A 72,089-nucleotide genomic window follows, 5' to 3' on the forward strand; every position below is an offset into this window, starting at 1 on the left:
TTCACTGCACTCAGGAAACTCGACCCATAATGTTTTGCGGGGCATTACTTTTACAAGACAGTTTTGCTCATTGCTCAGCCTCTGGTGGACCAAAGACAATGGGACCACCACCAAATCGTTCACGACAACAAGCTCTTTGTGTCTACGCCATCTTTGGGTCCCCACACTAGGTTATTGGGGACCCCAAAATAATAACCCCTCCCAATATTTAAGCTGTCTCATGGCTGGAACTTTTGTTTTACAGCTAGGGATAATTTGTGTTTTGAGGTCATTTTTTGTAATATTGATATAGGTCTTCTATCTTTAAATATATATATAACACACTAGGTTCCCTAAAGACTGAATATACGGTTATGCTGCATATTTATTGCTGTTTTCTTTCATTGCAGGTATGCTCTCCAGGTGCTAACTATATAATTAATTGACCATGTTTCTTGCAAATGCTATTTACATTGTGGTGTCCTTTAGGGGCTGTTCTAAGCATCACAGTTATATCAACCTATTAAAATATTCGTGATATGGAAACTTTTCTCATAATGCTTTGCATGGCATTACTTTTGCAAAACAATTTTGCTCATAACTTAGCCTGTGGTTGTCCTAGGACAATGGGGCCACCTTCAAACCATTAACCACAATGTGTTCTTTCTGTCTACGTCATCTCTGGGTCACCACACTATGTTAATGGGGACTCCAAAGTAATAACCCTTCCCATTATTTAGTGTCTGGATAAGCTCTCTCATAGCTGGAACTTTTATTTTACAGCCAGGAGAATTTATGCTGTATGGACCTTGCTTTGCTAGATTTAAAAATGCATAATATGCTATGTTCTCTAGGGGCGAAATATATGGTTGCGCTGAGTTACTTTTTTCTGTTTTTTTCAAGTAGCTATACTCCCTAAGGGTTGATTGCATGGTTACATAACCATGTTTTTTCCAAATGCTGTGTTTATTGTGGTGTTCTCTAGGGGCTGTTCTCAGCATTGATATCAACATAATATAATATTCCTAGTATGATAACCCACACCAAAATGCTTTGCAGGGTATTACTGTTACAAAACACTTTTGCTCATAACTCAGGCAGTAGTGGTCCTAGGACAATGGGACCATCTTCAAAATGCTTTTTCTGTCTACATCATCTCTGCTTCCTTACACTAGGTTAGTAGGACCCCAAAATAATAACACTCCCACCATTCAGTGTCTTTTAAGCTTTCTTTTGGCTACAACTTTTGTATTACAGCTGGTTTTGTTTTAAAGGCCTTGTTTGTAATATCGTTGCAGTAGGCCTCCTAGACCTAACAATGCCCTCTGGGGCTAAGTATATATTTAGACTGCATTGCGTTCTCCTGTTTTTAGGTCAAGCGCGCAAGCGCTTTCACCTGTTGTAAGTATTGTGGACTTTCAACCATGCCCATCTAACTCCCATCACTTTTAATCATTTGTGAGCTTGCCTTTCAAAAATCTCTTGATGTCATTGATAAATGCCTTACGTTAGTCCCGTCTTGGGGCAGTTTTTTTAACACCTTGCAGACCTACCATGTTACATGAATTATTGCATGATTGCCAATATACTTCAGCATGGGTAACTATTTGTTTCCTTTGTCTCCCCCCCTTCATGCTCCATGGGGCTCACAGCGCTGAACAGCACCATAATGACAATGCTGTCTCTGCTGAGGACTTCTAACTTAAAAGTTATCTAATTCAATCAATCAATTCAATCAATCAGTGGGGGTCTCAAGTTACTGTCGTAAGGGTGCTGATCAGTCGAAGAGCCACGTTTTGAGAACCTTCTTGAACTGATTCAGCAAGGGGGCCTATCTGAGGTGGGTAGGTAGTGTGATCCAGGTCTGCGCTGTGAGGTAGGAGACGAATCTGCCTCCCAATGTGCTCTTCTTGATTCTAGTGGCTGTGAGGGCAAGTTAAAAAATCGGAGTTGTCTGGCAGGGGTGTAGAAAGATAGACAGGTTTGAGGTAGGCCGGTCTGATATTGTGCAGGGCCATGCAGGTGTGTGTCAAGAGCTTGAAGGTGATGCATTTGTTGATGGGGAGCCAGTACAGGTCTCTAAGGTGGGCAGAGATGTGGCAGGGGATATCTAGGATGATTCTGGCTGTTGCGTTCTACATTTTCTGGAGTCTTGCTCAGAGCTTCTTTGTGATTCCGGTGTACAGGGCATTGCCTTAGGGTGACCATCCTTTTTGCCTCAGTGGGGATCCACTTGAAGATCTTCCAGAGGAGGAGGAGAGTGTGGAAGCATGACGATGAGATGACGTTGACTTGCGGGCCATGGACACTGTGGACTCCAGGATGATCCCAGGTTGCGTGCATGGTTGAGGGTGGGGGGATGCTTCCAAGGGCTGTTGGCCACCAGGAGTCATCCTAGATGGAGGGAGTGGGACCCAGGATGAGGATCTCTGTCTTGTCCAATCTGAGCTTGAGGCAGCTGTTTTTCATCCAGTCAGCCACTGCTCTAATTCCATTATGGAAGTTGCTCTTGGCTGTTGATGGTTTGTTGGTGAGGGAGATAATTAGCTGTGTGATGGTGTAGGAGACTATGTTGAGGTCGTGCTGTCTGACGATTTTGGCTTACTCAGCCTCTGATGCATACTGATAATGTGAACCTTAAGACCACGTTGCCTTATTTTATACGTAAGAAACTGCGTTATAGAAGCTTCTTGAAACTGTTCCTTACGAACCTCTACGTAGACATTCTTTGTTCTAATTAACCTTCCTACAAATGTGCTTGGCTCTTGTTTAATGTTATCGAACGCTCTTTAAAGAACAATTCCATTCATAGAAGAGGCAGAGCTCCTAAATCATACATATTCCATGGCTGCCACCGTATTCTGTGTTTGGACCAATTTTCGGGAAAAGTTTGCTGTAAGCACATTCATTTGGAAAGCTACTGACTTGCTTTGCAGTTTGGTGCAATGCACTGTAACAACAAATATGCCATTTTTTAAATTGCTCTAACATGCCCGAATTCATGTAAAGTGACTGTCATCACAGTCTTAGATAACGCATAACTGCCATCTTTCAGATGTGTGTCTGTTAAAATGATTGTACAGACCTGGTTGTAAACAGCTCCACTGTCATTTCTTTCAGGGACAATCGTCATTTTGTAATCAAGTACATTAACAATTGTGAACAAACTTGTTCTGTATAGGTCAGTGCGAGTTGCTTTCATGAAGTGTATGAGTGGCAACTGAATGCCCACAAGACAACAGTAGAAAATTGTATTTCATGCTCCATCCATTTTCATGGGATGTGTGGCTTGACAGTTCACAAGTTTTGTCTGATTTTTAGATTTAAGTATTGGTTTAATTCTCATGCCACTTTTTCATTCTGGGGCAAATTTTCTTTTGTGGCTTGTCTCTTACTTCCATGACAGTTTTCAAAATTATGTCTTAATGGTTTGTGTAGCGCTGACAATACATTGTTTGTGATCTTTATATTTAAGGTGTGTAAAGTGTAGTATTACCTTGATCCTCTCAGGTCCAAATATTATACTAGTGCTGCCGCTGAGGCCCTCATTACGAGGTTGGCAGTCTTTCAGAAAGACCACTGCGGTTGCGGGTGCCAAAAGATCACCAGTGTTGGCGGTATCACCCCCCCCAAATTAAGAGTCTATAAAGTATTCTGCCCTAAAACAACTACAAATCCGACACCGCCAGGACAACTGAGGATGGGATAGAGGAGGTCCTGCCACGCTGAACAAATAACACCCTCCATATTATGACCCACAAATCAACACAGTGGTCATTGCATGTCAAAAAACGCACTTCCACCAGAACACAGCAACACATTGGACAAATTGAATACCCCACACCTGACACACATACACACATTAGACACACCAACACACACCACTATTAAACACACCCCCACACAACCCACAACCCTTTGTGACCAAAACAAAAGACACCGATAGCGGGGACCACACAAACCAAAGACACTGCAAACGTACACCATACGCACTATCACACACAACACTCAGCAGACAACACACAACCACCATTGACACTGTACACACATCGTACCAGCACACAAACACCACAAACAACTAGCACACACAACCAAGCACCCTACACTGCACTCTTGCACACTACACACACACCCACTCACAACACAACCACCATGTCCTGTCAGAAACACCCACACTTGTGGTTCTAAAAATTCTGGACCCATGTAATTTACTTTGCCACAGCAGTACGATTTTAGTATCAAAAGACCGATAATGACTAGTACACTAAGCATGAGCATTTTCGCTCAATTCCAGCAGCGTTTTCACCTCGAAATCGCCATTTTCGTCCTGCACTCGTGGCTCCCATTTTATACACGGCAGCCATTTTTAAAAGTTGCCCTCACATAGGCTTATAATACAGTCAGATTTGATTCCAAGGACACGTACACCTTGATTGACTTTTCTCTGACCTGGGCAAGCTGGAACCATTGCCTCAGGCCAAACCTGTTTGGTCAGTCCCTCTCCCAGTGGCCGAATCAGATAGCATCAAGGCACACCATGCCATAAAACCCTTATTATCGCTCACACACCCTGCCTAATCTTGCTCACACCTGCACCTGCTCTTTTCTTCTTCTTACTTTACGAGGGGGAGGTGCCCGCTTTTATTGGGGGTCCACACTTATCTGATGTAAAATACTAGGCCTTGCCGGGTCATTTATTATGGGTTGGATGACATGAAATATAAGGTTTCATCATGACACTGTTTTTTCCTTTGTAGTAAAAACATGTGAATGACCAACCAAAATGTCAAGAATGTTTGCCTGAAGCTTAAAAAACTGTATATAAGGAAACCTGACTTTGCATTGAAACACAGTCTCCTGAGAACATACAAATCGTGCTGTTGTACTTCTAGGACACTTGTCAATTGGTTGCAGCCAATAAATTCGATCTTTGACTTCACCTAGAAGACTCTGAGTTTCTGTAGTCTGAATCAGGAAAGTACCCGAGGTCTTTGGGTGTACCCTGGCACCGCTGGGTTACCGGATCAGTACCGGTTCTGAAAAACCCAGTACCTCACACTTCACAGATGATGAGTTGAGGGTCATGGTAGATGAAATCGTCAGGGTAGAGCCACAACTGCTTGGAGCACAGGTCCAGCAAAAATCTATAGGCAGGAAAATGGAGTTATGGCAGAGAATCGTCGACAGGTTAAACTCAGTGGGCAACCATCCACGCATATGGGAGGACATACGGAAGGGTTGGAATGACCTATGGGGGAAGGTGCATTCCATGGTGTCCAGGCACCAAATTGCTGTGATGAAGACTGGCGGTGGGTCCCCACCTCCTCCCCCAGACTTCGCATCATGGGAGGAGAAGGTCTTGCACATCCTGCATCCTGAGGGCCTGACTGGAATACCTGGAGGACTGGACACTGGTAATGTACCCATATGGCCCTAGCAGCATGCAGCCCACCACCCTATCACTCCCCAAATCACCCTATCTTCCACTACACCTCCCACACCATCACCCAAAGCCACATCCCTGCAAGCCACCCCACCACCCAGCCACAATGGCCAGACAGTACTGGCCACTGCACAGACAGCACTGCCAAATACTATCGCTACAACTCCCACAATGCACCTGCACATCCACATGAAAAGCTGATCTATCCATGTCACAGTGCAACACCTGCATGTACAACTATCGCACCTGCAACACCAACAGGATTCTATGACTGAGGACCAATACATGGCAATGACAGAAATGCAATCCTCATATAGCAACCCACAATGGAACATGCTACCCATTTCACTGTACATTACCCACAAACATTTGCCATAACTGGGAATCAAGTTAAGCCACTGTATGCACCAGACACAGAGACCAACATTCACATCTCCACCATGGGATACTCTCCCACTTCATTCACAAGTACCCCTGCCACTGCCACCATGGAGAGGATGCCAGAGACAGACAGCCCTCCCCAGGATGAAGGCCCCAATGAGGACAATGCCACAGGATGTCTGGACATAAATGACTTACCTGGGACATCTGGGACACCTGGTCAGTCCACCACTCCCAGTCTCACCCTGCCCACATCCAACCCCCAACCTCTGGCATCTACATCCCAGCCAAGCCCTGCTCTCCAAACCTGTGTCCCAAGGCCTGGTCAATCAGCAGTGAGGCCCACAGTACAAGAATCTGAGTCAACCCCTCAAACTCAAGACAATGACGGGCATGGGGTAACTGGGAGTGGACACACAGTGCCAGGGGCACAGGGGATCAGGGGCCATGGGAAGACACCAGTGGGTCTGGGGGTGGGCCCCCAAGGGACTCAACTGGCCAGGAAACCATCTCCCAAGTCCTTGAAGCAACCCAGCATTCCCAGGGCAAGATGGGCCAAATGCTCACCATTCTGGAGAAAACACAAAGGCTGCAGAGGCAATACCATCAGGAGGCCATGCAGCAGTGGCAGGCCCATAATGCCACCATGGCCTCCATTGCAGGGGTGCTCAAGGAGCTCACAACCATCCTGCATGCTACCTTCACCCACCAGTAGGTCCCTTCCATTACCCAAATACCAACTGAGCCATCAACATCAGCCTCAGCTAGTGGAATAGATGCCCTGCCAGAGAAAGTGCAGGCCACTGGTACCCCACCCTTTGCAGCTGAGGACCACCCCCGGAAATGTGGTCATCCATCCAGACATCCTGCAGGAGCAGATTCCAAGACCAAGCCCAATGCCAGAAAGTGACTCTCTTCTGAAGATACTCCCAGGTGTGCCACTGAGACACCCTGTTGGCTGTTCAATGTCATTTCTCCATTTTCACATGGCCCTTTAATACTGGACCTGTCCTGGCTAGGCCACCTTCTCTGATGACTAGTCCAACCATGACCCCACTCATCCAGTCTTCCACACTTTGTGCACAATAAACACCATAGAACACAGGGACTGTCTTTGTGTCTTTATTGTCACATTTACAAATGTCAATCCACCCAAAATGTAATGTGCACCAAAAAATGTCACATGGGCAGCAGAGGGGTCCATTCCCTGCAGGTGACACCCTACACCAGACAGGGTCCAAATTCCAGTTGCAAGGGAGTCACTAGCCCAGCCACACACAGGAGTAGATCCACAAATCCAACCTGCAAATAGACATGGACTCACATCAGGATAGTAGGCATGGTGGGAGCCACAGCACATATGTAGTACATTGCTTTTGTGCACAGTGTGGATTTGCAACTACACAGGGGACAACAGAAGACAATGTCACACCCACAAGATCAGGAATCAATTAACTATTAAGCTGTGGATCACAGCGGAAATAGGTAAATAACTACACTTACTACTGTTAGGAATGGACAATGTCCATGAATGCTACAGTCAACAGTTTTGATAGGGAGTGAGACACACTACACAATCTTTAGTTGGGAAAACATCTGCACAGAACCTTGCAGGACAAATGACACACCACGTGTACATAGGAATTGTCAACCCACCAATCTGCATTTACCACACATGTAAACCAGCTCCTGATAGGCAATCTGTCTCCCACCACAAGTCACACTTAGGAATAGGTACACTGAACATCTCCAATGTTGTACCTGATGAGGAGCACTGTCATAAGGCAATTTGGAAATAAAACACCTGACAATACACACACAACATACCTATATGTTACTGGATGTAATGATTGATCAGCTCACTTCTTGAGTCAGCTGCACCTTCTTCATCAGCCTCCTCATCACCTTCCATGTCCCCAACATCAGCCACTGGTCCATCAGCCTCCTCCTCATTAGGCAGTAATGGAATCTGACATCTCAGTGCCGGATTGTGTAGCATGCAGCAGGAAACTGCGATCTGGCATATCTTTAGGGGAGTGTAGGGGAGGGTACCTCCAGAGATGTGGAGGGACCTGAATCTGGCCTTCAGGAGCCCAAATGTTCTTTCTATAACATGCGTTGTTGCGCCATAGGCCTCATTGAGACGGTGTTCCCCATCTGTGATAGGGTACCTCACTGGTGCCAGCAGCCAGGAAAGGTTCTGAGAGCCAGAGTCACCTGTGTGCACAAAGGTAGGACCTGTCACAATACCGGTAGGTGTACAGGGCTGAACGGGATGACAGTTGGCATTACAGTGACACACACCCTATTGCAAACGTACCAATGAACCTAGCTCTCTCTCTCTGTAGTTGTGCCATCATGTGTGGTACATTGCTGTTCCTCAGAATGAAGGCGTCATGCACAGATCCTGGATAATTGTCTGTCGCTTGGGAGATGCACTGGTCTGCGAAACACAACACCTGTACATTTATGGAGTAGTAGTTTTTCCTGTTCCTATAGACTTTTTTATTGGCTCCGGGAGGGACCAAAGCAATGCGGGTGCCATGTATGGCCCCCATCACATGAGGGATGCGTCCAATATGATAGATGTCAGCCTTAACAGTGGGCAAATCCACACATTATGGAAACCTGGTGTAGTTGTCCATATGTTTCAGTAAAGCAACAATACATTTGTCAACACAAGACTGGACATGGGCTGTGACATCCCAGCTGTCAAACCCACTGTAATCTGGAAAGAGCCAGAGGCAAGGAAGTGTTGCACAGACAAGACCTGTACTGTGGGAGGGATGGCATAGAGATTACGTATATCAGGCAATAGATCTGGCTCCAACTGGGTACATAGTTCCATAATGGTGTTATGATTCAGATGATAGGTCTGGCTAATGTGTGGCTCCATCAGTGTTGAAAGTTCCAGACGGAGGTGGTACACTTGTGCATGTCTCATTCTCCCCAATACCGGGTATCTAGTGTAGAGAGGAGAAATTGTACAACTTGTTGACCGCTCAATATATGCTAGCTAAAAAGATCCTTGTTGCACACAACATACACTTGTGACAGGCCCCAATAGTGACCACATACCATTATGGCCATGTAGAGGGCCCATGTAAACCAACCTAGCTGCCCGTTACAGGGCCTGGACATCAGCATGTCACACACGTCACATGTCCAATGGTCCATGTAAAAGCTGCATATTTGTCCAGGACGTCCCACGCATGTACAAATGCCACTGCCTCATATGGTTACAATGCCTATGAGGTACAGAGCCACTGGTCAAGCACTGGATTTGACACCCACACATCGTACACCACTGTGGCATGACAATCACATTTATGTGCCCAGCCATGATGCCAGAACATAGGCCTACACTGCATTTGGTCCATATGTCTAGCATGACGCTCTTATTTTTTCTTTGCAAAACATTATGGGCCTGATTCTAACTTTGGAGGACGGTGTTAAACCGTCCCAAAAGTGGCGGATATACCACCTACCGTATTACGAGTTCCATAGGATATAATGGACTCGTAATACGGTAGGTGGTATATCCGCCACTTTTGGGACGGTTTAACACCGTCCTCCAAAGTTAGAATCAGGCCCTATATGTGCCCAAAATGGTAGCCGCCTGTCCTGCCTGCACTGGAGAGATGGAAGTTACCTAATTCCGCCAGCATATGTTGTCATGGCAGTAGGTGGTCGCAACCTCCTTGCAACTCCTCATTGGATCACATTGCTGCCTATGGGGGACTGGAGCCAATGATGATCACCGCCGGTGGTGATGGTAATGTACGCGGCGGCCGTAAGCACCTTTTTCCGCCGCCTAGATCACTTGAATCCTGACAGTCGTGCAAGCAAGACCTTCACTATGTGAGCTGCTGTGTACTGTCTCTGGGAGCCACCATGCCACGTCCTTCAGGTGAAAGGGCCTTCACACAGGAGGAGCTGGAGAAGCTTGTGGAAGGGGTCCTACCCCTGTATGGACAGCTGTATGGGGACTGTACGATGAAACAACAACTTCAAAAACAACTACTGCCTTAACAACGAGGTCGGAACACCGACCTCGTTGCTACTACTAATGATTTTACCACAAATGCCTTAACAACGATATTTCGTTGTAAAGGCATTCCTGATAAAATCATTAGCAATAGGCACCATTCACCCTACATCCCTCACCCCACCCCCCCCAACCCCACCCCAAAACCTAAAACCCTCTGACCCCCACCCACTCCCCAAAACCAAAAACGCCCCACCCCCCCAACCCCACCCAAAACCTAAAACCCCCTGACCCCCACCCACTCCCCAAAACCAAAAACGCCCCACCCCCCCAACCCCACCCCAAAACCTAAAACCCCTGACCCCCCACCCACTCCCCAAAACCAAAAAAGCCCCACCCCCCCAACCCCACCCTAAAACCTAAAACCCCCTGACCCCTCACCCACTCCCCAAAACCAAAAACGCCCCACCCCCCCAACCCCACCCTAAAACCTAAAACCCCCTGACCCCCCACCCACTCCCCAAAACCAAAAACACCCCACCCCCCCAACCCCACCCCAAAACCTAAAACCCCCTGACCCCCCACTCCCTTCCCAAAACCTAAACCCACCACTTACCTTCGCCAACTCACTTATTTGTACCTTAACCACACATGTTCGTTGTTCAGAACATACGTAGTTAAGGCACAAAAAAACGGAGTCGTGGTTAAAAAAAAGCGTTGTTGCGCTTTCGTTAACCACGACTTTCAGAAGAAAAAAAGTCGTAAAAAAGGATGTTCCCCCTGTATGGGCCACCAGAGGAGCAGGTGATCCCAATTCCATTGCCCTGTGTGATAGGGTGTGTGTGAGGCTGTAAGGCGTTATCAGGCCGCACAGGGAGTGGATGCATGCAGGGGCGTTGGAGTACATGCGTTTGTGCTGTGAAGATACATTGATGTGGATATGTGATGCGTATGATGTGAGTAGTCCTCTGCTGCTGATGTGTTGCCCCTCTACATTACCTTTTCCTTCTGTTTGTGTCACCCATGCAGGTCAGTGCCCATCAGAAGAAGGGGATATGACGTGCCATCACCAAGCAAGTGCAGACCCTAGGGGTCTATAGCCATTGGAGATCCCACTCCAGAAAGCGGTAGGACGGCCTGAGACTCTGGGCCCGAAAGATTGCATAGGCCCAGCTGGGGACGTCCTCCCAATGAGGGAGGGATGCCCATTGGACCGTGACCCCCCCTAATGGCCCACATCTTGGCGCTGGCCTACCCTGAGGTACATAGGCGCTCTAAGGCAGCACATCAGCCACAAGGGGGTAAGTACAGGATCCCACATGATGGGCCTTGTTTGGGATTGGGTGCTTACTTGTGTGCAGATGTGCATGTGATCAGTGGTAGATGCACATCGACAATGGGAATCAGTCACCCTGCCAGGCTTACTACATCTGGCACTAAATGTGGTAAGTCCCTGGGTGGTCCCCTGAGTCTAACCCTGTCATGCATGACATGGCCCTGGCAATCACAATGCTGCGATGCAGTGTTTCAGCCTTGACCAATTCACTAAGTCAAAATGTTACCACAATAGCAGGTTGATGAGCATTACATCTTGCAATTCACAATGTGTATTTTCTGAAACGCAATGTCATTGTAATGGCATGGCATGTTATAATGTAATTGGAGAGATGTACTTGTTGATCTGTGTTAATGGTAGGTAGGTATTGATCCTTTTCCACCCTATCTTTCTCCCTCTCCCTCCCTTTCTCTCCTACTCTATCTTTGTGAGCATCAGCATAACCAGGTGAAGGAGAAGGGGCACCAGCGAGTGGGGAAGGAGCAGCCCACGGGACCCAGGAGGCTGACACCAACGGAGCCGAAGAGAAGAGTGGGACAGAGGGTGAGGCGAGTGCCATGGGGGAGAAGGGATCATCTGCATCATCTTCAGATTCATCCTCGGATGGACACTCCCTGGCGGTGGCGGACCCATCTGGGAACAGCCCAGCACCATCCTTGTCCACCACCCCCTTACCAGCAGCGCCCTCCCTGCTGCTCCTCACCCAGTTTCCCCTGCCCGCTCACCCAGGAGTGTGGGTGTCTCCTTTGCCGCAGGCACCTCTGCTCCTGCCCCAGTCAGCCCCAACTGTCCTCAGTGAGGAGGCTATTGACCTCCTTAGGTCCATCTCTGTGGGGCACCTCTGCTCCTGCCCCAGTCAGCCTCAACTGTCCTCAGTGAGGAGGCTATTGACCTCCTTAGGTCCATCTCTGTGGGTCAGTCAACCATTGTGAATGTCATCCAGGGACTGGCAGCTCAGGTACAGCAAAGCAAAGCATTCCTGGAAGGCATTCACTGTGCCGTGGCTGGCCTGCAGAGATCCTTTCAGGCTCTGGCCTCCTCGCTGACGGCAGCCAGTGTCCCTTTGTTGTCTGTCACCCCTCCAGCTACATCTGCCCCATCCCATACCCCTCTCCTCACACCCATCCAGAGTACCAAGTCAGACCGCCATTCATCCATTTCAACAGACACAGTTTGCAGTGAGAATCATAGCCGCCACAAGACTCACCACCAGCATGCACACAGACAATGCCCACCTGCACACAACAATATCCACTCCCTACACTGACCCCCACACCACTTCCTCCTTTACTGACACTACACCACTAACACCTGCTAGCACGACACCAACACTCCCTGATCCATCCACAAGTCCCATCATACCCACAGTCACCACACTTCCAGACCTGCATATATTCACCCAATGTACCACATGTGCACTTACCACAGCTACCAACACCCCCACATGCAGCACATCCACCTTAGCTGCAAGCACCACCCCAATAGACAGTCACCCATCCACCATGGCATCTTCCTGCACCTCCTCCCAAAACCCCTACACACCCACACTCATACACCCAAAAGACACCCAGCACACACATGCCTTCCACCCATGCACCTGTACCCAAGATACCTACACGGACACACCTCACAACCACTCCCTCTCCTTCCACTCCCAAATGCTTTTCCCATGACCACCCATGTGTCCCTAAGAAAAGATTCCTAGATAAGTTTTCCTTCTTCCCTACCACTCTCCCACCCTGAAATTCCCCAAAGTGCACTGTGTCCCTCCCCTACCCCAGCCCTTCCACCTCCCAGCCCTCCCTTTCCCCCCTGGTGATGCCCATGCCCCTCCCCCTGCCAAAAAATCAACCCCGCAAACCCAAGCTCCCCACTTCCAAAGACAAACCAAAAGAGCCTCCAACTAAAGCGAGAGCCAAGCCCAAACCACCCCGAACCCAAGAGCAAACTCATGGACCCCCTCCAAAACTCAACCCCCCCTCAACCACCTCCCCATCACCCCTGAGGTGTCTGCATGTCCCCTTGATGCCCCTACCATGTAAAGGCCACTTTGCAGTCAGGAGTCAAGTTGGGGCACTCACAAGTGCCATATGTGTCTGAAGGCCCTTGGACTGTTTGGACTGGCCAGTTGGCCCACTTTGTACAAAATATTTGGTTATTTATATTGATGGCTAATATATATGGGCCAACTTGCTGTAGGTCTCGATGGAGACATACTTTACCTGCTATTCCTTCGTGATGGATGTGTTGTATTTGTGCATTTTGGCTTATGTTAGTTTTGTGTATGTGATGTGATTGTGTTGCAGCATGTGCTGTGTGGTTTCCTTGTGAATTATACTCGGTGTGATGTGTTGTGATGGTGTTATGAGGCATTGTGTGGATGGTGTGGGTACATGAGTGTGTGGTGATGGATTTGTCGTGTGCATTGTGTGGACATGGTGTGACATCTGACACATTGTGTGGCAGTGTTTTGGGATAGATTGGTTGTGTGTGGTTGTCACGTGTTGCTGTTAGTATGTGTTTTCATGTGGAGGTGTGCAGTGTTGATCCTTGCCAATGCCTTTGTGTGTTTGTGATAGAGATGTCATCGTGTGAGTCTGTGGTGTTGTGTATATTTGTGGTAGACATTGACAGTGATGTGTGTCTGGGGTAGTATGTGAATGGCATGTTTATATTGACCGTGGTGTGTGCAGTTTGTGTGTGTGTGTGTGTTTATGTTGGTTTGTGTATGTGTGTTGGTACGGGTGTTTGCATGTATGTGGCCGTCACTAGCCATCCTGGATGTGTGTGTGTGTGTGTGTGTGTATTAATGCCTTTCCCTCCAGTGTGTGCTAGGTGGGTGTAGTTACGGTTGCTGTCTTTGTCGCTGGTTCCGGAGTCGTAGGGCGCTCAGGACCATTGGGAAGACTTCAAGTTCAGGTTCCATGGCGGCTCCCGACGTGTCTGTCTTCCTGAAGGTGTGTGTCTCCTTTTATGCTGTTCATTTCCGCTAGGATTTTAATGGCGGTCCGATCGCCCAGGAAATCCTGGCGGTGTACAACCTCATAATATGCTCAGCGGTAACATGGTCCCCGCTGGACTAGAGATGCCTGCTGCGGCGGTCCGTCCGCACTGGCGGTTCTGGTGGTGTATTGGCTGTGTTCCGTTGGGAACACTGCCATGGTCATAATATGGCGGTCTTCTCCGCTAGGCCTCATAATGACGGCCTGAGTGTTGTTATCATTCTCAAATTCATATTGGATATTTTACTAGCTTTCCCTGCAACCTAAGATCTATTTGTGGTTAGAAAGTCATTTTTATAGACATTTGTGTAAAATCAATTACCCTGCTATCTTATGCTAACAGAACCATGTAATATATTGTATTGCAAGAGCTGAATGATTGTGCTTTTTTGTCGTATTTACAGATTGCATGATATATGTTTGAATTCGGGCTCTGTTATGGCGTGCCCTATACTCACATACAAAGGCAGATGGATACGTGTGTCACAGCTGGCTGGATGACACAGTGAAATGCTGGGTAGAGTCTTGAAGTTCTGAGCTCTTGCTTTGTTTAGCAGTGCTGCACAAATAGTTTATGTAGCCTTGGTATCAATAAGGCTGGTATTCATGCAGTGAAGGAGACTTAACACAAGATTAATGAAATTTGTTTTTTTTAGTCTTCTCTCAAAAATTGCTTGTATTATGAAGGTGGTATAAAAGAATGTTAAAACACTGAGCGGCTTATTTAATAAAAGTGGCACTGCACCCAGTGCAGTGTCACTTTCCTTGCACCCTTTAGCGCTCCCCTACTGCCACCATGTGGGCACTCTATTTCAAATACAAAGTACCATCGAACAGGGTAAGGGGCACTTTTGGCACTACTCCTGGAGAGGACATAGGGGCCCACTGTATTCAATGGCACACCCCCTTTTAATGCCTGCTTGGATTTCCTTTGGCCATTTTAACAGCTCCCCTAATGGGGGAACGCCTCCCTTGCATCCATTACGCCTGGTGCATGCATCATGTGGCGCAAAGGGTTCACAGAGTGGCACAATGCATGCACGGGGGCATTCCCCCGTTAAGGGGGTAAAAAAAAATGCTGCAAAGAAATCCAAGAAATGTATTTGCTTCATTTTTTTGGCACTTTTAATGCCTGCTCTGAGCAGGCGTTAAAAGGAGGAACATCATTGTTTACAATGGGCCTCAATGGGCATTGCAGGATTAGCGTCAACATTTATTATGCTAATCCTGCAAAGCTCCGAACTAGTGTAAAAAATGTTGATGCTAGTTGCCTAACTACCGCCATGGTGCACTGTATCTTAGATACGGCGCACACATGTGGTATTAGGGGGCTCTAAGGGGCACAAGAAAAGTGGTGCTGTACTGGGTGCAGTGCCACTTTTCTTATATCAAGCTCTAAGTAAAATAGGAGATGTCAGAAAAGTCAGCTAGGGGTAATAATAAATGGCCAGTATATTCTCAAAGACATCATACCTTTAAAAAAATTGGGCTCTTTTTTTCAATTGGGAAACTGCATTTCAGAGGAGTGTTTGTGTTTTCGCTAGCTCTCACTTGTCTCTTTCTTCGCCCCTCCCCAACCAGTCTGTGCTGGTCTCTTCTCTTACCCAGCCCTGCTCAATGATATTGCTGACTAGCTTGTTAGCAGCATTCCATATCGCCGATTTTAATCACTGCTTTCAAAACACCCAGCTTTATACATGCTCCGCAAAGGCATCCTCGGACTTTGCTCGAGGCTCTCCTGTCTGTCTCATCCGGTACGCAGCTTGTGGGATGCAACGGTCACCCCTGTGCCAAACTTAGAGCCTGACATACAGGACATCTTATGGGCATTACACATCTGGACTATGCCGTCTTGTTAAGTTAGTAATCAAGCATCCACAGTGCTACATTTAATCTCAGTCTGTAGGGCTTTGGAAGCAGCCCTACTCCTCACCAGTGTTCTTTCACATTCATCCACCCACACTTCCCTGTGTTACCTCTGGGCTCACTGTTCAAACCTCTCCCTTGTTTTTATTCTCTAACAAGAGTCCAGCCTCTTGCTCGCAGCGGAAACAGACCTACTCTGGTCTGAACATGCTCTGTGCCAAACTCATGAGACTTTGCTCCCTGCTCTCCTGTCTGCCTTACCCAGTTCTCAGCTTGTTGCATTGCAGTTGGAACTAGGGGCCACATGTATGCAGCAAATGATTTGCGATTCAGAAATAGCGACTCCTTGCGAATCGCTATTTCTGACTCGCAAAACGGGATGCAGGCAAAAATCGCAATACCAAATTGCTATTCGGTGCGGAGTCGCACCGCAATTTGCGATCTCACAATTAGCTAAATCGCTATTTGCGAGGTCGCAATTTACGAGGTCGCAAATTGCACAAGGGTGTGGTCCAGAGTCGCAAATTGCGACTGGCTCTCAAATTGCACGCAGGTGCAAATAAAATAGGTGAAAACACACTTCCTGGTTCTGAGTGATGACATCAGAACCAGGAAGTACTCCCATGGAACAGGGAGGAGCCTACCCAGCACAGACAGCAAAGGCACACCCAGCTGAGAGGAGCAACTACAGGCATGTCAGCTCAGGACAAGGAGACACCCACTGGTGGGAGGAAGAGGAAACTTAAGTTTTCTGAAAAGGAGCTGGAGGTCCTAACTGAGGAGTGCTGCCTGCACCATGATGTCTTGTTTGGCAAGGCATCAATGAGTGTCCCTGACACCCGAAAGAAGAAAATGTGGCAGGACATCCTTAGTAAGATCAATGCGATCGGAGTCAGCTATCGCACCATTGATGAGGTCCGCAAAAGGTGGTATGACCTCCGGTCTAGGACCAAGGAAAGGGTGGCAGAGCGGATGAGTGAGATGCGCGGAACTGGAGGAGGACCATCAACAGTACCACCCCCTACAGCCATAGAGAGCATGGTGGAGACCACTCTGGAGCCAGAGGCTGTGATAGGAATTGGAGACCTGGACAGTTCTGCACCGGGAACATCCAAAAGTAAGTATAAAAAATCACTTATTTACACCACTCAATGCACCATGCACACAACCACAGGACATAAAAGTATGCATCCTCCAGATATGCTCCATTCACATATTGCAAACTACAGAGCAATGCATTATGGGTAATGTAGTACAGTAGTCCAACTTTAGAGAAATATTTATTCTGATACACCAAGCATATGTGAGGCACTGACACTGTATCCCCTATGTCCCACAGGTCTCCCACAAGGACCCACCAACAACCCTAATGTGCAGGGAGAAGAACCTGCCACGAACACAGTAGACGAGGCAGCCAGTGTAACTGCAGGGTAGTGCATGACTACACCACTCATCCAACATGCACGAGAGACCACTGACGAGACAGATATTGATCTTGAGGCAGGCGACATGACACCGGGGCCACTGATGAGTGGGAGTCGGCCACATCGGTCAGTTGGGTCTGGGCAGAGACGGCAACGTCCAACACAGTCAGCCAGTGAGGAGGATGTCACCTGTGAACAATTTCTAAGACTGGAGGCATCCTTAATGAGAAGTCACCAGCTGCAAAATAAATAGGAACCTGCACAGGCTGCAACAGACCCTCTCCCAGAGTTTTGCCAATGTAGACAACCAATTCACTGCCATGAACATCAACATGGCAAACCTCACCAGCTCCATCAATGACTTGGTCAGGGAAATGGTGGCAGATAGGGCCCATGCAAGGTGCAGAGAGCTCAACACTGCTGCCCGTTTGGACTGACTGAGTCAATCAATTGGGCGCCTTGCAACCACAACTACCTGCCTGTCAAGGCGCACCGTAAAGCTGCAGGTAGAACTTGTCCATTTTGCTGGTGATGTGGCAAGGGGACTAGGGTGCATCAGCCATGCAGTGGACCTACTAGAGCCCAGCCAGGCAGCAAGGGGCATTGGTGATACCCCTCAGGATAGCGAGGACATCTCCAGTGTCAGCAGTGTATTTTCCTCAGATGCACGCATCCTGTGGAGTAGCAGTGCCCGCCAAGGATCAGGGGACCAACCAGGATTGGGACATGGGGGCCGTAGTCGCAGGAGGGTGTGAGCTACCTATTCTGTGTTTTGACTGAGGCACATGATGTTAAATTGTCAGACATTAGATTTTGCTTTTTTCTTGCAGTTGAGAATACAAAATGTCATCATTACATACCTGACATTAAAGGGATTATTTGTTGTACTACACAACCTGGCTATGTGTGTCTTACATTTGTGAGTGTTGTCACGGTTGCCATGTACCTGCCAAAGTAGTGAGTTGCAATGTGGTATTGTCTCTGTCTGCCCTCCTTTGCGATGCTACCATCCCCAGGCTGTCGGTGTGGTAGCTCTTGCTCCTCATCCTCCGAATCTGTGTCATCGATGGTGAGATATAGCCCACGTCTGGTGGCAATGTTGTGGAGGATGGCACATGTTGCAACGATCTTGCATGCAGTTTCGGGTGCATACTGGAGTGCTCCTCCACTTTTGTGCAGGCATCAGAAACGTGACTTCAAAAAGCCGAAGGTCCTCTCAATGAGAGCTCTGGTCCGCCGATGTCCTATGTTGTATTGCCTCTCATTCTGATTGCCAGGTGTTAGGTATGGGGTGAGTGTCCATGGTCTCAGAGCGTATGCACTGTGACCTGTGTGACAAAAGAGCCAAAATTAGCAGGGCTTCACAGGGTTATACAGTAACATGTATTTAAGACATCAGAGTGTACTAGACAGTACCTAATAAATATCCTTTGCCAAACTCCCCACGTTCTAAACGTTGGTGTATCCCACTGTGCCTGAATATGTATGCATCATGTGTACTCTCAGGATATTTTGCCACAATGTCAGTAATCACCTTATGGGCATCACATACCACCTGGATGTTTAGTGAGTGGGTACATTTCCTATTGCGGAACACATATTCCAGATTTGCTGGTGGGCAAATTGGTATATGTGTCCCATCCACACACCCGATTACATGGGGGAAGTTGGCAATTCTGTAGAAGTCCAACTTGGTGCTGTTAATTTCTGCCTCGTTCCTGGGAAGGTATATATATCTGGACATGTGTGTGAGTATGGCATCTAGGAACCGTCTGAAGAATCATGAGAGGGCATTTTGGGACACCCCACCTGCAACAGCAATCACCCCCTGATAGCTACCCGAGGCCAAGAGGTGCAGTGAACAGAGCACTTGCACATGTGTGGGGATGGAGCAGCCGCGTGTTGTCTGGCATTCAAGCTGAGGTTTTAGCAGTGTAATGATCTCTAGGATAACTGCGCTGCTCAGTCTGTATTTATCATGAATCTCATCCTCAGTTTGTTGAAATAGTGTCTGCCTGGTTCGGTATATCATCTCCCGTCTCTGCCTCATTCTCCTCTGATGGGCAGCCTGGACTCTCCTCCTCCATGCTATCATGCATAGTGCAGCCATTTTGAGAAACCCAGATGCCTTCTGGGTCTCTTTTTATACTTTGGTTCTGGTTACCACCTGTTTGGAATCAGTGCTAATATGGGTGTGCAAAACGGGCTTTTTGCAACTAGTTGCATTCGGTTTGCGAGTCGCAATTTGCGACTTCTTAGTTGTGAGTCGCAATTTCAAGTCACAATTTTTGCAAATCGGAAATGGGTCGTATCGCTATTTGGAACTCCGAAATGGCATTGGAACATACCATTTCGCCTTTTGAGAGGTCGCAAATAGCGCTGCGACCGATTTGCGACTCGCAAATCTTTTCGTACATCTGGCCCTAAGTACGCTGCTGCTCCTCATGCTCAATCCACATATCACCCCTGCCCCCAGAATTGTACAGTTCTGCAAATAGAAATTGTCAAAGTTAAAGGGTCCCGAAGGCGAGACATATTGGCTATGCCAATGCTTGTTTTCTTACAGCAGCGTAGTTCACTGTCACCAAAAGTCATATAGCCAATGGTATTCATATTAATTTCTCAGCAGACTTTTCTCATTTGCCCACGTATTGCAGGAAAAGGCCCAGTTTAGACAGGACTGCCCAGCTGGAAAGAGGAGTTTGAATCCTAGAAAATAAGATAGGCAGGGAGGTGTAGAATTAATGAAAAAGGTATATGCAAGTGCAAATTCAAGGAAAGGGTTGAATTAAGATTTGAGGAGCCTGAAACAGGAATTGACAATAGGAATTAATGAGGGACGGAAATAACCAAAGGGCGAATTCCTTTCAAGCACTAGATAAACACCATCCTACGCACTTTTACAACACAAAAATGTAAACAACAATAACCACTGACCTTTACAAGTTTTGAACACAATGAAAGAAACTACCAGAATTCAGGAATACAGGAAAGTATACCCATTTTATACATGACATTTGTAGCAAAATTTGTGCCACCCATGTAATCCTCTGTATTTTTTTGCTTTTGAGCTCTATAGTTTTTCATCTTTTGCTGTGTGAGCCTCACTAACTGATTCTCACTCACGGCTAGCTCTGATAAAGTCGATTGAGTGTCAGTGTTTACCTTTTAAAACGGGATTGCTGCAACTTAGATGACATAAGAGGCTTTAGGTTGGCTGGCCGCGAACATGGGCATGCACGCCTGTGCACATGTGTGCAAACAGAGCAGTTGGGACTACCGTCCAGCTCAGCTTGGTATCTGCTCAACAATTCTGCAGATTGTCTCCCTAAGTATTGCTGGGGGCGAAGGTGGGGGCTGTTTAGTCGAATAGTTAACCCTGAGAAAAGATTCCCTTAATTCAAGCACTTCAAGAGCTAGAGATTTCATCACTATAGTTCTAATTTATAGAATGGCGGTTTTTAAGACTACTACGGGGGTCATTCTGACCTCGGCGGTAAAAGGCGCTTACCGCCGGTCAGAAGACCGCCATAACACCGCCGCTGTCGCGGTAAACCGCCACGGTCATTCTGACCCGCAACTGGCAAACCGCCAAAAACCCGACATCAACAAAAGTCCGCCACACCAAAGGTCATAGGGAAACTGGCGATGACCAAACCTCCACCGTCACGCCAACAGAAATACGCCCAGGCCATTCCGACCCACAAATCCCCGCAGCGGTCTTTCAACCGCAGTATTCCATTGGCGGTACACACCGCCGCGCTCAAAATACACACACCTTTACAAAACACAGCCACATTGGACAAATCAAAATACACACATCTGAGACACATACACACACCACTCCCACACACCCAATACAATATAAAACACACACCCACATCACCCACAAACCCTTACGACCACAATTGCGACTGAAGGACAGAGAGAGACAGCACAGCATAGAGGAGACCATCACACAGAGGCAAATCACAACATCACCCACACAATTTCCACGCACAAAACACCATACACCACCACACTCACCACACTCTACAACACATGCACCACCCCTCACCTCATCCACACCACCCCATGGTACCCCAAAGACACCCCAGGTTCTCTGACGCAGAACTCAGGGTCATGGTGGAGGAAATAGTTCGTGTAGAGCCCCAGCTCTTCGGGGCACAGGTGCATCACACCACCATTGCCAGGAAGATGGAGCTATGGCAAAGAATAGTGGACAGGGTCAACGCTGTGGGACAGCATCCACGCAATCGGGACAACATCAGGAAGCGGTGGAACGACCTACGGGGGAAGGTGCGGTCCATGGTATCAAGGCACAACATCGCGGTGCAGAAGACTGGCGGCGGACCCCCATCTACTCCCCCAGAATTCACAGCATGGGAGGAGGAAGTCTTGCACATCCTGCATCCTGAGGGCCTCGCAGCAGTAGGCGGAGGAATGGACTCTGGTAAGTCAAATCTCCACTACTTCATTCCCCCCACCCCACCTGCATGCCAAATCATACCCCCACCCTCACCCCCATCACACCAACTCCTTGCAAATGGCTCACCATCACAACCCACCCATCCCAAAACCTAGCCCTGCATGCTTCCCCAAAGCATGGACACCCATCACCAAAGCATGCCCACTGCACACACCCATCACCCCCACAAGCCACCGTCACAAAAGCCCCCACAAGGGAATGCCAGCACTGGGGTACACGGCCACCCACCCATTACACGAAATGCCACACACAGAAGCAATAACCATACTCTTATACCCCTGCAGGACCCAAACGCCACCACACCGCCACGGAGGGTCCAGAGATGTCCATCCCACCCCCAGAAGAGGCCCCCAGTGATGACAGCAGCTCTGTCTCCCTGGACCCAGATGACCAGCCCGGCCCATCGGGGACCTCAGGACAGTCGGATCCCCTCAGACAGCCACAGGCTACACCAGACCTAACCCCCTCTGGGAACACCAGCACAGCTCCCACCCAGCGGGCCCATGCCTCTGTCTCCAGGACACGTCAATCAGCGGTGTGTCCACCACTACAGGGCACCCCGGTTGACCCACCACCCCAACAACAACAGGGACCTGGGGGCAGTGGTAGTGGGCACACCGTCCAGGGGACAGAGGCCAAGGGAAACAGGGGAACTGGGAGGGCTGCTGTGCGACAGGGGGGGGACAGGCCCAGGGAACCGACTATCCAAGAAGCCCTCTCCTCCATCATGGGAGCATACCACCACTCCCAGGAGACGATGGCTACGGTACTGGCCAGGTTCCAGGAGATCCAGGTACTGCAGGAGGAACAGTACATTGGGTCCAGAGAGGAACTGAGTAACATTAGTTCCGCAATGGGGACCATCGTCGTGGCCCTTAACCAGATAGTCACCACATTGCGGGACCATGTGGCACCCCAAAGGGCCCCTGTCACTAGCATGGACCAGGAACAGCCTACCACCTCCGCCGGCGCTAGTGGACAGGAGGCCCCCACACAACGACAGGCCACCAGAACCCCACCTCCTGCAGAAGAAGAACCACCCCGCAAGCGGTCCCTGAGATCTCACAAGAAGACAGAGTAGGATGCCAAGACCCCGCCAGCAAAGGATACCCCCTGATGTCATCCCACTGTCCCACATTGTCACCCTGTCCAACCTTGAACTGCCCCTGCTCCATCCTTCCACAGGCATATGGACAATGCACCTGTGAGACTGAAAACTGGACTCTGCCATGGCCATTACTCCACCATCACCCATCACCGTTATACAATCATGTTCCTAAATTTAGCACTTTAATAAAATCACTTATTGCACTCAAAAAATCTGGAGTCTGCTTGTATTTTGAATAAATGTATTAGACATAACGGTGCACAAATGTTCAGTTACATTGTGATGACAACATACCACTGTCACACAACTGTAGTCCATGGGCAAACAAAGCAGAGGTCACGCAGTGGGGCACACAGCTCTGAAAACGGAAGGGAAAGTCACCACTCAGTTAACAGGAACTGGGGGGGAACTCAGACAGTAGAGAGGCAGGAGACTTTAAGTAAATGTAAAATGGCGTGGTTGATTCGTACCTGTGTGCTACTGAAAATACTGTTGTATCACTGTGTCCCTGTTGTCTGTGTCGTCCCCGTCGTCTTCCTCCTCTTCACTCTCCACAGGCTCCACAGCTGCTACAACACCACCATCTGGACCATCCTCCTGCAGGAAAGGCACCTGGCGTCGCAAAGCCAGGTTGTGAAGCATACAGCAGGCCACGATGATCTGGCACACCTTCTTTGGTGAGAACATTAGGGATCCACCTGTCATATGCAGGCACCTAAACCTGGCCTTCAGGAAGCCGAAGGTTCTTTCTATAATCCTCCTAGTTCACCCATGGGCCTCATTGTATCGTTCCTCTGCCCTTGTCCTGGGATTCCTCACTGGGGTCAGTAGCCACGACAGGTTGGGGTAACCAGAGTCACCAATTAGCCACACACAGTGTCTCTGTAGCTGTTCCATTACATAAGGGAATGCTGCTATTTCGCATGATGTACGCGTCATGCACTGACCCAGGGAATTTGGCATTTACATGGGAGATGTACTGGTCAGCCAAACAGACCACCTGGACATTCATCGAATGATAACTTTTTCTGTTCCTGTACACCTGCTCACTTTCACTGGGGGGAACCAAAGCCACATGAGTCCCATCAATGGCACCAATGATGTTGGGGATATGTCCAAGGGCATAGAAATCACCCTTCACTGTAGCCAAATCGCCCACCTCAGGGAAAACAATGTAGCTCCGCATGTATTTCATCAGGGCAGACAACACTCTGGACAAAACCTTAGAAAACATAGGCTGAGACATCCCTGATGATATGGCCAATGTTGTTTGGAATGATCCACTTGCCAAAAAATGGAGTACTGACAGAACCTGCACCAGAGGGGGAATCCCTGTGGGTTGGCGAATGGGGGACATCAGGTCTGGCTCCAGCTGGGCACACAGTTCCTGTATAGTGGCTCGGTCAAGTCTGTATGTCAGTATGACATGTCTTTCTTCCATTGTCGCCAGGTCCACCAGCGGTCTGTACACGGGAGGATTCCTCCATCTCCTCGCAAGTCCCAGCGGACGGTGCCTAGGAAGGACAACATGGAGCACAGAGTCAAGCAACCCATAGGTACGTAACCACAGCACAGTACACGATTCGCTATGCATTGAATGGCTTGTATGATTGGCAATGCAAGGCCTAGGCCTGTGTGACGCAGTAGAAATTAAGCCATGTGGGCCCTTGAAATGGCGGCTGCTTGACCTGTGAAGTGTGACAATGGGATGTGAGGTTCAATGCGCTGGCATGGCACACCGTGGCGGTAGGCGGTCGAAAACCGCGGCGCAAAGCAGCATTGGTTAACATTGAACCCTATGGGTCTCACGAGCCAATGACGATGTGCACCGGCGGTCGTGGTACGCACCGCCGCGGTACGCACCGCCGCGGGCGTGACCGCCATTTTCTATCTGCTTAATCACTCGAGACCTGATCATCCACAGGAGAGGACCTATACTGCAAGTGCTGCTGTGACCTCGGTCTGGAAGAGACAATGGCTGCTGCGACTGGGGAAAGGGCACCTGCCTTCACATCTGAGGAATTGGAGAAACTTGTTGATGGGGTCCTCACCCAGTATGCGCTACTCTACGATCCTCCAGACCAACAGGTAAGTACACAGGGAGCACGTTGTATGGGCTATGCCTGTGTTGAGTGGGGTGGATGTAAGATGGTGGGGAGGGGAGCGAATGAGGAATGCAACGCACGACAGATGAGAGCATGTGCCACATGGCAAGGTTGGGGAGGGGGGCCACTCACATCGACCATGCAGAAAAGTGATGATATGTCTTTTCCCACCCTGTACATGTCACATAGGTGAGCGCCCATCAGAAGATTGACATTTGGCGTGCCATCGCCAAGGACGTCCGGGCCCTGGGGGTCCACAACAGACGGGGCACCCACTGCCGCAAGAGGTGGGAGGACATCCGCTGCGGGAGCAGAAAGACCGCCGAGGCTCTGCTGGGGATGGCCTCCCAACCTAGGAGGGGTGCCACACGGCAATTGACCCCCCTGATGTCCCGGATCCTGGCGGTGGCCTACCCCGATTTGGATGGGTGCGTGAGGACATCACAGCAGACACAAGGGGGTGAGTATCAGCACATTCTGCTATATTAGCGCACAGTGGAGGTGTCTGGGTGGGGGAGGAGGGCTGTGGCTATCTCTAGGCCAGGGCGGTTTCTGTAGACTAGGCCCCTCGGTTAGGCATGGCCCTGTGCCCCCGCCCCCACCTCTGTAGGATGCTAAGTACAGCTATCCATGGCCCGGGCTCACCTATGTGTGCAGTTGTCCTCCATAGACTTGTAGGCCAAGTCACAATAATTGATAAGTGTACCCCGAGTGCGTGGTGTAGTGCAGGGGGCTTCTGTGTCTGTCCTCTCCGCCAACGGTGCCGCCAATGCATGGACTCAACATGTCTTTCTTTCTTCTCCCCCCCCCTTTTTTTGGTTTTCCTGGTCATGTGTGCATTAGCATCATCAGGCGGAGGAGAAGTGGCATCGGCGCACGAGGGAGCTGCATCTCACATGGCCCCGGAGGGCCCTGCAACCGACTCCGAGTACACCAGTGATACGGAGGGCGAGGGGAGCTCCACAACGGGGACCCGTGGAGACATCAGCGACACCGACAAGTCCTCGGAAGGGAGCTCCCTTGTGGTGGCGGCAACATCCGTGCCCACCGCAACAACAGGTACAGCCGCCACCCAGCGCACCAGCTCCGCCCTCCCAGCAGCCCCTCAGCGTTCGCCCCGTGCCCGCTCGGCCAGGAAGCCGGGCATCTCCTTCGCCCCAGGCACCTCAGGCCCTGCCCCTGTTACCCCTGCTGCCCTCAGTGCGGAGATCATTGACCTCCTCCAGACGCTCATTGTTGGGCAGTCTACCCTTTTGAATGCCATCCAGGGGGTAGAAAGGGAGGTGCATTGGAGCAATGCATACCTGGAGGGCATTCATTCGGGTCAGGCTGCACATCAGCGATCGTTCAAATCTCTGGCCTCAGCACTGACGGCAGCCATTGTCCCTGTCTCCAGCCTCCCTCCTCCAACTCCCTCCACCCAGTCCCACTCCCCTGTTCCTCTGCCTATCCCAGACACACCTACAGACCAGCCTGCACACACATCAACACCCAAGGGCAGCTCATCCAGACATAAGCACCACAGATCACACAAGCATTCACACAAGCAACATCCACATGCAGACATGCCAACAGCCACTGCCTCCTCTGTGTCCCCCTCCTCCTCGTCTCCCTCCTCCCTCCCTATAACGTCTCCACACACACCTGCATGCACACCACCATCAGCCAGTACGTCCATCACCAGCACACCCACCAGAGCACTCCACACACGTGCAGTCACCACCCCCACTGCCATTTACACGTCCCCTGTGTCCTCTCCCAGTGTGTCTGTCACCCCCTCTTCCAAACCACACAAACGCAGGCAGCCACCCACCCAACAGCCATCCACCTCACGACAGCCTCCGTCACAAGCACCTGCACCCAAAGACAGCACACTTGACTCTCCTACAACCACATCCTCTTCCTCCACTCCCATACCCACTGCACCTACCCTTCCCATTGCTCCTAAAAAGTTATTCCTCTCCAAAATTAACCTCTTTGCATCACCTGACCCACCCCCTCCATCTCGTAAGAGTCCAAACAGCACCTCAGCCACCACAAGCCCTGCACCTACTAGGACCATAGTTCAGGGCTATTGGAGTCCACCAGCTCCTAGGGCCGGAACATCGGCCAGCAGCAAGGGGACAGCTAGCCCACCCCCTGGGAAAAGAACCAAAAAAGGGAAGGGCCGGCGCGATAGGCATGAGACGGCTGCCCCCAAGGACACTACCCTTGCACCGTCACCTGGCACATCCACAAAGGGAGGCAAGGGCCCCAGAGATTCGGTGACGGAGGGCAAGGGCAGCAGGGCGGACAAGTCCAGCAGCAGGCGAGCTACCCAGGAGGGCCCCACCAGCCCCACTTCGGGTGTGATGGAGGACACCCACGGACCCAGGACTCCAGCACAGGAGGGCCCCGCTAGCGAAAGGTCGGATGGCGACTGAGCGGGAATTATTGGCCAGATCTGGTTCCCTAGGAACACAAGACAAGCACCGCTGAACAGGGCCCCGCCGTGAAGAGCACTGCTGAACAGGGCCACGCCATGACAAGCACCGCTGAACAGGGCCCCGCCATGACAAGCACCGCTGAACAGGGCCCCGCCGTGAAGAGCACCGCTGAACAGGGCCCCGCCATGACAAGCACCGCTGAACAGGACCCTTCCTGTCAAGCACCGCTCCGCTGGGCCCTTCCTGTCAAGCACCTCTCCGCTGGGCACCGGCGTCTCTGTACTGCTCCGCTGGGCCCTTCCTGTCAAGCACCGCTCCGCTGGGCACCACCGTCTCTGAACTGCTCCGCTGGGCCCTTCCTGTCAAGCACCGCTCCGCTTGGCCCTTCATCTCAAGCACCGCTCCGCTGGGCACCGCCGTCTCTGAAATGCTCCGCTGAGCCCTTCCTGTCAAGCACCGCTCCGCTGGGCCCTTCATCTCAAGCACCGCTCCGCTGGGCACCGCCGTCTCTGAACTGCTCCGCTGGGCCCTTCCTGTCAAGCACCGCTCCGCTGGGCACCGCCGTCTCTGAACTTCTCCGCTGGGCCCTTCCTGTTAAGCACCGCTCCGCTGGGCCCTTCATCTCAAGCACTGCTCCGCTGGGCACCACCGTCTCTGAACTGCTCCGCTGGGCCCTTCCTGTCAAGCACCGCTCCGCTGGGCAAAGCCGTCTCTGAACTGCTCCGCTGGGCCCTTCCTGTCAAGCACCGCTCCGCTGGGCCCTTCATCTCAAGCACCGCTCCGCTGGGCACCGCCGTCTCTGAACTGCTCCGCTGGGCCCTTCCTGTCAAGCACCGCTCCGCTGGGCACCGCCGGGCACCGCCGTCTCTGAACTGCTCCGCTGGGCCCTTCCTGTCAAGCACCGCTCCGCTGGGCCCTTCATCTCAAGCACCGCTCCGCTGGGCACCGCCGTCTCTGAACTGCTCCGCTGGGCCCTTCCTGTCAAGCACCGCTCCGCTGGGCCCTTCATCTCAAGCACCGCTCCGCTGGGCCCTTCATCTCAAGCACCGCTCCGCTGGGCACCGCCGTCTCTGAACTGCTCCGCTGGGCCCCTCCTGTCAAGCACCGCTCCGCTGGGCACCACCGTCTCTGAACTGCTCCGCTGGGCCCTTCCTGTCAAGCACCGCTCCGCTTGGCCCTTCATCTCAAGCACCGCTCCGCTGGGCACCGCCGTCTCTGAACTGCTCCGCTGAGCCCTTCCTGTCAAGCACCGCTCCGCTGGGCCCTTCATCTCAAGCACCGCTCCGCTGGGCACCGCCGTCTCTGAACTGCTCCGCTGGGCCCTTCATCTCAAGCACCACTCCGCTGGGCACCGCCGTCTCTGAACTGCTCCGCTGGGCCCTTCCTGTCAAGCACCGCTCCACTGGGCAACGCCGTCTCTGAACTGCTCCTCTGGGCCCTTCCTGTCAAGCACCGCTCCGCTGGGCCCTTCCTGTCAAGCACCGCTCCGCTGGGCCCTTCATCTCAAGCACCGCTCCGCTGGGCACCGCCGTCTCTGAACTGCTCCGCTGGGCCCTTCCTGTCAAGCACCGCTCCGCTGTGCACCGCCGTCTCTGAACTGCTCCGCTGGGCCCTTCCTGTCAAGCACCGCTCCGCTGGGCCCTTCATCTCAAGCACCGCTCCGCTGGGCACCGCCGTCTCTGAACTGCTCCGCTGGGCCCTTCCTGTCAAGCACCGCTCCGCTGGGCCCTTCATCTCAAGCACCGCTCCGCTGGGCACCGCCGTCTCTGAACTGCTGCGCTGGGCCCTTCCTGTCAAGCACCGCTCCGCTGGGCCCTTCATCTCAAGCACCGCTCCGCTGGGCCCTTCATCTCAAGCACCGCTCCGCTGGGCACCGCCGTCTCTGAACTGCTCCGCTGGGCCCTTCCTGTCAAGCACCGCTCCGCTGGGCACCACCGTCTCTGAACTGCTCCGCTGGGCCCTTCCTGTCAAGCACCGCTCCGCTGGGCCCTTCATCTCAAGCACCGCTCCGCTGGGCACCGCCGTCTCTGAACTGCTCCGCTGAGCCCTTCCTGTCAAGCACCGCTCCGCTGGGCCCTTCATCTCAAGCACCGCTCCGCTGGGCACCGCCGTCTCTGAACTGCTCCGCTGGGCCCTTCCTGTCAAGCACCGCTCCACTGGGCACCGTCGTCTCTGAACTGCTCCGCTGGGCCCTTCCTGTCAAGCACCGCTCCGCTGGGCCCTTCATCTCAAGCACCGCTCCGCTGGGCACCGCCGTCTCTGAACTGCTCCGCTGGGCCCTTCCTGTCAAGCACCGCTCCGCTGGGCAACGCCGTCTCTGAACTGCTCCGCTGGGCCCTTCCTGTCAAGCACCGCTCCGCTGGGCCCTTCATCTCAAGCACCGCTCCGCTGGGCACCGCCGTTTCTGAACTGCTCCGCTGGGCCCTTCCTGTCAAGCACCGCTCCGCTGGGCACCGTTGTCTCTGAACTGCTCCGCTGGGCCCTTCCTGTCAAGCACCGCTCCGCTGGGCCCTTCATCTCAAGCACCGCTCCGCTGGGCACCGCCGTCTCTGAACTGCTCCGCTGGGCCCTTCCTGTCAAGCACCGCTCCACTGGGCAACGCCGTCTCTGAACTGCTCCGCTGGGCCCTTCCTGTCAAGCACCGCTCCGCTGGGCCCTTCATCTCAAGCACTGCTCCGCTGGGCACCGCCGTCTCTGAACTGCTCCGCTGGGCCCTTCCTGTCAAGCACCACTCCGCTGGGCCCTTCATCTCAAGCACCGCTCCGCTGGGCACCGCCGTCTCTGAACTGTTCCGCTGGGCCCTTCATCTCAAGCACCGCTGGCCCATTGGCAGGGCCGGATCTGTGTCGGGCAGGGCTTCACAAAACACTCTGGCCAACATGCCTCCTCCATAACCAGTGGAGTCTGTAATCCACCTGATGGACTGTGGCTTTGCACTTCTCAGGATGCGACAGTGGTCAACCCACCCACTGTAGAGACTTGAGAGACTGTGGCTTTGCACTTCCCAGGATGTGACAGTGGTCAACCCACCCACTGTAGAGACTTGAGAGACTGTGGCTTTGCACTCCCCAGGATGGTACAGTGGTCAACCCACCCACTGTAGAGACTTGAGAGACTGTGGCTTTGCACTTCCCAGGATGTGACAGTGGTCAACCCACCCACTGTAGAGACTGGAGAGACTGTGGCTTTGCACTCCCCAGGATGGTACAGTGGGCAATCCACCCACTGTAGAGACTTGAGAGACTGTGGCTTTGCACTCCCCAGGATGGTACAGTGGGCATGGAGGCCCCTCGTGGATCTGGCGTCGTGGACTCATGTGGCTGAGGTGCCCCCCCTTCCCTTCTCCCTGAGGTGCCTGTAGTTTTATTATCTGATGCCCCAGCAGTGTTCTCTCCAATGGAATCGGGTCTCGTGTGTGGGCTTTGCCCATGTGTTTATGCACATTGGCCCACGGACAATGGAAAGAAAGCCAATATGTGCCGGACTTTTGGCCTATGTATATATTGTTCATGTGGTAATATTTTTTATTTAGATATTTCATATTTCACTTAACTTCAAATATGCTATAATATACTTCAATTTTAATGATCAATTCATTTTGTCTTTGCATTATTCCGGGGGGTGTCACTCTGACTTGTTGCTCTGCATTGGTGTGTAGGGATTTGAGGGGGGGTGGGGGGGTGGGTGTGTCGCGTATGTGTGTGCCCGTAACCTTTTCTCCTCCCCCCTCCCCTGTGTCGTAGGTGCAGTACTCACCGTTGTCGTCTGCGCCGGCGTTCGTGCTCCTGGTAGAGGAGCAGGTAGACAATAGCTGGTAGGATGTTTAATTCGGGTTCCATGCTGTCCAGATTCCTCGTGATGTGTATAGAGGTGAGCGTTTTCCCGTTCGTAGTCTGTTTCCGCCGTGTTTTTATCGGCGGGGCTCCCGCCCTGGAAAAGGTGGCGGATTGGTGGGTCGTGATAGTGTGGGCGGTACATTGTCTGCCGCCTGTCTGTTGGCGGTGACCGCCGCGCTGTTTGTTTGTCCCGCCGTGGCGGTCGGAGTGTTAAAGTGGCACGCTGTGTTGGCGGTTCCCGCCAGGGTCAGAATTCCATTTTTTTAACCGCCTGCCTGTTTCCGGGTTGGCCGCCGCTTTAACACCGACCGCCAGGGTTGGAATGACCCCCTACATTCCAAAAGGTTTACAAGTAAGGGAAAGTCATGCCCACGGTTTATTGAAAGTCAAATGCTCAAATGGTAATGACAAAGCTAACACTGACTCTTCACATGTATTAATGAAGTTCACTGTTATGCTTTATTGATAGTGACAAAGGTAAGACTGAACTACTACCTTTTACCTCTCTGTGTGCCTTGGTCTACCTGTACTTACTACCTTTATCAGTGAAGGTCATGGAAAAGCTTTACTGACATTCACAAAGTTAACAGGGAGTCATTGCATACCCTTACGAATTTCGTTGTAGGGTGGAATCATCCTTAGCAATTGCAATGGTAATGCAGTGGTTTGTTATGGCATATTCTGACATATCTCTGCTTTCGTTATCGAGGTAACGTCCTGACAAATGAAATGGGCCTGCTTTTGATTACTATACCCAATTATATTTTGTGTGGTATATGTGGGAGTTTTGGTGTTGTAGGGTTCAGGGACCACTAGGGGTTTGAACTTTTAGGACGGTATTGCCATAGGTGTTTATCTCTGCAGCTATATGTATATTTGTAAATAAATGCAATAAATGTATTAGTACTTATGCAATCAAGTTATTTTCCTTTTTGCAAAAACACTGAGTGGATATTGATTTATTGGATATTACTTGTTGCTCTTCCATTGACTAAAGTACTAGCCCCCAATACCTCCCATGAGTATTCATTCAAGAGTTACAACAACGAACTTGGGCCCATATTTATAGTTTTTGGTGCAAAACTGCGCTAATGCAGTTTTGCATAAAAATAATTACCGCCGGCTTGCATCATTCTCAGACGCATGCCGTGCATCGTTTTAATAGAATGGCGCAAGCCGGCGGTAAGGCCCCGATAGGGTCCTGAAAAACGACACTAGCTAGGTAGGGGTGGCGGTAGGGAAGGAGGAGGTTGTGCTTAAAAAAATTACTCTAGCCAAGCCTGATTAGAGGCAAAAAATGCCTCCAACCAGACTAGCACCATTTCCTGGTGCACAGCCACCAAAAACATGACTCCTGTCTTAGGAAAGACAGGTGTCATGCCCACCACCCCAATGGCCAGCACAGCGGGCTAGTGTCCCCTAGGCATGGCCATTGCAACCTGTACCATGGAAGGGGGGCCCCAGGTTAGGGCCCAGAGGGCAAAAAAATAATCATTAAAAATACTTACCTGGACTTACCTGGGATGGGGTCCCCCATCCTCTGGTGTCTCTCTGGTGGGGTTGGGGGTGTTCCTGGTGTTTGAAAAAGGCACCTGTGGACCCATTCCAAGATGTCTGACCATGGAAATGGCTTCACAGTTCCCCTAACGTCTGGTCTGACCCAGGTGTTAAATAATGGTGCTAAGCATGCTTTGCACCATTATTTAGCCCCGCCTCCCACCTGTGCGTCATTTTAGCATGGGGGATGAATATGGAGCTGTGGGGAGAACACAGTTTTTTGGATGGGAACGCCTATCTTGCATCTTATTGGCGCAAGGTAGGTTCACTCATCCAAAAACTGGTGCAAACTCCTATATTTTGACTTTAGATGTGTCAAATGTCAAAATATAAATGGGGAGTTGAGTTTGCGCCACATTTGCATAAAAAGTTTTTTGCAAATTCAGTGCAAAAACAGTATAAATATGCCCCTTGGTTCCCAGTTGACAGAAGATTGTGGTCTTTTTCTTTGTGAAGTACTTGTATCCTTCCAAAATAATAACCAACTTTCCTGCTGTACCCATTATTTTTTTTTCATATTACATGCCTATTTTTTTTCGTCCTTAGCTAAGCGTTTTCTTCAACGATCCAAGATCCGGACGGGCTGACAGCAGTCCTGGTTGTAATCAGCCAGGGTGGTGCTGAACTCAGTGCCGCCCTGCTGATTACAACCTTGTTCTCTGCCAGCCTTTTCGTGGCGGTTTCACCAACATAAAAAGGCTGGCAGAGAACAAGTGAGGGGGCCAGAGGGGGCCCATGCACTGGCCTTGCCCGCGGCATGGGCAATGTAGGGGTTCCCCTGCCCAGCAACCTTGAAATGTGCATTGTCTGCTGTGCAAACAGTACGCATTTCAAAGATGCTGGTGCACTCTGTCTGGCAGCATTGCCACCGGCTCAATTATGAGCCAGGAACAATGCTGCTGCACCTTTCCCACTGGGGTGACCTGAGGAAACCAAGGTTTCCACCAGTCAGCCCAGTGGGAAAGTTGCAATGGGGTTGGTGGGGAGACCCCTAGTACTGCAGCTGTCTCCCCGTCGGGAGTTTGGCAGACGGATGCTTCCATCCGCCAAACTCTTAATGACCCCCATAATCTTTAAACTATGTAGATTTCACCAAAAAATTGTTTAAAGCTCAAAGGATAAAAATAATAGTGCGAAATAATATGGCACATAATTTGCATTTTTGCGGCATTTTTTATAAACAATTGCCGTATATTTTTATCCTCTATGCCTTGAGAATGCTTATATACATTGACAATATTCACAGCTTGCTGATGCGTTCTGGCATGCCACCTTCATTTTGCGACCAGTAAAGACGGCACCATGCTGCAACGTCATCAGCAAAGTGTGAATATGTTCAAGGAATACATTTCATTCTTATACTGGCATCTGTAATGAGTGATCACCACTAGGTAGTTAAAGTTAGGACCTAGTTTCTATAGAAAAGTAGTTTATTTTTTATGCTAATAAGTTTGGCGCAGTTTGATTCATCTTCACAAAATGTTCCCAAAAATATGACGCTCACTTCAGCATCTGTCTGGAGAGTTTCGGAGTGACCCATCAAGAAAAGGGGGGGTGCAAAATGCTTTTCCTCCCCCAAAACTCTGGACGGAATTACACCAAATAATTTGTATATATATATACAATCATGCTGATATATATACATCTCAGAGTCCCAGAAAAAAAGTTAAAAAAGAAAAAAAGGAGCGAGGGTAGGGACACCCTGACCCCTTAGCTCTTTTGCTGGGGTCCCAGAGGGACATCTCAGATAAAAAATCTATTTTTGTTTTGAATTTTTAGTGGGAGACATGGTGGATCTGCAGATGCGCAGAAATTGTTTTTTAAAAAACAAGTGTGGGCTCCTGTGCTTGTTTAAATGCAACCCTTGGGTGGGCCAGACACATTGAAATTGTGAATGTAGGGGGTGCTCACCCCCCCAAAAAGCTCTGGGGACTGCCACCTTCCCGGGGCAGAATATTTAATGAAATGCAGGATGGCCTGCCTACCCCCACCCAACAGCCCACGGAACTGCCACCCCCTGCAGCCTCAGGGACCACCACCACTTCCCTAGGGCCGAATATGTTAAAAAATAAATGGGAGCCATCTGGCCCCTCTGCAGCCATGTTAACTGTCACCTCCCAGGGCAGAATATGTTTAAAGAAATGTGGGAGGCTGTCTGGCCCTCTCACAGCCCTCGCGACTGCCACCTCCCCCGGACAGATTGTCCTATGAAATGTGGAGGGGGCTGCCTGGCTCCCCTGCAGCCCTGGGAACCGTCACCTCTCTGGGGCAGATTTTCCAATGAAATGAGGGGGGCTGCCCAGCCCCCCAAAGCCCTGGGGGCTGCCACCTCCCCAGGGCTATATTTAAATGGGATAGTGGGGGGCTGCCCAGCCCCCACAAAGCCCAAGGGACCACTACCTCCCCAGGGCTGTTTAAGTTGGAGGGGGAGGCGTGGATCCCCTGGAGGAGCCGTAGATGGCTCTGGGGACCACCAACCACGCAGCCCCCTCCCCAGAAAAAAAAACATAAAGCTGGGTCCTGGGGATGGGGTCCCTGGGGCCAAAATAAGGGCTGTGTGGTCCACTACCCCCCCAAAAATTTATGTTTTTAGAAGGACGTGCCATGTGGTATGGGGTCTCTAGGGTCAAGATCGGCCCAGGGAGGGGCCCCACAACCCAAGAAAAATACACATATTAATGATGGGCCACTTAGGATTGGGCCCCTGGGGCTGAAATCAGCCAGGGAAGGAGGCTGCATGGCCCCCACTCCCAAAAATTTATTTTAGCAGGCTGGGCCCTGGAGGATGGGGTCCCCAAGCCAAAATCAGCCAGGGGTAGGGGGTCACGCAGACCTACAATCAACTTCCGCTGCACATAGTCAAAAGCCATGCACAACGTGGGGTTAGTTGGTTAGGGGTGTTGGCCGTATTGACTGGCTGCAGACTTGGCCCTGCGGCCAACTGCTGCGACGCACGGCCAGAGGCCTTGTTCAGAGCAGGGTTGGGTGGTTATAGGGGTTGGCTACAGGCCCTATAGCTAACCCATGCTGTGCACGCCCAAAGGTGTGCATGCCATGGGGTTGGGTTGTTATAAAGGTTGGCTGCAGGGCCTGGCCACAAGGTAGCTATACCTCGCCCTCCCCATGCACTGCTAATTACCCAACAAATAAGGGCACACCTGGCATCTTTGCTAACATCATTGATAATATCAATGTAATAGTTGCAGCAACATTTTTGATGAAAAAACTGTACAGGGCGGGGACGTGAGTTACAGTTACCTTAGGGCACGAGTTATAGTTACTTGAGGTGAATTTTTATGGTTTTGTAAGTTTAACATGTGAACCTAACTATAACATCCCTGCAACCTTTGTTTTGTTCAGTGAATATATATATATATATATATATATATATATATATATATATATATATACCATACGCAGTTTTAGTTAGGACCTAGTTTCCATTGAAAAAGCATTTTATTACTTAGCTATATCTTTGGCACCGTTTTACTAATCTTTACGAAATTTTCCCCCCAAAATGTGTGCCCAAGAATCTTGTTGTGCATGGAATGTTTCATGGTGCTCCAACAAGTGGAGGCTGAGAAAAAGGGGAGGGGAGGTTAAAAAAAGTGCATATTCCATTTTAATTTCCAAACGGATTTTAGACACAACTGCAGCCCGAACCACAGACAGAATTGCAAGAAATTTGGTAGAAAGGTAGCTCTTGGTTCAGAAAGCGTCCTTTTTGTTATTTGGTGTAAGTCCATTCAGTAGTTTAAGAGAAATTAAAGGAAAACTGAATTTGTGTATCTAGAGGTGCAAAGACTTTGGGAATCCTCCCGATCTCATGCATAGATCTGATTGGCTGCCAACACTTCAGCTAGAAAGTGTTGGCATCCATTTTGAGACTCGGCTTCAGCATCTGTCTGGAAAGTTTAGGAGTGACCCATCAAGCGGAGGCAGAGAAAAAGGGGGTAAAATGCTTTTTCTCCCCCAAAACACTGGACAGAATTACACCAAATAATTTGTGTATATATATATATATATATATATATATATATATATATATATATACAATCATGCTGATATATATACATCTCATGATGAGAGCTGATTGGCTATCAACACTTCAACAAGGAAATGTAGGCAGCCATGTTGGGACTTGGCTTCAGGTGAGACCCGGAAAAAAAAAAAAAAAAAAAAAAAAGGGGTGAGCGTAGAGACATCCTGACCCCTTATCTCTTTTGCTGGGGTCCCAGAGGTACTTCCCAGACAAAAAAGCAGATGCGCAGAAACTGTTTTTTAAAAAGCAAGTGCAGGCTCCTGTGCTTGTTTAAATACAGCCCTTGGGTGGGCCAGGGAAATTGAAATTGTGCATGTGGGGGGTGCTCGCCCCCCCAAAAGGCCCTGGGGACTGCCACCTTCCCGGGGCAGAATATTTAATGAAATGCGGAATGGCCTACATACCCCCACCCCACAGCCCAGGGAACTGCCACCCCCTGCAGCCTCAGGGACCACCACCACTTCCCTAGGGCCTTGTCCTGGGGAGCATTAATAAAATATAGGAAGGGGCAGGGCCTCCCTCCTAGCTCTCATCAAAGCCCTGGGGATGACCATCTCCAAGGGGTTATGGTATTATAATATGCGGTGGCCGGGCACTGCCCCTGCATCCTGGGACCACCACCTCCCTGGAGTAAACAATAGAAAATGAATGAGGGCCCTCCCAGATGCCCCCCCCCCTCCAGGATCTGGGTGCACCACCTCCTCAGGGCAAGCAATATAAAAATAAAATTAATGGGGGGCCTGTGGACCCCCCCCGTGCCCTGGGGACCACCACCTCCCTGAGGCAGCAATTATTTTATGTGATGGGGACTGCATGGACCCCCCGGGTCCCAGGAGCTACCACCTCCCCGGGGCCAAATGCAGTAAATCAATTTGGGGAGGCTACTTGGATCCCCCCAAACCCCAGGGATGGCCACCTCCCAAGAACAACATATAATAAAAAGTGGGTCTATCGCGGACCCTCAGCCCTGGGACCACCATCACTTTTGGCCAAATTGTAATAAGGAGGAGGGCCACACGCCCCCCCCCCTTCTGGAGCCATTTTTGGTCCTGGGAGCTCCCAGTCTCCAGGGCCAGCTCCTGCTACCTCCCCAGCTGTCGAGACAGGCCACTCACCTGAAAAGCAGGATGTCTGCAGGGGGCGATGGTATGCCCCCTAACCTCCAGGAACACCTCTCGGCACTTCCTGGTGGACACAGAAACCCCGGCAGGTGTCCCAAAAGGAAAAGGGGAGTGGAAGAGAAAGAGACAAAACACTGCCACGTCTTGCCGGTCCAGCCAGGCACCCTGTATCTTCGGGGGGCAGGTTGTTATTGACATAGTAATAGTAGAGTTAGTGCACCCAACTTCCATGAAATTGAATCTCTCTTTCTGATATGGGCACGGAAGCAGTAGAAAAACAGCGGGATGCTCCAGCACTTTTCTTGGATAGTAATAACTGTTGGCACAATTACTAACACTGCGTTACCAAAAACCCAAACTGAGTACCAAAACAATAAGTACTACGTCACTAGGGCTGGCTTCACAGAGATTCACTATTGCACACTACAATTAGAACTGTGGTTGCACTTATCATGCACAAGAAAGACAAACAAGGGCATTAATGTAAATCCAAGAGTTATGCTATTAGAGAAAGAAAAGTCACGTAAATGCTCTTTTACAATTGCACTGTCACTTTTTGTAGTTCTTGAGCTCAAGCAGATTTCCTGAAGCATATTTAGGCAAGTAACTACAATAATAATGTAGAATGTTCAGAAATGCATTTGTCTCTTCAAGATAAGCACTCAAAATACAAGGTCTGAAATACACCAGCTGTTCTAGGAAAGCGTCGCGCTCAAAGAACCAACTCCCTGGAGAATACTAGTCACTTAGCTGCAGTCTTTTCGGGAGTGCTGGAGGATACATGGTGTCAACTAGTACAGGAATGAAGAAAATAATTGCCTCAAAAGTCCTGAATACGAGGATGACAGCAGGGGCTGGACTGCCAAATCATATGCTGAGATCAGGAAGCAAAACAAAGCTAAGCAGGGAGGCATGCTTCACTCTGCAATTTATAGCCAATCAGGAAAGCAGTTGAGTTTCCACATGTGGATGAGTCATCACACCCAATTAGAAGCACATGTCTACACCTACTCACATTAGCAAACAAGCATTGTTAAAACAAGCATTGATAACACCAATTGTGTAACACCGCACATTATGTTTACTTAGAAACATGAAGGTTTAACCAAGAACAGAGATATGATTTAACCCTAATCTCTGGGGATGCTGACAGATAACACCGGAGGCACCTTGGGGATTCCTAAAACCAGGTGCCCAACCTCAGAGGTAGCTGTTTGCTTTTGCTTGGGGGGAGCTAACTACTTCTGTCACGCAAAAGTAAACCTAACTCCACTGTCGGTAAACAGGAGCTGCCAAACAGCTCTGGCCTACTGAAAGCAGAGTTTTAATCTATTTCCCTGCATGCTAACATGCAAGCAGGGGAAGAGATTAAAACATTGCTCCTGCATGCAGGGAGCTCCTATTATTAGCAGCTCCATGCATGCAGGAGTAACGCCGACTCCCACAGAAGATGGGAGCCTGCTGGGACTGCCGGGGCCTTGAGGCTCCACCTTCAGCCCCTATAACTATTTACAGGGTGCCCTGGGTGGGCGAAGGGAACCCATTAAAACATGTCTGGGCTCTGGGGGATGGGTCCCTGGGCTGAAAACAGCCTAGCGAGGGGGCCACTTGCCCCATTACCTTTTTAAATGTGTTTGGCTCTTGGGAGGAGGTGTTCCTTGCAGACCCCCCTATTTGTTTTAAAATGTAGCCCCTGGGAGGTGGTGGTCCCTAGGGCTTGGATGAGTCCATGCAGCCGCCCTAAAAATAATTTAAAATTTACCCCGGGGAGGTGGTGGTCCCCAGACCCTCGGGGGTCTATTTGGCTCCCCAATAAAATAATTTAAAATAGCCTCATGGAGGTGGTTAGCCCCAGGGCCTGGGGATGATCTTTGGCCCCCCCTACATTTTTTTATGCAGCCTTGGGAAGGTGGCTGTCCCTGAGGCCCAGGGGGGTCAGTGCGACCCCACATATATTTATTCATTGTTGCTCCAGGAAGGTGGTGGTTCTTGGGGCCTGAGAGGGGTCTGCGTGACCCTCCAATAATTTGTGTATACCTGGGGATGTGGTGGTCCCCAGGGCCCAAGGGGACCATGCGACCCTCCCAAATATATATATATTTAATATTGCCCCATTAAAGCTCCAAACCATTTCATCCTTTCATTGCGCAGAGGTTGTAGCTTTTTGCGCATGGCTAAAGGCCATGCATGGCAAGGGAATGCTTGGTTCTAATGGGTTGACCTCAGGGCCTGGCCACAGGCCAGGGTTTGTGGGCAAACTCCACTGTGGACTGCCATAGGCTGTGGTCGCCAGTGGTTTGATTAACGTATAGTATTTACAATTGCTTTACATTTAAAAAAAGACATAGATATTCATTGGGAAAAACAAGAGTTACAGGCATGGTGTAGTTAGGAAATAGAATTAAAACAACATAGACATTCACTTAAAAAAACAAAGGTTAAAGGGATGTTATAGTTAGGCTCACATTTTGAATGCAAAAAAACATAGAAATTCAGCTCTTATAATCAGAGTTATTTCAAGTAACTATTACTCATGCCCTAAGGTAACTATAACACGAGCCCTCACTATGCACTGATAGTTTCCCCAGACATTACAGCACTCATGACATCTTTTATAACACCATTGATAATGTCATTGTAACATTTGCAGTAAAATATTGATGAGTTAACTGTGCATGGCGGGGGCCTTATGAGGCTCCGAAAGGAGGGCATGCACCCCCCTCATTTAAACATCAGCCACAGTCGATGAGGTCCTAGGGGCCTCACAGTGGTTTGGGGAGCAGAGAACCTTTACCCGTTGAGAGTTGAATTGGTATGTGATTTAGTGTGTGATTGGGTGTGTGAGTGGGTGTATTTTTCTAATTGGAACCCTGGATCTGAGTGGGTTTCTGAGTAGGTGTATATATATTTTTTTTATTGGGCCCCGGATGAACTGATCCAATGCAGATGTACTCAGGGGACTGCACTGAGCCCCGCAGAGGATCCACAGACCTTTGGGCCAAGGCTGGGCTGGCCATTCTGGGAATCAGGCATTTCCCTAGGAGGGCAGAAGGCCACTTTTTGTAAATGGTGGCTGGTTTTGTAGCTGTGCAGCATTTTTAAAAGCACTGCAGAATTCCTTGTATATCCTAACTCTGGTGATTAATGTACCTGTTGGGGAGAGATCGGGGTTTTGTCTAGTGACAGTTTTGACTCATCTAACGTAGCGCAGAGGGTTAATATGCCTACTGCAAAGAATGTATAGTATGCAGGTCACAGAACAGTATTTTTGGTGCTCATTGGGATACTGCTTTTGGCAGAGAGCTCCTTTTGTTACTGTGCAGTTCATAAGTTACAATCATAATCTAGCACAGTGAGATATGAACTGCCATCAAAGAGCTGCATGGTGCAGGTTAGAAAGTTAGTTTTTTTCCCCAGTCATTGAATATCCGAATTTTGCTAAAAATAGTTTTTTTGAGTAGAAATAAAATATTAGTAAAGACAACCATAACCACCGTGTTACCTTCAGTGTCCTGAGTTTATGCTTCCGCAGACCAAGACTCTTAAAAATGCTTTCCAGTAAGGATGACATGTGAATCCTACACCTTGTAGTCCCCCTTGTCAGTATTTTCTATTCACTGATTTAGATATGTATGATTCATTTTCTCTGTATGTGCGTGTGATGTAAAGTGATCCAACACCTTGTGCTGGTAAGAGAGGCACTATAAAACAAATGAAAAACATGTGAGAGAAGAGCCATAGAGAGATGAGAGGCACTGTTGGAGGGTGATGGTGAGGGAATCATTGAAGAACACCAATAAAGATTGCTATATCCTGGGGCACTGTAAGGTAATTTTTTACTATGCCCTAAAAGCTAATTCAATTGAATTTCTAAAATGTGTTGTAAAATGCACTGTTTTTACAATTTTTTCCCAAACCTTCGGAGGAGAAGAATCCCCAAGCCCCATTGTAGTGGCCAGGCTTGCTCGTAATGTACCCTATGGGAACTGGTCTAAGAAAATTTGCCAGGGCTACTTTGGGTTCCAAGTCTGGCTGTGCTTTGGGGGCCCCCAGAAAAGCATGTCTGTGCAATTTCTTGAGCATGAGGGGTCCCTTACAGACCCCTCCATAAGTCCCATGGGGTCAGGGTACTTATGAATCTGAATCTGCGGATCCACCACAGTGGATCGGCAGTGGTTCTCCATCTCAGGATTGAAAAAGTCTTCTTTGAGTGACCTCTGTTATGACTGACTATGATGAGTTCACTACAGAGCAGTACTGGATACGCTCCAGTTGGATATCTTGTTAGTTCTTTGCCCCAGTTCCTGATGTGAGTCTTATCCTGATACATTTGACTTGATTGTTCAGCTGTGGACCATGCTAATAAAGTTGGCTCTTTTGAATCTTTACCTCTAGGTGCGAAGAACGTAATACATTGTATGCCTTCACTGGTTAAATGTGCCTAAAGTGAGTGGCTTCTAAGAAGCTTCAGAATATTTCCCCTATTTAATATATTGTGGGAACCTCTTGATACATATTCTGGGTAGATTAGAATATTTTTTCCTGATTGATGACCAATTTGATTGATGAGCTTTGGATTGGAGCAACACACAGAGTAGGTTTGGTGATGCCTCTAAAGTAGAGGTTGTGCGTCCATGCTTAAATGATGTAGAACCTCTTTGGGTGGCATTTGCAGTTGATCACCTGAACTTAAAGGGCTATTTGGTAATGAGGTTTGTGCAACTGGGACTTTTGCAGGTGGCATGACCTATGGATTTTTCATTTTTAAATCGTAAGTTCCCAATGTCTTTTGAGAAATTCTCCCCTAACGCAGAGTTTTTCTGCAGCGGCTGATTTTCAGTTAGAGCAACTAGCAATTTGTTTGTCTTGGAATCCTTCAGGCCTCCTAACAAGCTATGGTTATCTTTGCTAATTGATGGTATGACATTGTCCTTCACAGCCATGGGACTAACAACAGCCTTGAGCCTGAGCTGTGTGTGTACAGTTGCAATATCCAGCTGTACACTTGGTGGATATATTGGCCCAGATTTATGAAGAAGTGGCCCATCAGCTCTGATGCGCCACTTTTACTGCGCCCCCCTACCAGCACCTAACAACACCATGGTTGCATCTTATTTAACGTACGGCACACCATGGTGGTAATTAGAACAATAGTGTCAACATTTTCTATGCTATTGTGGCGCTTTGCTGCACTAGCCTCAAAAATGTTGCCGCTAGTGTAGCAAAGTGCAAGGAGGGTCATTGATTTTATTGGGTGTGTCTTTTTAACACTTGCTCTGAGCAGGCATTAAAAATGCTCAGAAGTGTTTTGAGATGGATGATTAGTTTGATGATGTTGGATACCCGCACTGGCAGGGTTAGCTGGTTTATTGATTTATTCACAGGCATGTTTCACCCCCTAACAATTTTCCTATCCCTTGTGGGATAACCCAGTGGATATTGGGTTACTTTAGCATTTGCTCCAGGTGTCCAGTGTGGCCTGGTCCTAGATAACAAATCTCCAACATGGTGGGTACAGTTAGCCATTGTGAAAGAGCTGACCTTTTCTTTGCAGGTTCCAAACTAGTCTTGATTTTTCTAGTAATTTCCTCTAGTTTGCAGAAGCACGGGGGACTGAACTGAGTAAAGCCAAGGAAGAGCTGGTGACATCAGGAAGGCACCAAGTGCAGCTTGAACACAGGCACTGTCTATGCTGGCACCTAGACTGGCCAATCCAGGGCTAGAAGAAAAGACATACCCCCAAGCAATTACCACCAGCTGTGAGAGACTGCAAGCACTGGCGCCCGAGAAGAAAGCAAGCAACAACCCCCTTGCCACAGTGACCTCTATTGATCTGAGGGTCACCCTCCCAGAGAACACAGTAGGTGGACCCTCGTGCACTGTCACTACCATGGGAGAAACAGCAAGAAGCAAAAAGCAAAAGTGTGAATAGTTCAGAATCTGACCAAGTCTAAGCCTGAAGCAGAGAGCAGGAATCAGCAAATAAAGTGCAGGGGATGTAAAGGTACATGTGCAGGCACCTCAAGCAGGCACAAGCTGCACCAGCCTAATGCTGGCCACTTCCATCCAACGTGGGATTACCACTTTCTATTGCATTTCAAACCACACTGCTGCACCACACCACTGTCTGGCTGGACCAGCCCAAGGCTGGAGCTGGAAGTGCTCCCCCCTTCTTCCTGAATGTTTTCCTCCTCTGGTGGGAGGGGGAGAGGGAGCCACCTAACCGACGACCACCCCCCTGTATTCCTTCCTGTCCTTGTGCCTGCAGAGTCAGCAACAGCGAGCACCTCTTAGCTCCTCACACCTCATAAAACCAGATGAATGCTAAAACAGCTATAAAACACAGTGTAAAATCCTGAAGAATACTTTGGAGATTGTTTTCTTCTTATTAGCTGGTGTAATTATTTTCTACTACAGGTGTGTCGTGATTTCAGAAAATGCCTACAATATTAAAATTGCATCACTACTAGTAATGTTTAAATTACAAGTGATTCACAACATCACCCAGTTGTTTATCATGTGTGCCATTCTGGTTGAAGGATTGCTTCCTCCTTCATCTGCAACTATAACTGCAGGAGGACAAAGCCTCCTCTTCTTGCAGAACTAGTAAAAAACACCACATTAACAAAAAGCCACTGCTGCTCTTTCTGCTTAGCCAGCCTCCTTCAAATTATCCTCTCATCTGATCTGCAGAACTGTCTCCAAACTGCCTCTCTCTGACATATAAAAACATACAGCAGCTCCATCACCTATGACCCACCCCTGTCAAGTGGGGAGTGGTCAAAGTGACCAAACAGTGTCCATCCATTTCAAAGCCCATCACTGACATCTACCTGTTGACTGCAGGTGACCCAATTTAGTCAAGGGGAATTAAGAGTGAAAGTCAGGGGCATATTTATACTCCATTTGCTGCAAATTTACATCATTTTTTTAGCACAATTCCTGGCACAACTAACTCCACATGTTTATTTTGAAGTTAGACATGTCTAACGTAAAAATACTGGAGTTTTCACCATTTATTAGATGCGTGAACCTACTGTGCGTCAATGAGATGCAAAGTAGGCGCTCCCATCTAAAAAATGGTGCTAACCCCATATCCCCATATTCATCCCCCCATGCTAAAATGATACACGGGTGGGAGGAGGGGCTAAACAATGGTGCAAAGCTAGCTTTGCACCATTATTTAACACCTGGCTCAGACCAGGCGTTAGGGGACCTGTGGACCCATTTTCATGGTTAAGCACCATGGAATGGGTCCACAGGTGCCCTCCTCAATCCCCAGGAACACCCCCATTCACACCAGAGGGATACCGTAGGATGGGGGACCCCAGCCCAGGAAAGAAGGGTAAGTATAGGTAAGTATTATTTTTTTTACGAAAGTGCCATTGGGGACCCAATTTGGTGCCCTCTGCTTGGCACAGGGTGCAATTGCCATGCCCAGGGGACCATGGTCCCCTGGGCTGGGCATTGGGATTGTGGGCATGACTTCTTTTCTAAGAAAGGAAACATGTGGTATGGATGGTTTTGCGTCAGAAAATTATGCTAGGCTGGTTAGAGACATTTTCTTTTTGCCTCAAACCAGCCTATCATCATTTTTGGTGCAAAGCCCCATTCTCCCATACCTGCACCCCCACCCGGCTAACGTCATTTCTTTTTACACTAGCCCACCCTTTGCACTGGCTTGCACCATTCTATAAAAATGGTGCCCGGCTGGCACTCAGGAATGGCGCAAGCCGGTGCTAAACTAACACAGTTTTGCATCAAAAAGTATAAATTTGCCCCTAAATGTTTTCTGGGAAATCTGCAGATTTGCGATGTTAAGCAGTGAAGTTGGATGCACTGCTATTAAATATTCTAAATCACCCGTGAGCTGTAAATCTATCTAGTTATTGTCAATTCAAAGAAAAACTTGAAAGAAGGAGCTACTAATGCATAAATTGGTACAATGTCCAAGCCCTGTGGCAGAGTGGAACATCCACCTATTATATGGAAAACACACTGAACTATGCATTGAATGTCCATGCACCTGAGAGTTCTATGAACTTATAAAAGCACTATAGCAGCATTATTGTGTCTTTATGTTGTCACAGATCCCCTATGGGATTTTCAATTTCCTTATGATGGAGTGTTGGGTGCACAATATTACATACTACAGACAATTGGGCTTTTGGTTATGGGGGCTCTGGGCACTTTTCAAGCAACAACTCAAATCATTGTCAGGGAAAACCACAAAAAGTCATTAAATTATCCGGTGCTTAACCTTCTGGTAGCTTTATGCAAAACCAGTCAGGCTTAACTTAGAGGCAATGTGAAAAGTATTTATGCAGCACTTAAAGTGATAAAGTAAAAACACTACACAGGAAAAATCACAAACCAAATTAGAATAATAGAGTAAGATTAAATAAAAATTCACACCGAATTACAAAAATAAAATTAGTAGAAATGGAGTTATGAATTCTTCTAGTTTTTAGTACAAACTAGTATCTAAAAGATCAAAGCGCCAACCCTGGACATTTAGGCCCTCATTATGACTTCAGCGGTCTGTGAAAAGAAGTCATGCCTGCCACTAGCCCGACAGTGTTGGCAGTCTTCAGACTGCCACATTATGGCTGCTGGCTGCTCTCCGCCACTATCTGGTGGGGAAGCCACCAACAGCCAAACTGGCGGTTGGCCGTCTAGTGGAGCCTGCTCCGTCGTCACTGCCACGTCACCACAACACTGCCCGGGGTATTACTACATTGTAGACAGCATGGCGGTTTTCTGTTGGCGGAGCCCTGGTGGTGGAGCAGGCTCCATTGACCCCGTTCCCTCCCGGACGTTCACCAGGTAAGGTGATCGACCAACAGGCGAGGAGGGGGATGTTGAGTGTTGTGTGCGTGATTGGGTTTGTGTGTGTGTGTGTGTAAATGGAGGGGGTGTTGTGGGTGTTTGTGTGCGTTTGTATGCAAGTGTCTGTGTGCCTGTGTCTATGTGGAGGTGGGGGGAGTGTCATGGCCATGTGTGCATGTATGTGTGAATGAGTGAGCGTGGATGTATGCGTGTATGTATATATGTGTTGTGTGTGCGTGCATGGAGGGGGTGGGGCTACAGTACGGGGATGGGAGGTGGGGTGACGCTGCTTGGGGTGGCTTCTAATCTGGTCAGGAAGTGAGGGGGTTCTGACATGGAAGGGGGTGTTGGGGAGTCCTGTAGTTGCAACAGGAATGAGTATTCCTGTCACCAGTATCCTTATCGTCAGGGATTCTGTGGTGGGGCTGCCGCCAAGGAATCCCTGGTGGTAAGGATACTCAAAATACCGCAAATGGTGTTAGGTGGACCGCTAGGTCGAAGGTGAACAACCTTTGGCCTGGCAGTCCTACCCCCCTGGGGGTACAGGTGGTGAACTGGCTGCAATGCAGCTAGTTCAATACCTTTGTCATAATTTGGTGGTCTTGCACCGCCACGCTGTCGGCTGTCTGGCCACCACCGGCGGTGTGGCGGGGCAGGACCACCAAGGTCATAATGACCCCCTTACCACACGGGACATGGCCAAAGTGGAAAGTTTTGCCCAACGTTGATACATGAGGTAAATTGGGCCTAGTCTCCACTTATCTTTGGACATAGAAAACATGTTGAAGAAGAATGTCTGAGAAGGTAAAGTTCATCAGGACAAGGCAGCTAGTGGTGTCAGGGGAGGAGGTGTCATTGTCCGGGGCCCACTGGATGAAGTCACAGTGAAGATTTCTACATTCGGACTTAGGGCCTGATTTAGATCTTGGTGGATGGAATACTTCCTTACAAACGTGACCGATATCCCATCTGCAGTATTATGATACCCCTAGGATATAATGGGATCGCAATACAGCGGATGGGATATCCATTACATCTGTTATGGAGTACTCCCCTCCACCAAGATCTAAATCGGGCTGTTAGTCTCTTTTAAGACGGTCAACAATCTCCAGCAGGACAAAACTGCAGGCTGTAGCCAATGAGGGCTCTATGAGGTCAGAAACACCTTATGTGAAGAGCCACTGGGCAGGATTTGCTGCTGAAAGTAGAATGTAGCGGGAGCTACCACGAAGTCAGACTGACATGCATGCACCTAGGTCAGATAGGGGAGCTGGTAGGTCCCAGTCTTCCCTCGGTTCTCAGGGCACTTTTTGGCTGAAAATTTTCCAGGTACCAATGTTTCAATTTTGGCTGTTTGAGCACCTTTAGCAAGACTTCCAAGGGTCCAGGACTGGGTAGGCACCACTTGGAAGGCAAGACTCACCTCAGGCAGGGTCCAAGTGCAGGGCTCAAGTTGTCAGAGATTTTTGTGTTCCTGTAGCTCAGTAGAGGAGGACAGCCAACTAAACCTTGGAGTTATTCTGGTAGTCTAGGTTCAAGAAACAAGGCAGGCTTAAAGCAGCAGCTGAAGTGCAAAGCAGGCCTCATGTCCTCCACAGATCCACAGGTGAAATAAAGTGTGGATCTGATGTCTTTTTTTTATACATGGTGCAAGTGCTAAAGTAGGTGAAACATCTGGAGATTTCCCTCCAAAGATGGTTCTGGAATTTCCTTAATCCCTGTCTTGGTTCCAGGATATCTAGGGTGACAAAAAGCTAGTGTGAAGTACTTTGTGAGTGTGCTGGAGCAGCTCCTTTGACATGTAAGTGGGGTTGCCACAGCCCCCACATCCTGGCAGGATGGCCGATCATTCCAACATCTAGTTCTTTGTGTCACTGTCTGGGAGAAATACTCAAAATGCCAACTGCCATGCTAATCACAGTCATGTGACCGAGGAAACAGCTGTCCGTAGCAAATTGTCTCTCTCATGAGACGTTCTGCAAGCTGATTCATTTAGTTTATCTTCAGAAATCGCCTTCGAAATTTACTTTTGATGATTTTTTCAACTTCACTATTGTTCACTCACAGGTAGTCCCCGTCTTTCATTGTAAAGGGTATCATGACTTCTCTATAAATTCATGTGGGGCCATCTCTGTATTTCCATTTTAATATGGTTGTCCTGAGTGTAGGAAGCTGGCTCTTTATATAGTGTACCAAAAAGAGGTATGCTTTATAAAGACTCCAGGGCCCGTATTTATACTTTTTGACGCTAAACTGCGCTAACGCAGTTTAGCGTCAAAAAGTTTTGCGCCGGCTAACGCCATTCTGAAGCGCCATGCGGGCGCCGTATTTATTGAATGGCGTTAGCCGGCGCTAGCAGACCGGCGCTGCCTGGTGTGCGTGGAAAAAAACCACGTACACCAAACAGCGCCGGCGTTGGGGAAAATGGCGTTAGGGCGTCTTAAAATGGTGCAAGTCAGGTTGACGCCAAAAAATCGCCTCCACCGATTTGCGCCATTTTTAACGACGCCCAGACGCCATTTACATGACTCCTGTCTTAGTAAAGACAGGAGTCATGCCCCCTTGCCCAATGGCCGTGCCCAGGGGACCTATGTCCCCTGGGCATGGTCATTGGGCATTGAGGCATGTAGGGGGGCACAAATCAGGGTCCCCTATGCCAAAAAAATTATAAAAAAAATAAAAAATTATACTTACCTGAACTTACCTGAATGTCCCTGGGATGGGTCCCTCCATCCTTGGGTGTCCTCCTGGGGTGGGCAAGGGTGGCAGGGGGGGTCCCTGGGGGCATGGGAGGGCAGCTGTGAGCTCATTTTGAGCCCACAGGTCCCTTAACGCCTGCCCTGACCCAGGCGTTAAAAAGAGGCGCAAATGCGGGGTTTTTGCCCCGCCCACTCCCGGGCGTGATTTTTGCCCGGGAGTATAAATACGACGCATTTGCGTCGCAGTAATTTTTTTAGACGGGAACGCCTACCTTGCATCTCATTAACGCAAGGAAGGCGTTCACGCAAAAAAATGACGCTCTTTCCTCATACTTTGGCGCTAGACGCGTCTAACGCCAAAGTATAAATATGGCGTTAGTTTTGCGCCGAATTTGCGTCGAAAAAAACGACGCAAATTCGGCGCAAACGGAGTATAAATATGCCCCCAGGTATCCCCTGAGAAGTGGTCAGGGCTTTCTCTAAAAAATCCCAAGTGCTCTATTTGTGTTAGGTGGTCCAGCAGCTTAGATTAATCAAAGGGGAATGTTAGATATGTGTTGCATACACACAATCAATAAATGATACACACGCACACTCTCAATAAGGACATCCACACCAATTTTGAAAAATAACACATATTTGTATATATTTTTTAACACCAAGAACTTCTTTTTTGGGTAAGTATCTTTTAAGTTAGCAGTTTTGAATTATACAGCAAATACACTTGCACTGACTTTAATGAGGTAATGTTATCCTGAGGGAAAAAAGCATGTACTGCATACGGGTACTGGCCAATGTCTTATATGACTGTTATTTTGGAGTTACGGTAAATATGGGGCAAGATCCAAGGCAACACCAAGAGGTCCTCTCTGTCAGCTCTGGGGCATCTGGGTGCAGAGGTGCTTTTCAGCGTTGCATGCCCTAATGTTATCCTATGGGAAAAGAAACATGTACTTCATTTGGACACTTAGCAACAACTTACAGGACCAGTCTTCAGGAATTTAGGTGAATATGGGGCAGGATCCAAGACAGCACCATGAGTTCACTTCATGAAGCACTGGGGTGCCTGCATGAAGAGATGTGTTACATTGTAGGGTGTCCAATTCACTTTGATGGGAAACAGTCCTGGGGAAAAGAGGATGCAAGTGGGGACTGGATGACCAGTCCAGCTGAAAGGTGGGCTTGAGTCTTGATGGTCTTGGGCATGCACCACACCATCATTCCACAGCAACTCGGGCTGGGGGGGCACGTGTGCAGTGGGTCTTTGTCTGGCGGGGTCACATTGCTGGAGACACTTGTGGTTCTTGGTTGACTGTGAAATCAGTCTGGCCAAACCCAAAGGGTGGCTCAGCTCTCCAGGGTCTTGGGACCTTTGTGGCACCGTTGTACCCCTTCGACTTGGGCTGGGGGCTCGGGTGCAGTGATGCTTCCAGGTGTCAGGGTTTTCGTGGCCTGCACAAAGAGGCTGCAGGCAGGAACTGAGGGTTCAGTCTTGTGGGCACTATCGGTTCACTCCTTCTCAGGGTGTAGGGCTCGGCTGAAGTGTTGCTTTGTCCGGTGGGGTCCCACAGGCAGAGACTCTTGGGTTGATCTTTGATGCATGCAAACATGCATGGAAGCAACTCATCTGTTCCAAGGGAGATGCTGGTTTCTTCTTGAAGTGCTGGCAGCCTTTCCTTTCTTTTGGGGGCTGATCACCTGCTGGACAAGTCTTCTTTGGTGCAACTGTCGAGGACAGCAGGCAGGCTGACAGGATTAGCGCTGAGTCCGTTTGTGTTCCTCAGTTCTTGTTTCTTGAGGCTCTTTGGTGTCCGTCTTCCTTTCTGGTCCAATGAATATGAGTTCCTGGTGCCAAGCAACCACCTAAACACTGACTTTCAGGGTATTAAGGGGAGTGAAGGGCAGTGGTTAATGGCCTATTTACCCTTGGAGTCACTACACCCCTTACATGACCACTTTCTGTAGGGAGTAACCCTGTCCCAGAGCTCCTAATTTCAACTCACACAAGATGATGAAACTCTCCTTTTCATACCCACTTTAGGTAGCCCACCCTAGGGGTGTGACTAGCCTGAATGCCAAAGAATCTTCTAATGGCTCCACATAAGGACGAGAAAAAAAGTAATGCAGCCGTCTGCGTTATGGCAATGCTCTGTACAGAGGAACTACCACTGAGCTCATGGGAAGACTCCAGATAATGCATAATTCTTTGGGCAGACAGATCCTCAGCCTGCTCACACAGACCCTCATCACTCAGCACCTGATAGACCTCCACTAGCTCTCGGTCTAGAAAAGATGGCAATTCAAACTACTGACACACGTCTACAAAGCCCTCATGACAAAGGACCAGCATATATGAACCACCACCTGAACTTCCACCAACCATTGAGAAACCTTCACTCTCCCTCCTTCGCCCTTGATCAGACACTGTACAGCCACCACAGCCACAGCGGAGGCCGCTTCTTCTCCCACCTTACTGACAAATCCTGCAACCCACTCCCTCTTCACCTTCGACCATCACTCTCGCTGAGGGACTTCAGGAAGAGGCTCAAGAGCTTGCTTTTCCAATAAAGCCCAGCAACCAAGCACCTGGATACCCTCATCAGTGATAAGCTCCACTCTGCAAGTATTGATTGATTGATTTGTTGTGTAGCCATTTTAGTTATAGTTTTATAGACAATATTTTAGCAAGTAGGCATGCCGCTGTGCACGTTAACCTAGATATGTTTTATTTTAGCTTCTTTTTACTATTTTAACAGTAGCCACATTTGTGGTCTTGTTTTATTTTCTCTATCTAGCTGTTCTTCGCCTAGGTCAGCACTCCATTCTTAAAACAAGACATTCCTTTCACTCTGTGCTTTTCTCAAGGCTGCAGCAAGATAGGTTGCCGGCAAAAGTGGTACGCTTTGTCTCCAATATTCACAGAAACATACACACTCTTACAGGGGGATCCTTTCTTGGAACATCAGCTGTTTTATTATAAAAACACTACTTTGACCCATGTACGTTAGAGGGAGATTCCAGCCAGATGACCATGACTGTATGCTGATTGCTGATTGCTTCGCTGCAACTGCTTATGTAGACTACCGGCCTCTTGCTCAGGTATGAGGGATGATGTCTTCCCAGGGGAACCTGAAGGGCAGAATTAGAGCTTAACATGCTGTGCTCTAACATAGGCTAGTTAGGGACTATCCTTAAAAACTTTAGGGACAATATTGAGGCGTTATTTTTGTATTTTACTCTTCTGCTAAACAATCCTAATCTTATTATGTTTCATCGTCCTAGTTATTACAATTCATGCTTTATTATCTAAGATGCAGTCACTTCAATAAAATGTTATTGAACTCTACTCTGCCCCTGATTGTCCTTGAATATGTGATACTAATGTAACTGAGAGAAACGGATGAGATCTGAGTGACCACGATTCCCCTGAGGAGTCATTTATGTCATGCACCCGGTTACCCGATCATCCCTGCTCTTGGGTGTAGATGAGGCACTGCTAGTTAGCAGGACCAAAACCTGGAGTAGGTCGACAGGTGTCACATGGTGCGGGATCAGACTCAGTCACCCACAGTAGAGGTAATTCTGCCACCTGAATCCAGTAGTCTCATTAGAATAATGAGAACCTATGCGACAGATTGATTGACTGACAGTATAACACACCTCCTTCCTGCCTATCTTCGTGCCAAATGGACCTCAAGGCAGGACTAGTTTGGCTCAAGGGGTAGCTCTAAGGTACCCTCTAAGTGCATGTATTAAAAAATCCTTAACTGGAAGCAGTGTGGGTTTATTAATATGAGGTGTTAGATACAGGAAGCACCCGGAACAATGAGTCCAAAACAACAGTGTCATTTACATCGCAAGTGGAACGACGCTTGCCGGAACAACGCAGGGCTTTTTCTCTGACTTAACCATGCATGTGCTGAACAACGCATATGCGTGACTAAGGCAGAGAAAAAGGGAGAGTGCATCGGGAGAGGACACAGTCAGGTAACTGGGGCTGGGGCTGGGGCAGGGTTGGCTGAGATTTTCTTTAAGGGGGCGGTGGGTGGTCGAGGTAGTTATGTTTTTTGGAGGGGTGGGGGTCAGGGTAGCAGTGTTTTTAGGGCGGGTGGTGGGGGGTCGGGGTACCTGTGTTTTTAGGTCGGGTCAGGGGCGGCGTTGGGGTAGTTATGTTATTATGGTGTGCGGGGATTAGGGTAGTTATGAGTTTAGGGTGGGTAGGGGTGTTGAGGTAGTAGTGTTTTTAGGGTGGGTGGTGGGGGTCAGGGTAGTTGTGTTTTTATGGCGGGGATAGGATAGTTATGTTTTTAGGGTTGGTGGGGGGTTCAGGGTAGCATGCTTTTAGGGCGGGTAAGGGGGTCGGGTAGTAGGGTTTTTAGGGCAGGTGGGGGCGTGGTAGTTGTGTTTTTAGGGTGGGGGTTGGGTAGTTATGTTTTTAGGTAGGGTGGTGCCATTTTTTTAAAGAGGTAGTTATATTTTTAGGGTGGGTGGTGGGGGATTAGGGAAGTTAAGTTTTTAGGGCAGGTGATGGGGTGAGGATAGTTATGTTTTTTAGGGTGGGTGGGGGCATTGGGTAGTAGTGTTTATAGGGCGGGTGGGAGGTTGGATAGTTGTGTTTTAAGGGTGGGTGTGGGGGCGGGTAGTTGTGTTTTTAGGGTGTGTAGGGGTTGGGTAGGTATTTTTTAGGGCAGGTTCTGCCATTTTTTTTAAGGGGCTGAGGTGGGGAGTTGGGTAGTTATGTTTTTGGGGTGGGGGATCGGGGTGGTTATGTTTTGAGGGTGGGTCGTGGGGGGTTAGGGTAGTAGTGTTTTTAGGGCAGGTGGGGGTAGAAGTGTTTTGGGGAAGGCGGGGGTGGGGTAGTGGTATTTTTAGGGTGGTTGGGGTGGGGGAGTTGTGTTTTTAGAGCGGGGGTCGGGTAGTTATGTTTTTAAGGTGGGTGCTGGGGGTCGGGGTAGTTATGTTTTTAGGGCGGGTGGTGAGGGTCAGGGTACTTATGTTTTTAGGGCGGGTGGTGAGGTCGGGTAGTTGTGTTTTTAGGGCAGGTGGGGGGGTCGGGTAGCTATGTTTTTCGGGTGGTGGGGGTCAGGGTACCTGTTTTTTTAGGGTGGTGGGGGTCGGAGTACTTGTGTTTTTAGGGAGGGTGGGGGAATCAGGGTAGGTATGTTTTTAAGGCGGGTGGTGGGGGTCGGGGTTGTTGTGTTTTGTAGGGCAGGTGGGGGGTCTTGGGAGTTGTGTTTTTAGGGTAGGTGGGGGGTCAGGTAGTTGTGTTTTTAGGGTAGGTGGGGGTCAGGGTAGCTATGTTTTTAGAGTGGTGGGGAGTTGGGGTACCTGTGTTTTTAGGGTGGTGGGGTCGGGGTACTTGTGTTTTTGGGGCAGGTGGGGGGTCAGGGTAGGTATGTTTATAGGGCGGGTGGGGGTTTCGGGTAGTTCTGTTTTTAGGGCAGGGTCGGGTAGTTATGTTTTAGGGTCGGTGGGAGGTGGCATGCTAGAACCGTGCATGCCATTCCTCCCACATGCCTTTGCTAGGCATGCTTTTACAAAGAAAAATCACTGTAAAGGCATACGTGGTAAAGGCATGCATGGAAACAACACTGTGGTTGTTCTGAATGCATTGGTCAGGCAAGCATGGTTCTCACATTAGTTGTTCCATCATACATCCATTTGATATTAATCACCATAGGTTTCAGTGAAGCTATTATGTAGCTAAGAAACTAATTTTGACCAGTGCCCAGTAAATACATTACAATGGCTTCCCTGTTCACTTGGAAAGTCTAAAGACTAAGAATTTATTTAGACCAGTGGTTCCCAACCTTTTGGCTTCTGTGGACCTCCTCTTTATCAATACTGGAACCTGGGGACCCCCACTGAATCATTATTGGAATCCGGGGTCCCCCCACTACGTCATTACTGAAAGCTGGGGACCTAATCGGTTAAAATTGTAAAAAGATTTAAGCAGTCCCTGGACAACAGATTGGGAACTACTGATGCAGACATCACAGGGGCATATATACTCATGCAGCTATGTTCACACATGTAGTATAGTGCACCCTGCATTAGGGCTGTAACGCCTGCTGCATGAGTGACTTACATATACTGCATGCAGTGTCTGCAGGCATGGCATACAGGTTGTGTGCCATGTCATGTTTTCACTTGTCACTGTCTACTCTGGGATACCCAAAACAAGGGTATAAAAGAGAATACAGCATTGTACCTTTCACTTATCTACCTGAAGTGAAATATCAAGGTGGAAAAAGAGTAAGCCCTAACACAGGGCTGGCTTTGCACTTGTAAACAGACTACTGTCTCTGGCTCACCACGCAATCTACTGTTGCCTATTGGAATGACCATGTAAAGGGATTACAAGCAGGACATGACCAGAACATATTATTCTATTTCTAAGGAGCCTGCTCTCTCCAGCTCCTGACACGAAGGCTACCGGAATGCAACCACTACAGAGAGCTTGTCAGATGAGCTTCCTCTGCCTCTATTTTGTAGTGTGTATCTAGTGGCAATCCAAGATAGATTTTACTAGGAGGCCAATCACACAGGGCCTAAGCACTCTGGGTCTCAACTGAAAAGTGGTCCTCAGTGTGCAAGCCTGATCATCATGTGCGTAGATGCAGAAAAACATAATAAAGAATACTCCAAATTTGTGTTTTTGAGAAAATCAGGGCAGGGGTGCACACTCATAAATCTTACAGGACCCATTCCATCCTAATGTAAATACATGTATACAGGGATGTGGCAGTGTAAGGTCAAAGTATTTCATATTTTTGTTTGAAACTCACAACTGTCTCCCATTTGAGGGACAGTTTTGATTTTCAGATCTATAATTTGTGTGTATATTAATTTCGACCACTCAATATTCCAGTTGATCACTTTATTTCAATTTGAAGAGACAGCTTTTCTTGGTTATCTTGCCAACTGTTCCAGATTTTCAACTATGTAATACTGGGAGGTATGCAAGAGAGTGGGACAGTGGAAACTGAAGTAGGATAAATACCAATAGACTTCAACTGCTTGAAAAAAACTATTTTGGGGAGAAAACAATACAAATAATAAAATGTGCTTAGAAGAGTCTGAACCCATGTGATATTTTGTCATATTGCAGTAGCTTTAACACTATAAGTCCTTGTGAAGGCCAATGGCAGTCACAGGACACCCTCCAAGGTGCTTCTGACTGCATTTGGCTGCCACCAGAGAGGGCTTTAAAAAATCCTCCAGTGTAAAGCTCCAGAGGATTAATTTCTTTGTTCTGGGGAGGATGTGGAATCACTTCTGCGTCTCTCCCTGCGCCCATTCCCATCCATCTGTGACATCAATATGCTGCAAGGACTACTGTTGATGCTCATGTGATCAACTCCTGTTGCGGGAACTAGGTCCAGGCATACAAGTGGGGTGACGTTTTTGCAGGGACAAAGGAGGGTTGCTCAGTGGTGGGACATTTGTGGATCCCTGCACATTCCTGTAGTTTACATCACGGAAATGCAAGGAAAAATTGTGTTTTTATTCAATGTTTCACCTTTGAAGGGAATTCTGGTTAAGGACATTTTAGGGGAGTCACAGAAGCAACACCTTCTGGGCCTACCTTTCAGAAAGGTCTCAGTTTGGTAGGTTTTCCTACATGGTTGCAGATTACCAGGACTACTTAGTACACCTACCATAGTTATTATTATGGCCACAACATTTTTTGGGCACTTTCCTGTCACAGGTACTTGACCGAACCACACAAGTGAAGAACATTTTTTCTCAGTAGACTTGGGGGGATTATGGGTGGTGGGAAATTTGTGGCTGCATGCAGATTACAGTACTTTTCCTCACAGAAATGCATGGAAAATGAGTTTTTTGACAAAGTGTGAGCTTAGCAGGGAACTCTGGGTTAAAAAAAAACAGAAGAGGAATGTCATGCAAGTCACCCCATCCTGGACTCCCACACTTGTCTTATTTTAACAAATGTACAGGTTTACTAGGTGCCAGTGGAGCTAGGGTCCAAAATATAGAGCTACCCACAATGGTCAGTTTTCGGTGGAAAAATGCAATGCGTACACGTTGCATATTGGGACGTTTCCTGTCATGGGCAGTAGGTCAACCCACAGAAGTGAGGTACCTTTTTTATCAGGAGACTTGGTGGAGTGGGGGGTGGAAGGACATTTCTGGCTTACTGCGGATTCCAGAACTTTCCATCACAGAAATGTGAGAAAAATTTGCTTTCTAGACAAAGAGGTTTGGTTTTATGCAAGTTAGCTGACCCTGGATAACCCTAGGAGTCTAGGTTTAAAAAATGTAGAGGTTGGTTGGGTTTCTCTAGAGGCTGGCTGAGCTATGGTCCAAAACCTAGAGCTACCAGCTTTGGAAAAAAGGGGTCAGTTTTCAGTGGACAAATTTGTTGCATTCATGTTGCATTTTGGGCCATTTCCTGTTGCAGGTACTAGGTCTACCCACACAGTGAGGTACCATTTGTATCAGGAGACTGGAGGAATGCCAGGTGGAAGGAAGTTTGTGGCTCTCCACAGAGTCCAGAAATGTTCATCACATAAAAGTGAGTAAAATCTGATTCTTTAGTCAGAATTTGAGGTTTGCAAGGGATTCTGGATACATGGTGAGACCCATGAAAGGCAGTTTACTCTGAATGGCCCTAGGTGTCTAGTTTTCAAAAATGTACAGATTGGCTAGGTTTCTCTAGGTGTCTGCTGAGCTAGTACCCAAAATCTATAGCTACCCATATTTGAAAAGAAGGGTCAGTTTTCAGTTGAAAAATGTGATTTATTCATGTTGCTTTTTGGGCAATTTCCTGTCAAGGGCACTTGGCCTACCCACACAAGTGAGGTACTATTTTTATCGAGAGACTGGGAGGAATGCTGAGTAGAAGGAAGTTTGTTGCTCCCTGCAGAGTCCAGAACTTTCCATCACGGAAATATGAGGAAATGTGATTTTCAGCCAGCATTTGCGGCTTGAAAAGCATCCTTGTCACAAAATGTGGTGACAGATATGCAAGTCAGCCCACCCAGGATACCCCTAGGGGTTTAGTTTTCAAAAATGTATAGGGTGGCTAGGTTTCCCTATCTGCTAATGGACCTACAGTCCAAAATCTAGAGCTAACCACATTGGAAAAAAGGAGACAGTTTTCAGTGAAAAAATATGATGCATCCATGTTGCTTTTTAGGCTGTTTCCTGTCGCGAGTTATTGGCCAGTTGTTGGCTCTGGCTACCTTGGGATCTTGGAGAACCTACAAACCCTATGTATCCCCACAACTAAAAGGGTCTAGCAGACGTAATGGTATATTGCCTATGTCAAATGACGTGACAAAAAGTTACAGATTAAAATGTTGTCACAAATACTTTTTTTTATTCTCATTTTCAATCTTTCTTTATTTCACTGGGTATTTTGCTTGGTAAAACCTCAAGAGATATACACATATGACCCACTGAATTTGGACTTTTGTCTACTTTTAAGAACTGTATAGGTTTTCTGAGTTACCCATGGTTTTCACACTGGTTTCCACCACAAGATGGAAGCTGGCTGAGAGCACAATAAATAGGGAAAATAGGCTACCTCTTAGAATAATGCCAAAACTGTGGTACAGAATTCTATTTTTTTATTCAGATCTGCATGTTCCTGAAAGCTGGGAAGATAGTGACTTTAGTACAACAAACGGTTCATGGATGCCATTTTCAGGGGGAAAAAATAGACACTTTTATCTGGAGCACTCTTTCCCAATTTTTCTAAAAAAACTCAAAATGTTGTTATATTTTGCCCATTTTCTTGGTCCCATTCAAAAACCCTGTGCACCTTTAGAGTCCACAGGACACAAATTTGGTGTGGATGCCTTAAAATAAAAAAAATGTTACAGAGCCACATGTGCAAACTACCTCAAATGACCAAAAAAGGGTTCAGCATGGGGGTGAGTGGCCGTTGCGGGCGGGGGCAGCAGCTAAGGGGTTAATTATCATCCCGTTCAAACTTACTATTTTTTCAACCATTGAAGGATGAAAGGCTTCATTGGCCCTACTGAGATTAAAACTTTTGATCTACCAGTCATATACAGACTTGCTTTATTTGACCTCTTCAAACTCCAGGATGAACACTAGATGTGGAGAAGTACACGATGCAGATTGGACAAACAGAATAAACCCCAAGTTCATTAAAGCTTAAAAACTGAGACCTAAGTGGATAAAAAAATCTTGAAGGGAGAAATTAAGGACTAAAAGTGAAATCCACCATAGTAGAACATTAACATTAGAGCACACAGTGTCAGAACCAGTGGAATTTCACAGCAGAATGACTAGGCAGAATTGCTGAGCATACAGAAAATAGGTATTTGGAGCTTTGATAGAGAGGCAGCTAGATGGCCTCTGCTGGCTAAAGTAGAAACCTTCACTGGCCATAAAGGATAAGTTATAAGCAGCTCCAACTATCTCCAATGAAGGGTCCTTCTGTCTCTGGGCATTCAAAACTCCAGTGGTCCAAAGATCACACACAGAGACTTCAAAGACAAAATGTAGGGACTGTAAGAAGTGACCTCAAGCCGTTAGGAATCTGCTAATCACTAAGTAAAGAAAAGAACATGAGCATCAACCCAACACAGAGAAGAAACTGACCAGGAGCACAGACATAAGGGACTGAGTGGGCAATGAAACCAGAACCTGGTGAGCTTTGATTCAAGAGCTGCTTTTCCAGAGCAAACCATTGCCTCTTGCATTAAGATCCATGTCTGTGCAAAAGGTACATTCACACTGTATGCTTTCCTACTATTACTGAGCTATGTGTTCTGCAGACTGCATACAAAGGTTCTGTTCACTTTTTATGGGAGTCAGGAATAAGAGTGTGAAAACCATCCCTGTTATAAATACATTGTAGGAGAAAGTTGACAAGCATGTATGTACCTGCAGTGACAGATCTATGACTTGGTCCAGTTGGGTTACTCAGGCTCCTGCCATCCGCACAGGGATAATCCCACTATTGAGGGCCACCCTTTCAGTATAGGACCCAGGAATATTTGGGAGACATGGAAGTGTCAAGGACAACTCACCACCTTCCTCAGGGGCCCCATCATTTCACATCACACAATTGACTTGGTCTTCTCGAGTGACAAATCTCTCTTTATGAGACTCTCATACCACAGCTCATAGGGGCCTGGTCCACACAAATGATCTCCAATAGGTAATTCAGATTCACATCATATTGCACGATCCATTCCTGAACTGTACTCAACCAACTATCCAAAGCCCTTGTTCTCCCTGAGGCCCACTCCCTGACCCACCGACTGAAGTGAGGCCACAGCAGCGTTTTCAGATGACTCTGAAACCATTAGATTGCTGTTTAATCATTTTGCACCCAGATAGTTTACTCAATCTGATTTGTAAAGTGAACCTCCCTACACTGTGACAACTTCTAAGGGCTTTTAATGCTGCTGATCTACAGATTTTATTACAAGACTGGTGGCCCATATTATGTTTTCTTTTCTTGGATTTTATTAACTAGCAGCAAAGGGAAGACAAAACTACAATACCCACAAAAACCTCTGGAATAAAACTATCAACATGATGTCACAATAGAATACTAATAGGATGTCGAACTCCACCCTAATTATCTTGACTGAGAGCAACAATACCGCTTTTCTTGTCGCTCGCAGTCAAGATAAGTACTTTGCTAGCTATTTTCTTCATTATATACGTCAGTTTAATATTTCTGCTGACCTGTTTATCATTGTTTATACTTGTTTGTTAACTCGCATTGTTCTAGATCAGCCTCCTTTCATTTTAGGTCCCTGTGCGTGCTCACCCTTCAGCTGTTGCCTTCAGCAGGGCTTCTGGTGCACATTTCCTGCTTTGTTGAGGCCCATAACATTTGCATTGTGCCTCGCAGAAGGCCATTTCTTTTCACGCTTTCACCTGAGCACTCGTTCTTACCTGCTTCTCTGGAAACAGCGCTTACCAGCTTAACAAGGTTTTTTTTATCTCTTCCAACCTACTCACACACTGAGAAACTCCATGTGTTCTGGGCAGATACCGGCGAGTAACCCCTCCCTCTACCATGCTCTATTCAAAGTCAGCACTCCACTTAAAGGCTCCTGTCCCTCAGAATACAGTTTTCTGTGGATTTCGCCAGTGTCAGTGGGTTTTTCGTGTTATAATAACTTAATTATGGGTGAAGAGGAAAACCCCAGGTATTTAAAGACAATTTGAAGTCCTTTATCAAGGATTCTGCACAGTGCACTGTGTCTGTTTCCATGTTTCAAAACATTTAGAAGCTTCCATTTCTTAAATTCTCTCTTATCCTCCTAGGGTTCCCGTTAAAAAGGGAAAGAAATGTGCAGCATCACAAAATGTGCTCCTACAAGGTGTTTCACTGAACAGCGGTCCTCCCACCCAAGAGGTTTTTTTTTCGGGGCTCTGATCTTCCCCCCTTGATGTTACCCATTTGAACGATACTGAAGATGATGGTTATGACATCTTTGGTGACGTAAACAGATTTAATGAATCCTCTGATTCTTTTACAAATTGGCCTCCATAGATAAGGCATAAAACTTCTTCTCAGGGTGGTGGTGATTCTTTGCCAGTATCTGATAATCCGGTAGATCTTTAATGGAACCTTTGTTTGACCTAACTCTACTGAGTGGTTTCTTTCCAAACACGTTTCAGATTATGTTTCCTTCTAACTAAGGCATTCTCTGAATAATTCTTCTAGATATAAATTCAAATCTGAATGCCCTCACCATTCCCTGCCCACAAATGATACTGCTACCCCAATCATTGACCCAAACACGCTGTTGATTTTCTCTAAATTCGGCAAGAATCCTAAAAATAAGAGTGGACAGGGCCTGGTCTAATTGGCAGGACAGAAGTTTAGATTTTGTTGGCACACTAACGAGGATATTTGATTTGGCTGAAGAGGCAAAATGGAGGGTACTCAAGTCGATCTATATATCTGTCCAACTGGGCCCAATGGGCAATATGTATCCTGGGCAACGCTAATGCCCATATATCGTGGGAAAGACACAAAAGCCTCATGCTTAAAATGGATCCCAAGCTTAGCAGTCTTGCAACGAAGGAGGAAGAGCAAGAAACCAACGGTCTCTTGTTAGGAGACTTCTTCATTAGGGAAATGGGCAAATATGTTTTCAACTCCACCACAATTGATAAAGCCCAGTTTTCCCTAAAGAAATTTGCATTTTTTTGGCAGGCCCAGCAAAGGAAGGAGTCAATTTGCTGGCCGTTATCCCACTAGGGAACATTCTTTTAACAAAGGCTCTTTCAATCAGGGGTTCCATCAGAACTACTACCAGGACTACTAGCCTCATTTCTATCCCTGTCCCTCCTGAGATTTTCAGAACAGGGTATACAGAAATAAAGGAGAACAATTCTGAAGCAAGATTTTCCAATTCTTTCCTTCCTCCCATAGGATGCAGATTATCTCTTTACCTAAATACCTGTTTTCTCTCACAACAAATCCCTTGGTGATACAGACAGTTCAAGGTTATTGTATAGAACTTTACCAGACTTCTGTTCAGCTTCACCTGCCAGGTCATCCAAATGTTTCACAGTAGTAGTTCTCTCAGGTGCAAGAAAAATCTCAATCACTTTTATTAAAACAAGCTACTGAATAAACCTATTTCAATCCCAGAGGTTTCCTCATTGCCGTCTTTTTGGTTCAGAAAACGAGCAAGAAGTTTCGTTCAGTAATCAATTTAACATTTTTCAACAACGGAGTGGTGTATCATTATTTCAAGATGAAGACTATTCTCCATCTGTGAGAAGGTAGCCTCTTTCTAGCCTTGTTACCCCCACTTTTGGCCTGTTTGTGAGTGTATGTCAGGGTGTTTGTCACTGTTTTCACTGTCTCACTGGGATCCTGATAGCCAGGCCTCAGTGCTCATAGTGAAAACACCATGTTTTCAGTATGGTTGTTATGTGTCACTGGGATCCTGCTAGTCAGGACCCCAGTGCTCATAGGTTTGTGGCCTATATGTATGTGTCACTAGGACCCTGTCACACAGGGCCCCAGTGCGCATAGGTGTGCATGTATATGTTCCCTGTGTGGTGCCTAACTGTCTCACTGAGGCTCTGCTAACCAGAACCTCAGTGGTTATGCTCTCTCATTACTTTCTAAATTGTCACTAACAGGCTAGTGACCAATTTTACCAATTTACATTGGCTTACTGGAACACCCTTATAATTCCCTAGTATATGGTACTGAGGTACCCAGGGTATTGGGGTTCCAGGAGATCCCTATGGGCTGCAGCATTTCTTTTGCCACCCATAGGGAGCTCTGACAATTCTTACACAGGCCTGCCACTGCAGCCTGAGTGAAATAACGTCCACGTTATTTCACAGCCATTTTACACTGCACTTAAGTAACTTATAAGTCACCTATATGTCTAACCTTTACCTGGTAAAGGTTAGGTGCAAAGTTACTTAGTGTGAGGGCACCCTGGCACTAGCCAAGGTGCCCCCACATTGTTCAGAGCCAATTCACTGAACTTTGTGAGTGCGGGGACACCATTACACGCGTGCACTACATATAGGTCACTACCTATATGTAGCTTCACCATGGTAACTCCGAATATGGCCATGTAACATGTCTATGATCATGGAATTGCCCCCTCTATGCCATCCTGGCATTGTTGGTACAATTCCATGATCCCAGTGGTCTGTAGCACAGACCCTGGTACTGCCAGACTGCCCTTCCTGGGGTTTCACTGCAGCTGCTGCTGCTGCCAACCCCTCAGACAGGCAGCTGCCCTCCTGGGGTCCAGCCAGGCCTGGCCCAGGATGGCAGAACAAAGAACTTCCTCTGAGAGAGGGTGTGACACCCTCTCCCTTTGGAAAATGGTGTGAAGGCAGGGGAGGAGTAGCCTCCCCCAGCATCTGGAAATGCTTTGTTGGGCACAGATGTGCCCAATTCTGCATAAGCCAGTCTACACCGGTTCAGGGACCCCTTAGCCCCTGCTCTGGCGCGAAACTGGACAAAGGAAAGGGGAGTGACCACTCCCCTGACCTGCACCTCCCCTGGGAGGTGTCCAGAGCTCCTCCAGTGTGCTCCAGACCTCTGCCATCTTGGAAACAGAGGTGCTGCTGGCACACTGGACTGCTCTGAGTGGCCAGTGCCACCAGGTGACGTCAGAGACTCCTTGTGATAGGCTCCTTCAGGTGTTAGTAGCCTTTCCTCTCTCCTAGGTAGCCAAACCCTCTTTTCTGGCTATTTAGGGTCTCTGTCTCTGGGGAAACTTTAGATAACGAATGCATGAGCTCAGCCGAGTTCCTCTGCATCTCCCTCTTCACCTTCTGATAAGGAATCGACCGCTGACCGCGCTGGAAGCCTGCAAACCTGCAACATAGTAGCAAAGACGACTACTGCAACTCTGTAACGCTGATCCTGCCGCCTTCTCGACTGTTTTCCTGCTTGTGCATGCTGTGGGGGTAGTCTGCCTCCTCTCTGCACCAGAAGCTCCGAAGAAATCTCCCGTGGGTCGACGGAATCTTCCCCCTGCAACCGCAGGCACCAAAAAGCTGCATTACCGGTCCCTTGGGTCTCCTCTCAGCACGACGAGCGAGGTCCCTCGAATCCAGCGACGCTGTCCACGTGACCCCCACAGTCCAGTGACTCTTCAGCCCAAGTTTGGTGGAGGTAAGTCCTTGCCTCACCTCGCTGGGCTGCATTGCTGGGAACCGCGACTTTGCAGCTACTCCGGCCCCTGTGCACTTTCGGCGGAAATCCTTCGTGCACAGCCAAGCCTGGGTCCACGGCACTCTAACCTGCATTGCACGACTTTCTAAGTTGGTCTCCGGCGACGTGGGACTCCTTTGTGCAACTTCGGCAAGCACCGTTTCACGCATCCTCGTAGTGCCTGTTTCTGGCACTTCTACGGATGCTACCTGCTTCAGTGAAGGCTCTTTGTCTTGCTCGACGTCCCTTCTCTCTTCAGGTCCAATTTGCGACCTTCTGATCCCTCCTGGGCCCCAGCAGCGTCCAAAAACGCCAAACGCACAATTTGCGTATAGCAAGGCTTGTTGGCGTCCTTCCGGCGGGAAAACACTTTTGCACGACTCTCCAAGGCGAGAGAGATCTGTCCACCAAAGGGGAAGTCTCTAGCCCTTTTCGTTCCTGCAGAAACCTCAGCTTCTTCTGTCCAGTCGAAGCTTCTTTGCACCCGCAGCTGGCATTTCCTGGGCATCTGCCCATCTCCAACTTGCTTGTGACTTTTGGACTTGGTCCCCTTGTTCCACAGGTACCCTATATTGGAAATCCACAGTTGTTGCATTGCTGGTTTGTGTCTTTCCTGCATTATTCCTCTAACACGACTCTTTTGTCCTTAGGGGAACTTTAGTGCACTTTGCACTCACTTTTCAGGGTCTTGGGGAGGGTTATTTTTCTAACTCTCACTATTTTCTAATAGTCCCAGCGACCCTCTACAAGGTCACATAGGTTTGGGGTCCATTCGTGGTTCGCATTCCACTTCTGGAGTATATGGTTTGTGTTGCCCCTATCCCTATGTTTCCCCATTGCATCCTATTGTAACTATACATTGTTTGCACTGTTTTCTAAGACTATACTGCATATTTTTGCTATTGTGTATATATATCTTGTGTATATTTCCTATCCTCTCACTGAGGGTACACTCTAAGATACTTTGGCATATTGTCATAAAAATAAAGTACCTTTATTTTTAGTATAACTGTGTATTGTGTTTTCTTATGATATTGTGCATATGACACTAAGTGGTACTGTAGTAGCTTCACACGTCTCCTAGTTCAGCCTAAGCTGCTCTGCTAAGCTACCATTATCTATCAGCCTAAGCTGCTAGACACCCTATACACTAATAAGGGATAACTGGGCCTGGTGCAAGGTGCAAGTACCCCTTGGTACTCACTACAAGCCAGTCCAGCCTCCTACATTGGTTGTGCAGTGGTGGGATAAGTGCTTGAGACTACTTACCACTCTTGTCATTGTACTTTTCATAAGAGAAAAATATACAAAACAAGGTCAGTGTATATACACATAGCCAAAAAGTTTTGCATTTCCTCTTTTCACTCTTTTCTAAGTGCTGAAAAGTACTTCTAAAACTTTCAAAAAGTTCTTAAAAGTTTAAAAAGTTTTTTCTGTCTTTCCAAGAAATTCTGAAAACTTTTTTTCTCTTTTCCTATCACTTTAACTCTCTCTAAAAATGTCTGGCACAGGCCAAAATGTTGAACTGGCCAAACTTGCATATGATCACCTTAGCTGGAAAGGAGCAAGGAGTCTCTGCATAGAGAGAGGTTTGAGTGTAGGGAAGAATCCTTCCTTAGAACTGTTAATTAACATGCTTAGAGTACAGGATAAGGCCATAAGTGCCCAATCTGTAGAAAAAGTAGCTAATGGTTCTCAATCTGATCCAGGGACTCCCCCAGGAAAAGGTTCAGGAAAGAAACTTCTCAGCCTGCCCATTACTAGACAGTCTAGCATAGTTGGTACAGAGGTTGAATCACACCATACTAATGGTGTGCTCTCACATTATACTGGTAGCCAAGCTGTTAGGGTGCCCTCTGTAAGGGACAGGTCTCCTTCTGTTCATTCCCATCACACCTCTGTATCTAGAAATGTCCCTCCCACCCACCCTGATGACAGATTGTTAGAAAGGGAGCTCAATAGATTGAGAGTGGAACAAACCAGACTGAAGCTCAAGAAGCAACAGCTGGATTTGGATAGACAGTCTTTAGAAGTAGAGAGGGAAAGACAGAAGTTGGGTTTAGAAACCCATGGTGGCAGCAGCAGTATTCCCCATAGTCATCCTGCAAAAGAGCATGATTCCAGGAATCTGCACAAGATAGTTCCCCCTTACAAGGAGGGGGATGACATTAACAAGTGGTTTGCTGCACTTGAGAGGGCCTGTGCTGTACAGGATGTCCCTCAAAAGCAGTGGGCTGCTATCCTATGGCTATCATTTACTGGAAAAGGTAGGGATAGGCTCCTTACTGTAAAAGAAAATGATGCTAATAATTTCCAAGTTCTTAAGAATGCACTCCTGGATGGTTATGGCTTAACCACTGAACAGTACAGGATAAAGTTCAGAGAGACCAAAAAGGAGTCTTCACAAGACTGGGTTGATTTCATTGACCATTCAGTGAAGGCCTTGGAGGGGTGGTTACATGGCAGTAAAGTTACTGATTATGAAAGCCTGTATAACACAATCCTGAGAGAGCATATACTTAATAATTGTGTGTCTGATTTGTTGCACCAGTACCTGGTAGACTCTGATCTGACCTCTCCCCAAGAATTGGGAAAGAAGGCAGACAAATGGGTCAGAACAAGGGTGAACAGAAAAGTTCATACAGGGGGTGACAAAGATGGCAATAAGAAGAAAGATGGTGAAAAATCTCAAGATAAGCATGGGGATAAGGGTAAAACCAAAGATCCCACTTCAAATCTTAAACACTCTTCAGAGGGTGGGGATAAAACAAATTCTTCCTCTTCTTCCCAACCTGCACACATTAAAAAGCCTTGGTGCTTTGTGTGTAAAAACAGAGGCCATAGGCCAGGGGATAAGTCCTGTCCAGGTAAACCCCCTGAGCCTACCACCACTAATACATCAAGCTCTAGTGCCCCTAGCAGTAGTGGTACTAGTGGTGGGACTGCTGGCAACAGTCAAGCAAAGGGTGTAGTTGGGTTCACTTATGGGTCCATAGTGGAAACTGATGTAATCAGTCCCAAGACAGTTTCTGTCACACCTAGTGGCATTGGCCTTGCCACACTGGCTGCTTGTCCCCTTACAATGGATAAGTACAGGCAGACAGTTTCAATAAATGGTGTTGAGGCCTTGGCCTACAGGGACACAGGTGCCAGTTTCACTTTGGTGACTGAAAACCTAGTGCCTCCTGAACAACACAACATTGGACAACAGTATAAGATTATTGATGTCCATAACTCCACTAAGTTTCTTCCCTTAGCTATAATTCAGTTTAGTTGGGGTGGAGTTACTGGCCCTAAGCAGGTGGTGGTATCACCTAGCTTACCTGTAGACTGTCTCTTAGGTAATGACCTAGAGGCCTCAGGTTGGGCTGATGTAGAGTTTTATGCCCATGCAGCCATGCTGGGCATCCCTGAGGAATTGTTCCCTCTCATTTCAAGTGAAATGAAAAAGCAAAGGAGAGAAGGCCTGAAAACTCAGGATCCCTCTCCATCAACAGGTAAAAAGGGTATCACAGTATCCCCTAACCACCCTACCATTCAGGATACTATTCTTGTGGTGGGAGAAACCTCTCCTGGGGTGGCACCTGTTCCAAGGGAATCATCAGCTGGCAAAGCTGGACTCCCTGAGGTGGAAGTACCTCTCTGTGGGATAACTAACATTGGTGAGAAAAACAGCACCATTTTAGTTAACATGGAGCATCCCTCCAACCCTCCCAGAGAAACTTTAGTGCAGAAACCCTGCACTACCTCACAACACTTAGGACAGCATCCCTGCCCTAGTGTGGAGCTCATAGGACAGCATCCCTGCCCTGCTCCAACTCAAGAGAAACAGCATCCCTGTTCTCTCTTCCAGCCAGATGGACAAAGTTTTTGCCCAGCTATGGCTTTTCTGAGACAGCATCCCTGTCTGGCATTTCCATCACTACAAATAGGTTCAGTGGACAATTCCCACTGCTCTAAACTAAAACTTACTGATAGAAACTCTGAAAATACATCTTCACATTGTTGCTTAGCTAAAAAACTTCAAACAGGGTGGTTTACATCCCCACAGGGAAGTAACCATATAGTGGATGATAAAGGGAGTAACCAGTCTATTGCAGAGCTACTCTCTACTTATCACCACTTAGACAATAAAGTCTCAACTGGCCAAGGTTAGCCTTATTGTCCTTCGTTTGGGGGGGGGTTGTGTGAGAAGGTAGCCTCTTTCTAGCCTTGTTACCCCCACTTTTGGCCTGTTTGTGAGTGTATGTCAGGGTGTTTGTCACTGTTTTCACTGTCTCACTGGGATCCTGATAGCCAGGCCTCAGTGCTCATAGTGAAAACACCATGTTTTCAGTATGGTTGTTATGTGTCACTGGGATCCTGCTAGTCAGGACCCCAGTGCTCATAGGTTTGTGGCCTATATGTATGTGTCACTAGGACCCTGTCACACAGGGCCCCAGTGCTCATAGGTGTGCATGTATATGTTCCCTGTGTGGTGCCTAACTGTCTCACTGAGGCTCTGCTAACCAGAACCTCAGTGGTTATGCTCTCTCATTACTTTCTAAATTGTCACTAACAGGCTAGTGACCAATTTTACCAATTTACATTGGCTTACTGGAACACCCTTATAATTCCCTAGTATATGGTACTGAGGTACCCAGGGTATTGGGGTTCCAGGAGATCCCTATGGGCTGCAGCATTTCTTTTGCCACCCATAGGGAGCTCTGACAATTCTTACACAGGCCTGCCACTGCAGCCTGAGTGAAATAACGTCCACGTTATTTCACAGCCATTTTACACTGCACTTAAGTAACTTATAAGTCACCTATATGTCTAACCTTTACCTGGTAAAGGTTAGGTGCAAAGTTACTTAGTGTGAGGGCACCCTGGCACTAGCCAAGGTGCCCCCACATTGTTCAGAGCCAATTCACTGAACTTTGTGAGTGCGGGGACACCATTACACGCGTGCACTACATATAGGTCACTACCTATATGTAGCTTCACCATGGTAACTCCGAATATGGCCATGTAACATGTCTATGATCATGGAATTGCCCCCTCTATGCCATCCTGGCATTGTTGGTACAATTCCATGATCCCAGTGGTCTGTAGCACAGACCCTGGTACTGCCAGACTGCCCTTCCTGGGGTTTCACTGCAGCTGCTGCTGCTGCCAACCCCTCAGACAGGCAGCTGCCCTCCTGGGGTCCAGCCAGGCCTGGCCCAGGATGGCAGAACAAAGAACTTCCTCTGAGAGAGGGTGTGACACCCTCTCCCTTTGGAAAATGGTGTGAAGCAGGGGAGGAGTAGCCTCCCCCAGCCTCTGGAAATGCTTTGTTGGGCACAGATGTGCCCAATTCTGCATAAGCCAGTCTACACCGGTTCAGGGACCCCTTAGCCCCTGCTCTGGCGCGAAACTGGACAAAGGAAAGGGGAGTGACCACTCCCCTGACCTGCACCTCCCCTGGGAGGTGTCCAGAGCTCCTCCAATGTGCTCCAGACCTCTGCCATCTTGGAAACAGAGGTGCTGCTGGCACACTGGACTGCTCTGAGTGGCCAGTGCCACCAGGTGACGTCAGAGACTCCTTGTGATAGGCTCCTTCAGGTGTTAGTAGCCTTTCCTCTCTCCTAGGTAGCCAAACCCTCTTTTCTGGCTATTTAGGGTCTCTGTCTCTGGGGAAACTTTAGATAACGAATGCATGAGCTCAGCCGAGTTCCTCTGCATCTCCCTCTTCACCTTCTGATAAGGAATCGACCGCTGACCGCGCTGGAAGCCTGCAAACCTGCAACATAGTAGCAAAGACGACTACTGCAACTCTGTAACGCTGATCCTGCCGCCTTCTCGACTGTTTTCCTGCTTGTGCATGCTGTGGGGGTAGTCTGCCTCCTCTCTGCACCAGAAGCTCCGAAGAAATCTCCCGTGGGTCGACGGAATCTTCCCCCTGCAACCGCAGGCACCAAAAAGCTGCATTACCGGTCCCTTGGGTCTCCTCTCAGCACGACGAGCGAGGTCCCTCTAATCCAGCGACGCTGTCCACGTGACCCCCACAGTCCAGTGACTCTTCAGCCCAAGTTTGGTGGAGGTAAGTCCTTGCCTCACCTCGCTGGGCTGCATTGCTGGGAACTGCGACTTTGCAGCTACTCCGGCCCCTGTGCACTTCCGGCGGAAATCCTTCGTGCACAGCCAAGCCTGGATCCACGGCACTCTAACCTGCATTGCACGACTTTCTAAGTTGGTCTCCGGCGACGTGAGACTCCTTTGTGCAACTTCGGCGAGCACCATTTCACGCATCCTCGTAGTGCCTGTTTCTGACACTTCTCCGGGTGCTACCTGCTTCAGTGAGGGCTCTTTGTCTTGCTCGACGTCCCCTCTCTCTTCAGGTCCAATTTGCGACCTCCTGGTCCCTCCTGGGCCCCAGCAGCGTCCAAAAACGCCAAATGCACGATTTGCGTATAGCAAGGCTTGTTGGCGTCCTTCCGGCGGGAAAACACGTTTGCACGACTCTCCAAGGCGAGAGGGATCTGTCCACCAAAGGGGAAGTCTCTAGCCCTTTTTGTTCCTGCAGAAACCTCAGCTTCTTCTGTCCAGTCGAAGCTTCTTTGCACCCGCAGCTGGCATTTCCTGGGCATCTGCCCATCTCCGACTTGCTTGTGACTTTTGGACTTGGTCCCCTTGTTCCACAGGTACCCTAGATTGGAAATCCACAGTTGTTGCATTGCTGGTTTGTGTCTTTCCTGCATTATTCCTCTAACACGACTCTTTTGTCCTTAGGGGAACTTTAGTGCACTTTGCACTCACTTTTCAGGGTC

This window comes from Pleurodeles waltl, chromosome 3_1 (assembly GCF_031143425.1).
Source record: "Pleurodeles waltl isolate 20211129_DDA chromosome 3_1, aPleWal1.hap1.20221129, whole genome shotgun sequence".
Classification (NCBI taxonomy): Eukaryota; Metazoa; Chordata; class Amphibia; order Caudata; family Salamandridae; genus Pleurodeles; species Pleurodeles waltl.